This window comes from Colias eurytheme, chromosome 6 (assembly GCF_061535395.1).
Source record: "Colias eurytheme isolate Ceu_HAF_F1 chromosome 6, ilColEury1 Martin Lab GWU primary, whole genome shotgun sequence".
In the NCBI taxonomy this organism is placed as follows: domain Eukaryota; kingdom Metazoa; phylum Arthropoda; class Insecta; order Lepidoptera; family Pieridae; genus Colias; species Colias eurytheme.
In genome coordinates this window covers 9,851,587-9,923,675 of record NC_142985.1, presented here as the reverse complement: position 1 = coordinate 9,923,675, position 72,089 = coordinate 9,851,587, and the positions used below count along the sequence as shown (strand labels likewise).

General features: G+C 33.3%; 4 protein-coding genes across 12 annotated transcripts in view; 2 read left to right on the top strand and 2 right to left on the bottom strand.

The window, feature by feature from the left end:
- Positions 1-10,936, bottom strand: part of LOC149907952 (protein rolling stone-like) — a 12,104-nt gene extending 1,168 nt beyond the window's left edge. Inside the window, exons 1-6 of one of the 2 annotated variants that reach the window (XM_090103078.1) lie at positions 10,776-10,936; positions 4,200-4,350; positions 3,598-3,809; positions 1,778-1,918; positions 1,219-1,446; positions 1-105 (exon numbers count right to left, since the gene is read on the bottom strand). The exon at positions 1-105 is cut by the window's left edge and continues 1,168 nt beyond it. In XM_090103078.1, coding sequence (XP_089959204.1) covers positions 1-105; positions 1,219-1,446; positions 1,778-1,918; positions 3,598-3,809; positions 4,200-4,350; positions 10,776-10,821 — 883 coding nt within the window. In that variant the 5' untranslated portion in view covers positions 10,822-10,936. Of the gene's footprint in view, positions 106-1,218; positions 1,447-1,777; positions 1,919-3,597; positions 3,810-4,199; positions 4,351-8,432; positions 8,661-10,775 lie in introns of those variants that run through there. The other variant, XM_090103079.1, reaches the window with a different exon arrangement.
- Positions 10,937-20,421: 9,485 nt separating this feature from the next.
- Positions 20,422-40,395, top strand: Ca-Ma2d (Ca[2+] channel Muscle-specific alpha2/delta subunit). The gene is made up of 19 exons (XM_090103080.1): positions 20,422-20,923; positions 22,702-22,783; positions 23,737-23,847; positions 24,734-25,001; positions 25,069-25,592; positions 27,611-27,830; positions 28,606-28,742; positions 31,022-31,060; positions 32,679-32,825; positions 33,658-33,732; positions 34,140-34,321; positions 35,378-35,581; positions 35,940-36,094; positions 36,558-36,828; positions 37,523-37,820; positions 38,182-38,430; positions 38,928-39,042; positions 39,350-39,753; positions 40,234-40,395. Exons 1-19 carry the CDS (start codon positions 20,850-20,852, stop codon positions 40,339-40,341), a joined length of 3,663 nt encoding a protein of 1,220 aa, XP_089959206.1. The 5' UTR covers positions 20,422-20,849; the 3' UTR covers positions 40,342-40,395.
- A 282-nt stretch (positions 40,396-40,677) lies between these two features.
- stj (voltage-dependent calcium channel subunit straightjacket) lies at positions 40,678-55,432 on the top strand. 8 transcript variants are annotated; one of them, XM_090103069.1, is made up of 28 exons: positions 40,678-40,912; positions 41,068-41,149; positions 42,494-42,866; positions 42,960-43,091; positions 43,175-43,434; positions 43,504-43,650; positions 43,728-43,841; positions 44,473-44,655; positions 44,749-44,883; positions 44,967-45,059; positions 45,472-45,528; positions 46,174-46,200; positions 46,965-47,045; positions 47,258-47,332; positions 47,414-47,518; positions 47,594-47,665; positions 47,844-48,052; positions 48,364-48,518; positions 49,462-49,512; positions 49,843-49,936; positions 50,392-50,424; positions 51,163-51,264; positions 51,474-51,741; positions 51,930-52,052; positions 52,254-52,379; positions 52,589-52,697; positions 54,091-54,494; positions 54,880-55,432. In XM_090103069.1, the coding sequence occupies exons 1-28, from the start codon at positions 40,809-40,811 to the stop codon at positions 54,979-54,981; spliced, it is 3,816 nt and encodes a 1,271-aa protein (XP_089959195.1). In that variant the 5' UTR covers positions 40,678-40,808; the 3' UTR covers positions 54,982-55,432. The 8 variants fall into 8 exon arrangements, with proteins under 8 accessions (XP_089959195.1, XP_089959196.1, XP_089959194.1 ...); XM_090103070.1 differs by having other exon boundaries at positions 43,728-43,847; positions 49,471-49,512; XM_090103068.1 differs by having other exon boundaries at positions 43,728-43,847.
- Positions 55,433-55,439: 7 nt separating this feature from the next.
- On the bottom strand, positions 55,440-57,276 carry mRF1 (mitochondrial translation release factor 1). Its single transcript, XM_090103077.1, has 2 exons — positions 56,195-57,276; positions 55,440-55,984 (listed from the first exon to the last, which is right to left on the bottom strand). The coding sequence occupies exons 1-2, from the start codon at positions 57,158-57,160 to the stop codon at positions 55,757-55,759; spliced, it is 1,194 nt and encodes a 397-aa protein (XP_089959203.1). The 5' UTR covers positions 57,161-57,276; the 3' UTR covers positions 55,440-55,756.
- Positions 57,277-72,089: the final 14,813 nt, after the last annotated feature.

The following is a 72,089-nucleotide window of genomic DNA, read 5'->3' as shown; positions in this document are numbered from 1 at the left end:
GCAACCTTGCGGCGAGTTTCGTGCGCAGTAAGGCCAGGAGAGTAGCAACCCCGTGCACGAATATCATAACTACGGCACATAGCGCTACGAAACCGAACGCTGAACCTGCGAACGAATATATAATATATAATATAAAATAAAAATCGTTTATTAGAGTATTTTTGTTTATTAGTCAATAAAATTTGAATGCAATAATTTTGTATATTATCACGATGGGCGCTTTATAAATATTTTAGTTTCATTGGTTTTTCAGATATACAATGGTATGGAATTTAAATGAGACTGCGCTTATCATGGAAAATGAAAGCAAATCAATTGTTTGTATAAGGATTATAAAAAAACAAGTGTTTCTAATCATGCGCTATTGTTCATTTAATTGATAATAAATGGATAATAATCATAAGTACTAATAATGATTCAATTTTTTGTATTCTATAGATAATAAAAACAATAATGTTAAAAAGTCACGCATAATATCCATTTTATAGGCGGCTGGAGAAGATATAAAAATAAACGAAACTCCCATAAACAATGGTAGCAATTTAACTCAGTAATAATGTAGCTTTTAGATGAGTTCAATTTTCGGAGAGAGTTATCCATTATAAAAATATAAAAATTAATATCTTTCATTTTTGTAATAATGTTATAAGTGCAGATAATTAAATAATTCATAAAATATACAAAGCTGTTTTTGAATCGTCTATCTTTGATTGACAAATAATTTTGCAAGGATGCAATAAAGCATTATAAAAATACGAAACAAAAAGAACATCTAGGTTGCAAATTCGATATGTTGTTATTTTATACCGTGCCGCGTCGATCAATATCAAATTTTGTTTTTATGTAGGTGTCTATTTCTTTATGAATCACAGGATACCAACGGAGCATCGTATTAAATTGTTTTGCTGTTTTTTTTAATTCTTAGAATTATTCGAAATATTTTTGATGTACGTGCTTATGGAAGAAGGTAAGGTAGGGAATTATGTTGATTAATCACCTAATCAACTGCTTAATATTAATTTTAGATCTCGAAAATTTTACTAGTTATAACATACAAGATAAATTTTACTACAATATAATAACCTATACATAATTTACTTTAATGTAAATGTGTGTCAATTATTTTAGACTTAACATTAATTAACTTTTGTCCTAAAGCTATGATAAAGTGTACATTTTCATTATCATTTTTGATATCAACGTCAACGTCTTTATTACCTGGCTTATTCCAATCCAACGCTGGATAAATGGCTGGCAAGCCAATCCTATCTGTTCCACCAAGCGCCCAGTACAAGGCACTAAATATCCCGTAAGTCAGTCCCGCGCCCGCACCAAACAGTGCGTGCGCGCCGCGGACCGGGTGCGCGGTGACCAGCAACTCCACGATCATGACGAGTGAGTTGCATCCGTGCACTAGGATGTTTAGTGCGTTGATTTCGTGGATTTCTGGAGAGTTAGATATTGTTCAAATTGTAATTTTTTGTTTATAAAGTTAAAAATTTAGTTAAATAGATGTTTTTCATATTGTCTCTATTGGCATATCAGTATTAATTAATGTATATATGTATATGCTTTTTCCTATAATCGGTGAAAGAAAAGCTCGTGTGACCGACACGTCAAAGAATTAAAAGATTTACCCAGCGAGGTGTATTATAGAAATGATGTTGAGTAATTAAAACAATTTTCTTTTGCCATGGAAAAAAATTGCCTAGGTAGCTTTGTAAAAAAACGTCCGATTTTTTTATTTCTAAGGTTTATTTATTTAAATGCTACTTACTGGGGTCATGAACTAGGGTCCAATACACGAGAGTGATCACAAAAGCCAGATCTGTAGCAATATTGTGAGCTAGCCAGTAGACGCGGCAAATAAGAGGCGTCTTCTGGCGTCGTGGTAGAGGTATCTCTTCATCATCGCAAGCTGGAAAGCAGAAACATTAAAGATATATTTTTGTTAATTTGCTAGATCGATCTAGGTTTTCTTTTTATTGAAGTTCGATGTTTCTTTGGTATCTACGATTTTTCTTCTTTGATTTATAATTCTGATGTTTGAGTGTGATGGAAAAGATTTAATAAATAGTTCAAACTAATAGATAAATAATAAAAATTAATTTTATTTCAATAAAGATTTCATTAATCATCTCTTCTCTTCATAATTTACTCTGAATTGCAATTGACGTCACTTTACGTCAGTAAACTGTAAAATAAGTCGAAAACAAAATATACAAGCACAACAAGCCCACATAGCTCCAATTGTTATTTGTTAGCGATATTGGCTCGCACGTCAATAGGAATGAGGAACCAATAAGGATAATTGTGGCTAACGTCCCACTCGGCTAGTTTAATTGACGCGAAATGGTTTCAATCAAATGCGTCACGAGTCGAGTCTCTCCCCTGTCAGCACGCTTCATGAGGAACTGAGCTCTTCCCTGTCCCATGCGTATTGAAATGGGCATGATTGTATGAATTATTCGACCGGAAAACATTGATTTATTAGTGCGGTAGTAAAGTAGCAGTAGGAAAGGCGCTTGAAGCTAGTCGTCTAATTGACAATATGAGTACGACGCGACGCACACATCGTTAACCCACAGGTTAAATACGCGCGGTCGAATTAAAAGTAAAAGCTTTATCTATCACGTTAAGCGTATCTAATGATTGAGTTTTAGCTAATGAGTAGAAAAGTAGAGCAAATCAATGTCGAAAGCTCCGTTAGTTCGGTTCGATTAGAAGTAATGAAGGTATTAGATAATATTTTCTTCCCTCATTCACAAAGAGTATTGTTACATACGAGTTGGTTGAAGGCTGAAGCCAACGGTTGAAGCATTCGATCATCATAAAGAAGCAAGTGACATCAAAATGAATATAGAGCATGCTATGACAAAAGTCTGGGCTTATTGATATTTTATTGTAGGTATACATACATATTTTATTTTCGTCTGTTGTTTAAATGTCAAGTAATTTGATAGTCCGGGGAAAAAGGATATCGACCTGATTCGGTTCATATCTTGTATATATATATTGTACAAATACGAAGAAGGAATGGACGGAAAAAAAAATCTCATAGAACAACAACAGGAGCCAATCAAACAAAGGTGGATTCGCGAGACAAAGCGGGCGATTAGACAATCTCTTAATGCTCATCGCACCACAACAACATGCCACACTCTTGGGGATTTTGATGAATGAAGCACGTGTTTAGGCATGCGAGATCACATTATTTCAATGGCAATAGACACACGCGACGTGCAATGAATTAATTGTCTGTGGGCTGTGGTCTTCGCGCAATTCTATGAAATGTTCAGACGAAATCACGCGAGGCGCTTGACATTGTATAACAATTAAACTATCATATTGTTGCTTTAATTGTTATCAATGATAGCGTGCTTTTGGCTATTGATTGATGGGTGCTGTTTGTTTCGCTCGAGTTTTATATTTGAGAGTAGTCCCAACGGTTTAAATGTCACTCCCTATTAGACGTTTAACACCGTACTTCGTGTTATGTACCTTCGTAATTAATCTTTTTTTATAGGTAGTGGTTATGTACCTGTTCCAGGCACTATTCATTGCGAAATTGTGTATTGTAGAAGGTACAATACTTACGTATACAGTATGTCTTTTGATTCTTGTACTTATGTACAACAGCCAGCGCCAGGCCAGCTTGTATGACTATCAGCATGTATCCCCAGTTAGTGAAATATATGAACCATTTGAAGTAATTCAGTTCTACTTTGGGCCCATCGTAGAGCCGCGGCAGCCGCTGGCAAATGAAACTTGATATGCCAATCGAGAATACTGTTAAGAATAATATCCACCTGAAATCGAAAGGATATTGTCATTGGAATCGTAAAAAAGTAGGTATACTAAAAGCTAGTTTAATCATAGCATAGGTGACTGAACTCAATAGTCCCTATTACAGATTGTAGAAAATACCCAATCTGTCTGAGTTTTGTAAAATATAGATATTATGATTGAATTATTTAAAACAAACTTTTTTCTGAAATTACAGGTTATGTAAATGATTTATTAGGCTCAACTAAAATAAAGTGTGTATAATTGTATATTTAATAAAAATACCACAAATTATACACAACAGGAATCAAAAGCATCCTTGAGTAACAAAATTTTTATTATAGTCAAGTTAACATGTAAAAAATGTACTGGAAATTCTAGAGCATTGCCACAGATAATGTAAATCTATGTACCTATAAACTAAATACAAAGTAGCCGGTCGGTGCCCCGTCTGCCACTGACTGCAAGCGAAGTGGTAGGGCGGCGAGTGCTCCAGGTTCAGGCCTCGTCTGCTGGCCTGCCACATACGTCCCAGCATAGCTGGCTTACAGATTTTTTTCATCGCTGAAAAGGGACAAACGAAGTTTTAGTGATCCATTAATTGTTAAACCGCATTATTTGAAAAGGAGTGTATTTTTCAATTTCATTATATATATATTTTTCGTGACAAATAGGTAGGTATCTATTAGTTTTTTTAGTATAATTAAGTAATCACCAAATAATAATTTGAAAGTTGTTTTAAATAAAATAAATTTCACTTTTATACAGGTAGTTGAAATGTATTATGGAGAAGCTTAAACATTATAATTATTATTTAATAGAACACTAAACAGCCTTCATATTTTCAGAATTTGGAAAATTTTAAATGGGAACACACGTTGCACGGACAGATCAGGCTTTCAAATAAAAACGAATCATGAATTCTAATGGTTCACCCAGCCGAATTAACAAACACAAAAAAATAAGTAAGTAGTCTGATTGAGAAGCTCCTCGTTTTTTGAAGTCGGTTGAAAAGGAAATCATTAATTGTCTCAACATGCAATACCATACTCCAATATAATATACTTCTTCCCACAGTTTCTATTTATGTCGTACTTTATATAAATTGCAATGGAGCCGTTACATTGACCATAACAACGTTACATTGACAATATAAGGTAAAAATATTGAAAAAAAAAATTAGATTTCCAAGGTGCGTGCTTTGGTCGTCAAAATATATCAATGATAGGTTAGGTAATATACTACAGAATATACAAAAAGGCATTCAAATAAGCTATGTATTTAAATATTAAAGTCAGGCTAAATATATTTTATTCATGTTCCTTCCGGTAAAATCCGAATGTGATCAACTTTTTCTAAATCAAAGATTAAATCACGGATTGTAAACAAAGCAAAAAGAAAGTGATTAGTCAATATCAAAATCTTCATTGTAATCAAAGTATCTCATTTTATATACCGTTATTTTATATTCTGCAGATAAAATCTTGGATGGCGACAAGGCTCTCGCCACTTCAAACTTCGAACAGGATTATGTCAAAAGCGATTTAAACAACCGTTTTTTTATATGAGTAGGTATCTATAATTTATTTTAATTCCGAAATGCATTTTTTATTTCGTTTTTAAGTGTATGTACATTATCACAGTATGGATTTCGCGAATGAAGAAGGATGAATCAATAAAATCATTCAGCTAATCAAAACTACTATGCGGCGAGATAACGGCATAGCTACAATGTCCTCCTTCATTAAATACGAGCCAATTAAATCAGATTACTTTTCTCATGAGTACGAGATTGTCAAGGCTCGGGGTTAACTTGAAAGTGACCTTTGAATCATTCTATCTTTGAGCACATGCCAGACGAATTGCTCACTTCATTGTACCTTTAGTGGTCTCGCTTTTAAGTCTAGCGATCCTATTCTTGTTCAATTCGATGTCACAGAAATATGTAGCTTCGCATTACATAGGATAGGTACCTACATATTATTTGATAGCCAAAATTAGAAGTGAAATATTACATAACATTCAGACAATACTTTATAATAAGGAAAAATATAAATGACTGTAAACTTTTATGTTTACATAATACACACATTACATAAATACAATTATTAATATAATACATACAAATTACAATAAAATCCATATCGCGCACGCTTAATTAAAATATATGTGGTGAATGATCAATAAATAATCTTCTTATATATAAAAATGAATCGCAAAATGTGTTGGTAAGCGCATAACTCGAGAGCGGCTGAACCGATTTTGATAATTATTTTTTTATTATATTCCTTGAAGTACGAGGATGGTTCTTATGTAGAGAAAACGTAAACATGTACCACGGGCGAAGCCGGGGCTTACCGCTAGTTATTAATATTTATGTCGTAACTACTATTACGAATTTAAAGGAATATTATTTTAGAGGAAATACTGTTGTTTCCTCCCTTTCCTTAGCATATTAATTTATTCCTAAAAATATAATGTAATAAATAATATTATCTTTTTATATTGCTCGCGTACAACTACCGTGTAAATTGCAGTCAATGGCACGTATTAGATTTATAGTTTACAATTTTTTAATAACCCACAAACGATTTACAATGTCACGTGGAAGCGAGTTCAATAGATATAGCATTGACGAGCGGATGCTGCGCGGTTATACATTGCGATGATAGTTATTGTACATTCGCTATAAAAGAAACACAATAGTCACTTGTTGGGAGACGAGTAAATCATAAAACTGACAGCTCCCCTATTTGCTGCTTTCCTGGTCTCTGAGCTAAGAATGGACTGACTAGAGATATCGATTTATTTTCAAAAAATAGCTCCATATTAATGGTATGAAAGAGTAGTACCTATATAGTCCGCCAAAAGTCTTCGCAAGAAATTTTAGAATATTATAGGCACCTTTCTCTCATCAGTGCATTAAAGATGCATCTCATTGATTCTAATTTTAATGGATCCATTTTAAAATACGCATGTCTATTGTCCATGGCATAAACATGTTATTGTATCTTTTGCTACGACACTTAAATCATTGACGTAACCAGAAAATATTTAAGCATGGATTGTTACCAAAACAAATGTATAGAGTTTAATTGTATCATAAAAGTTGATTGATGGTCGAGACAGTTCAAGTGGTCGCCAATGTTTGATCAGCTACTAATAATTGAAAACTGTTGTCAAGCGGAGATATCAAAGGCCACCTGCATACCCAGCTGGTATCAGATGTAATGAAGATGCAATTAGTATGCAAACAACCTTATTAAACCATGCGAAACAATCGTAATCGTTAATCAACTAATTTAAAGATCGAGGATCGGAGCTGATTCATTATTGATTTACGGTGATAATGCCGCGGAAGGTTAGTATGTAATAGAAAATTTTAATTGAAAACATGATTATATTCATAACATGATTGTAAGTATATGAAATATATGTGTACATAGCAATTTGTTTTGTTTGTAGAATTTAAAGCGCAAATGTAAAGTGAGTGTTTAAAATGTAATCAAGTTACAAGAATTTTCTTACGTGTAAAAATTTTCATAGTACCTAATGAGGACATTGTTTTAATTAATGAAGTTTATAATAATTTTGACAATCATAAGAACAATAGAATATTTTAATTAATCCGAAATTTTGTGTCAGTGTTTCGGGTCATTTGTAACAGGATGGCGCGGCGGTTCTACAGGGGTCTTAGTACGCAATGACAAAAAGAAAAATGATGGTCAGAACGCTGATACCGGATACCTTAAGATACTGTAATATTTTATATTAGAGAATCTTAACATAAAATATTATAGTATCTTCACCGTGTGTGCCGCGCTTTATGGTTCATTCTTATTAATTTAAACGATTTAGAAATAGATAATTTGTAGAATTTTTTCTTAAAAACAAACAAACGTGAAAACACGTTTCCTTTTTGATAAGTCAAGATTTCGAAAGACTCTGAAATTCGTATTACGAAACCTAAGGACTTGAATCATAAGCGTAGTCATTATGAAGTCAAAAGTACATGAAAATTCAGAGATTTTCAGTCATAAAAACAACTAACACCGTTCGCGTTGTAATGAGCACGCCGACTCTGTTTACAAATAAAACGCTGTGCACACCTCCATTGCAATGTTACAGGGTGATAATCAATAACAGCTCGTGACTTTTGATGCGCTTAATGTGATGGCCCCATGTGCAAATGCTCATTTAGAGGACCGTATGATAATGCTAAGGCTAATTTTATATTCATATCAAATTAATTGAAAAAATATTTTCACACTTACATATTTGAAGAAAGATTGTGTGACACAGGCACCTACTCAAAGGGATGATGTTATTTTTTATAATTTATTGAATCTAAGTACTAACAGTACGTATGTAGTCGTAATTTTAAATGCGTCAATTCATTATTAAATGACGTGTTTGACTAAGGTAAAGAGGACATTTTATAGGAAAAGTAATAGAATAACGATTAGATAATGCTGTGCTGCCTGAAAATTAAGTTTCCCTGTATTGTTATAACGTACAGGATAGGTAGATATTATAGCAATGAATTTATTTCTATGACCGCTTAGCAAAACAGATCGTGTTTTGTTTTAAAAATAAGAGATTATATTGTGCAAAGTAAGCGGTCAGTAAGTCCAAGTGTAACTTACATAGATCCAATTTCGGGAGCCTCATCTTTCTCGCGAAGCGTCGGACACGTGTACATTTAAACGACGTCGTGATGAAGTAGCACTTTATTTTAGCGTTATCGAAAACGAAACCTCAGATTTCCGAGTTGTTTTTACAATGAAATGATACATTAATGCTTGGTACGCATGCGCGCGCTGGCGGCACACTGCGGCGCCTCGCTCCCCGCTAATGTCAATATCCCGCTTCGTTTGTCGACAATTATGCTGTACATCGCCAGTTTTGTATCGTAAATAAAACAATTGGATTTTTAACGGTCTATAATGTCAATGAGTCTCAATAATATGAACAAATGCGTTTCTAATTTGGAACAATTGACGCGACCGCAAATCTGGACCCACGGCCACGAGCCACTTAGTAGATACATTTTTTAAATATAAAATATCGATCCTATTTACGAACGTCTAACGAAACGTAGAATATTTATTTATTTATTACATTTTTCTATGCTAGTTAATAATACAAATTACTTAAAACTAAAACTTATAGCTAGACTAGCGCAGAGGGCGGCCTTATCACTAAAGAGTGATCTCTTCCAGGTATATTAATTTGTATAGATTGAATTTATTGAAAGTATTGTACCTACCTATTGCAAATAGCGAAATATGTAGGTATTTTCATACTTCATTAGGTAATGTATCACTTTTACACACAGAAATACAAACAACTTTTAAAGCACGAAATAAAAATCATATTTTGATGTACAATCAATCTATCTACTTTATGACAACGAAGCTACTAAATATGTACCTTTTTTATAGTGGAGAATGCATTTAGGCATACCCAGAGCACTCGGGGAAAGGGCCCTGGGTGTCGGACTCACCCTGCAGAATGCAGGGAGTAGGGATCTACCGACTAAACTAAATATGTGCCTAACTTTTCTTCTGTTTACTGTTTTACCTGTGCAATGGATAATACTTATTTTACTTTTAAATTAAATCCCATCTTTGTTGTTATTTTATTGATTTGGACTTATTATTTTTTTACCGAATCTTTGTAATCTATATGTAATACAATTTAATTTAATAAAGGCATATTTATTTATTTCATGAGTTACATACCTTTTGTAATTTTTTATAAACATATAGATTGTACTATTTTTATCCTTCAATTTAATAAAACGTAGGTATTTCCTTCTTTTTTACTGAAAATATTTTTTCCGATTAAGCAGTAAAAAGTTATGAACAATTTTTTTAAAGTAAAAGTTCTATATAAAGCACGCATTTTTTTAGTATTTACGATATTACCATCAGTCATTACAGAATTGAGAATACTATTTAAAGAAGGTATAAATTTTTAATCACATAATAATCAAGGCTAAACATATTTTTTGTACAACCTTCGAAAAGATTTTTGGTTCTAAAATAGACAATTTGATTTATAGAAATATTTTTTTGTGCGTGCGCAAGTCAAGCACAAATTTCGTTTTTTCAAAAAAAAAATTGTATACTCAAAAATATAAAGACAAACGTATCACTAAGCATGGTGACCGTGAACTACAGATGTGTTGGAGGGTTGAGGCTTGAGCAGTAAATTGTACCTTGAAAGTACCTACGTATTTTTTATTCCCCCTGCTCTAAAATTTGGCACATACAAAACTTTATATGCTAGAAATATTTCTCGAAGAAATATTTTTCGGTGTCCAACTTATTCTGTAACTTGCTGCAATTTAATTACTTAAAGTTAATGAGTAACCATAATCTGAAAAATGAAGATACAATGTATTACCATTTTTTAACCCTTGGAAGGTCGGCATAGATCAACCCTCCAACGGGTCTGCAGGTCACGGCCACCATACGTTATTCTTTATCTCACAACCATTTAATAAATTAATTATTTGTTCGGAGGAAATTTGCAACTGGCTCGTGAACCAAAAGAACATATATGTTTGCAAATTTTGTCAATTTCCTTAATTTTCCTCATCAATAGAAAAAATTCGAATAATTTTTTAAAGATAGTTAAGGAAATGTAAAAAGCTTATTTATCACATATAATTGTGATTCATATGAAATAATTCCTGAAGTTTTGAAGTTGGTAGTAGGTTCTATCAACCTATGATTTTTTTTGTTACGTATTAATTTTAGATTTAAACATTATATTAATGTATGTTACTTAAAAAATATGTAAAAATTAAAATATAAGTACCAACCTTTTCAAACAACTGGACTGTACAAGTGGACTTGTACACTTAATTTTTGACTCGAAATATACATTAAATGTTTTGCGAAATAATACGAAATTTAGGGCATAATATATTATTTACATAATAAAAAATAAAAATACAATATTAAATAACACAAACTTACCTGGGTCATTTGTATCCGTCGGAACTAGCACATCCTGTTTGCACATTTTAAAACTGAGTCTATTTTTTAATATTTATTCCTTAAATTTCTTTCTTAAATTTAAGTTCCTTATTTGAAATACGTTCCCGGGCTTACGTCCACAGAGGCCGTGCCATAGATTATACACTGCTATACAGGTTCGAACACTACCGCCCGGCTGTCTGCCGGTGACAAAGCGCGCCGCGTAGTGCACCCGCCTCTTCTACTAATTGACGATACATTCATATAAATACGTTTGTCATGTTTGTTTATTTAATCTGTGGCGCTTGTTTTTTGCAATTTTTTTGTTTTAATTCGCGATGGATGCATTTGATAGATTTTGTACACACAATCACATCTACTGTGTAGGTACTACGTCGATATCTTTATTGTGCAATAATATCGGTTTATTATTTATTATAATTGTATGACCGGTATGTATGTATTTATATAACTTTTATATGTACTTAATTTTAGATTTAAGATTAATTAAATTTTGGGAAATGCTTCCACATTATTTAGTTTGAAATGGGGTGCAAGATTTATCCACTTTTTTTTTCTGCCACACATGGCAACACTGGTGGCAGAAAAAAAACAAAATGCGCGGCAACTGAAAAAAAAGTACTAAAATAGATTCAAACTTAGATTTGTGCATTTAATAATTGTTTTTTAATCCAGTTATCAATAATTTCAATTTGTACTTTTAAAAATTACGGCTAACAAGAAGCTAACAAGATGAGCAAAGACTTTCAAGTGTTCAATGAAACTGTATCAAGGCAAACAAACCCATTGGATGTAAGTTGTTTAGTTTTATCGTCTATTGAGGTATAAACCAGGTGCTTGTAGACCCCACCCCCGAATCACGCCATGTGAGGCGATCGTTTTTTGTAAATCGTGCCACGTGCCGGGGTTGAAATGGCCATTCATAAAGTGGACCTTATTTGTATTTTGTTTACGAGTAATTTCTATTGAATTGTTTCGTTTCAAAATCGAAGTAAGGCACTTTAGGTTAAATCTCCTGTTTTACTGATTCACGTACAGGTCATGAAACTTCGCACTAGATGGAATAATATTGATTCTAAAGCAAACCTAGAAAAATATTAGGAAAAATAATGATGTAGGTACCCATTATATTATGAGGATAAAAAACTAAACTTTTTGAAATAAATAGCTTGATGTTTTTTTAAACGACTTTTTGTCTCATAGTTCCTTGTGTATTTATCGATATTCGTAACGAATAACGATAATAGATAATATTATGTGCGTGAAAAAAATTTTTTTTATTGTTCCGATTACTTATTTATATATTTTTATAAAAATTATAGGTAGATAAGCTATGAAAAAATCTTGGATTTTTTTTTAATTTCTTCACTAAGTAATGTAAAAAATCTATGCATGCGTAGGTAGTGTTAAAACTAACAAACAAAAAATATTTATTTTTCATTAACTATTACAGAATTGAATTGGTCATGGCTAAATTCTGTTGAGAAGGTGCGGCGGACTGTAGACATCTACATGTTCGTATCTTCGGTTTCCAGTTGCCACTGAAAATAGTAAGTACAAACTATGGACATAGGTACATAAATAATAATTCTAAAACTATACTGTTGAACTTAAATATATTCTACAAGCTGAATTTGGAAGACAGTTATGTCATTAACATAAGCAATAAATTCGACTTTTAGTAATTTTGTGTTACATATATATGGGATACTTAATTGTTGTGAGGAACTGTTTAAAGTATTATTAAATAAAAATATAAAATGTTCGTTATATTCTATTGTGTTATTTTTGAAAATACAATTAACAAACGTCGTTCGTCGTTTTCAATCTCCGCTCTGAGCTAGAAAGGCAATTATAGGAATAACTTTTTAGAGAAATGTAGTCAGATAAGTAAAAGACTCGAATTTATTTGTAATGACAATTATAAACCAGCGCCCTGGCTTCTCCCGTGGTACATATAATTTAGCCTGTAGCAACGGTGAAATAATTTTGAAATCGGTGCCTTCCTGTGTAATGTTCCACAGTAAGGCTAAGTACCTAAGTGAATTAAAAAACTCATCAGCTTCATATTATTAGTAGAAGTAAGTAGGTACATATATATAAATGTCGATTTAATTTTAGTGTAACGTCGTCCCTAGTCGATAATGCAGCATGACATGCCACTTGCGTTATGTGGTGTCATGCATGAATTATTATCGTGATATCGATTTAAATGAATGACAAAGGTACAAACTACAAACCACGTGTTGGTAGCTGGTTTTTGGCTTTCTATTTTCTATCCTGTAAGTTGATGACTGATGTGCAGCATGAACGTTTAGATTGCTGTCATGCAAAAGCTTAGAGCGTTTCATGCATTGTGTTCAATTGCTAAAGCTGGAAACCTGTAAAAAGATGCATAATTTGATGTTTTAAGACTGTCATGCAGCATGGTCATTCACATCTTTACACTAAAATTAAATTGACATTTCTATACTTCTATACTAGTCAAGAAGCTTATATCTAATACTAACTTGCCAAGTTAGGTGTGAAAGGGATAAAAAAATATACAGGCCGCGTCATTCAAGGTCATATTTTCTTGTTACAAGTTAATGTTCATACTGAAATCTCCAGTGTATTAGATATAAGCTTCTTGATACTAGTAATATATAAAGCTGACGAGAGGGATTTCTTATAGTCTAATTCATATTTGTGGGAAATTCCAGTCTGTGGCAGCTATCTAAAAAATCTGGGTGTGTTACATATATTTTACTGATTTCTATTTTCAATAGACTATAATAATTAAACGATTTTGCACCTGTACATAATATAAAGTTAGCACCTTCACAAACTACCTAAGCTTAGATATTATTAAGATGTGTTATGAAACTAATAATAATTATTCTAAAAAAAACGAAACGATACTTAAAATTATAAAGATTCCGATTTGAAAAGATATTTCACTGTTTCCATCTATCGAGGAAGGCTATAGTTGCTATATATCATCACACTAAGACCATAGGAGCAGAGCAATGCGGGTAAAACCGAGGGGCACAGCTGGTGCATAGTGCAACAAATTAATAAAAGTAATTGTAAAAATGGTGAGGCTAGAGAAATGGATCCACATTTTAAAGGGTAGATATATTTAGAATTTGTAGTAAATTACGTACGGATAACAAAAATATAAATGCAGTAAGATTAAATCTTAATTTATCTTAAGCCAATTTAGAATTAAAACAAACAACGCATTGTATAAGTAGGTTAATCCTGCTTTCCTGTAATTAAGCTGAAGTAAGTACATAATAGGTTTATGGTATAACCACAGTATTACCATTATTTCCTACAGTAGTGCGACGAATGTACTTGTGCAGAGAAACGGAGGGGAACTGGCGGGGGTCGGGCGACGCGGGCCGCGTAAAGCAAACACGCTTAGTTTGCTTTACCTAGTGCGAAAGGATGACGCAGTCGTATTTTTTGTGTAATAATTTTATTATACATAGGTACTTACATATTCTATTATGGCGCGCACAAACTGTTCGGTTTACGGATGTAAATCTACATTGAAATCCCAGAAGGAAACAATATTTCAGAAAGATTGTATTAATTGTATCTGTTGAATTAAAATCAAAGCTATGTATATATGTTGTCTTCATTATTTTCTAATCAGATTGTACATCCCAATGCGAATGCATTACTTAGTTAAATGTTATAATATACAATTAAGAACATCCAAAAATAAAGTGTTCACGTAAATAATATTTAGCAGTGCAATATCTGTAATTATATATTTATGAACAAATAATTACATCAGATTTAATAATCGCAATTATTTTGAATGTACATATGAATAAAGATTTCATCATAATATTAATAATCACAATTGTCTTATTTCCCATTTGTTGCAACCCTAGCGTATTTTCGTGTGGCAGCGTCATTACCTACGCTGGCGGCGGCATCGCGCGACATCAAAGGCGATTCCTTACTGTAGGAAATAATGGTAATACTGTGGTATAACTCTTTACAAAGTACAGGAGTAAAATTTACCTAATTATAGGTATAGCGAAATAGAAAAACTTAAAAAAATACAATAATGGACCAATACTGAATAGAAATACATGTGCAAAATATCCGTATTCTATTATGTATTATCAAAAATCAGTATAATATGAATGGCTGTATATGAATAATTAGCTTCAATCGAAAGATCGAAATCGAAAAAATACAAAAAAAATATTTATTCGAGGTTAAAAGAAATTTTTTTTACCGATGACCTTAAATTTTTTCGAATTACCCCAAATTACGGAAAATTTTGAAAGGAAATTTTTTGTTGCAACAAATAACTTGTCATAATATGAGTGTCATAGGCTTACGTTTAGATATTGTATCAGATGATATTATACTACTACATCTATCTATACTAATATCTTAGAACTAATATGTATTATAAAACGGAAAGGTTTGTATGTATGTATTTTTTCACGCATAAACTACGGGACCGATTTTGATGAAATTTGGCACAGATAAATAATCTTTTGACCCTGAGAAAAAACATAGGCTACCTTTTATTTCGAAATATGTACCTACCACGGGCGAAGCCGGGGCAGACCGCTAGTAGATTATATTTTAAGATTATATTATTACTAGCGTCTTTTGCCATTTTCTGGGCCTTTATTAATTGAATATATTTTTATTAATTACATAGGATTTTTATAAGATTTTTTCAAATGTAGATTGCTTTTATTCTAATTCTAATGTTTCATTTTGCTAGCGGTGCTACTTTCTGAGATGACCATAATGTGTAGTCATCATTAATTATTTAATTTATATGTTAATAATTATTCAATATTCGTAAAAGGCAACCTTAGCAACTCTACTGGGAATGCTTTCCTAATGAAAATACAATCAAATATGATAGGCGGTTACGAAGTCAGTCCATCCTATGTATAAATATGGCGACCCCAGAATATGGTATTGGATGTTGAAGTACCAACTTGACCTGTTTTCACGAAAAGTCTCGTCGCTTCGTAAACTTGTAATCCACATGTCACCGCTTGAAACGACCTATTCAACTGTATTTTTATATTTTTGGTTGTTTTTTTTACAGACTTAAATTAATATTTTTACCAGTTTTATGCAAGGTGGTGAACATCAGGTGGGCGGTGGCCCACCAGACCACTTGCTCTGCTATAAAGTGTTTATGATTCTATTCAGATTGAAAATTGGTAATGAAGATGTTTTGAAGTTGTCAGGGAAATTGAAGTCATCGTTAATGAAAGAAAAGATAAATTATCTTACAAAATAATTACTATTTTTTCTGGCGATAATAATGAGTAGGTAGTATATCAATATCGGAGTAAATCTCAGATTTAGGAGGTGCCTCAATACTTAAAATTTTCCATAGTAGGTAATCCATGATAAACCTCGTACAATTATAATCAACTTACTTATTTCAGGAATGGTTTTCCTTAAATATGAGAGTAGATTATAATTCTTTAGTAAGTAATTTCATATGCTAACCAGTTAACCACATATCCTTATAAAAGAAATATTCAAAATATCCGTAGCAATAAATCGGGTGACCCGACGACGCGGCGCCTAAGCCCCAGTCACCCCACTTACCATGACACCATCTTGCCCTTGTTTCTATTACGTCATTCGAGTAATACGAACCTTCATTTCGGTCTGTAATTAAGACTTTAATTACCCGCGTTTTCAGCCTTAATATTAATACAAAATATGCCGACGACTTTTCTTAATTTGCCCGAAATTTACTACTTATATGGCTGTTCATATATAAATGTAAAGTACGCCGTGATTACAAGAATTACACGGCCAAAATTTTCAGTGTCTGAAGAAAGTTTTAATTCTTTACAAGTTACACTTTGTTATACTTATACATGTGTTGGGTGAGTAATTTGATTCTCAACATGTTCTAATATAATGAGTTGAGGGAAAAGCCCAACTGAAAATTACTTTCAGTTGGGTTAGGAAACTCATTTATTATGAACATTTCGTGTTATTATTTGAAATATGATGTTCATCCTACCGTTACAATTTTGGAGAATTGTTTTAATATAATAAGTAAAATGGAAAATTATGACTTTACAGTTAGGGATAGCTACTCGTAAGTCGTAACTGAGGAGAAACAAACAATTCAACTCAATTACTATTAATGAAAGTTTGTTAGGTAGGAAGTAGTGCACGTTACTTAAACCTAATATTGAAATTGAACTAAGAAAGCTCGAATATTCTTATATTTATATGCTACCATATACTGTTCCTGATTCAAAGATAGCCGATAGATACTACCCAACCAGCAAAGATGTCCTATAACAATAACTTACATCCCTAAAAAGCTTTTTAAATGACGTATAACAGTGTCGCGGTGACAAGCTTGTTGTATAATAGCGTTTAATGAGATGATTTTGCTCTATAATCATACACAGCAAATTTGTCCCATAACAAGGTGATGTAAACGTTTATATCACTATTTTATACGGCGTTTATAGAGCAGCTCTTATCCAGATTTTGGTACAGCAATAACAGGACGATATTATCACATAACAGCGCTGGTGGTCTCTTTTTTACAGCAAATTAGTGCAATAAACGATTCTAGGGTAACCTTTATAGTCCCATGCCTATAGAGGCGTAAAAAAATCTACAATAGGACAATTTAGTGTTGTAATGGTTTTCCTTATTACTATTATAGCACTGTGAATCTTCATGGTTGCTGAAACTCCATAATAGAGCAATTAGGTGATATATCCGAGTTTTATATCACTTCTTTGTAACCTAATTGAATTATATTAGTGTTTTTCTGCCCATTATAACGCAGTGGTTTAATAGCTGAGTGGTCAGAGTTATAGGACTGATTTACTGTATAAAAGAGTTAATAACTCTGTTATGTAACAAAAACGGCGTATTAATGTAGTAAAATGCGACACTTACGAGAGATATACGGCCTATAAGAGAGTTTTTTTCACTTTAAAACAACAAAAACCGGCCATATTGTCAGCACCGTCTCGTAAATAATTGAAGGGTTCTATTTAATAATCATGGATTGAATGAATTGAAAAAAATCGCAGCTTCAGTAACGATTGACACCAGACAAATTCAAGGTGAGGCTTCGAATACGGACAATGATTCCGTACAATCTGTTACATCCTATGAACAGAACCAAGTTAACAGCCGTCATGTGGTTTGTGATAATTCAGAAGCAGACCATTCAGACACTAGTGTTTTGCTTGACACTTCGGGATTGGAATCTAAAAATCGGAATTTACACTAGAAAATACAAAATAAAACATGTTATGGGTTTTCTATTTACATCAGGGAACCCTACTAATTTAATCCAGTATATGGCATGACAGTTGTCAAAACTATGTTCGTTTGCGGACGTATAATAGCCACGGAGTTGCTATTTGGCATCCTATACAGCAATTTGGTGTAAAATTAGTTTTTTAATTACTTAAAACTCAATAATTCGAGGGGGGCATGAAAAAAACAGCGTAATTATGCATATAATCTATCAGTAAAATTTCATTCACAAGTCAGTTTACGTATCTAACATAATTAACAGTGTAACAAAAATTAATACTCGACACCACGATGATGGTTCCTATAGTCATTTACTCGTATTATCAATTGGTACACGATTTACCATTTTGTATTATAATTATAGCGTCGCAGTGACTTGTACATCGCAACTTCGTGCTACAAAAGATTTGCGGTTACTCTTAAAACACAACTTCGCGCTGTAACAGCATCGCGGTTCCTTTTATATCACTACTTTGCTCTATAACAGCATCGCGATTCTATAAGTGTACTCTTCTATAGGTCCAATTGGCATCTGAGTTGCTGCTACAGCAACACAATACCATCAAATGGCTTTATAACTGCGCCACTTTGGGGTTTATACAACGTTCTTATCACCCTTATAGAACTACCAGTTAGCACCTCTGAAACGTTCTTATCCCTTCTATAGAGCAACGATTTGTTGGTTGGGTAATTTAGAAAAGATAGCCGCAAAAATACTAATTTAGAAAACTTTCATCAATAAAAAGCTATACTGTTCTTGAGTGACGTATATTTTTTAGTTTTAGCCCAGTTCAGGCAGGCAAAACGTGGGCGAGCGGCTAGTATTACATCCACATTATGCAGAGTTAATACCCTTATCTCAGGACAAGGAGATTATTAGAAGCGTTAACAGGGCGGCGACGGAATACTGAGATCGGAGGCGTAAGTCAATTACTTCATACGATTACGACCTTATAAGGTTTTTAACTTTTTAGTGACATCAGATTGGGTTATGTAACATTAATTTAATCTAGTGGTTACTGTTTATGGATCAGATAATGGATGTAACAGCTTGGAGGAGCGTGTTGATGTATCTACCTCCCGTGTAGTTACGTCGGTGTAAATTTTATTGCAATTTACGATTAGTCATTATGTCTGAAAATCTTTATTTCGAATTCGAAATGTTACCGCTAAGGGATATTATTAAATTTAACGTTTTAGCATTATTTCATAAAATAAAACTTATCTGTTTTCATGTATTGTCTGTACCTATTGATTTTTTTAAATAAATATTATTAGATACATTGTCACGGGCGATGTCTGCTTTTAAAATATTTATGTTATTTGATTGTAATTCCTTAGAAATACAAACATCAACCAAATTTTTAAATTCATAAATATTACGATATCTTATTTAGAGTCTAGAAATATCTTCTACAACTCTACTTGAAATATTTCAGAAAATTAATATATTCTATTTGGTTAAATAAACTTAAATTCTTCGAACCTAATATCTCAAATAAGTAATTCAATGTATATTAGACATCGATTACTTATGTTTTGAATAAAACAAGCTTCTGCTCTTAGCTCTTAATAGGACCTTGTGTATAAATGAAAACATGAATTAAACAGTTGCCAAGTTCCCAAGAGAAATGTCGTCAGCCATTCATAAAATTGTTATGTATATACACGATGTATGTTAACGTCATAACCAGCTCTACCCGTTACAGTGAACATTTTATGCCCCTTAAAATTTAATTACACCTCAATTTGTTTAAATAAATGTATATTTAATAGGTAACAGACCACGCTTTGATGTTATCTGTGATAAATTGTAAAGCTTCACAACTTTCAAGGGCTTTTCTTTGCTATCAGAGCTTTGATGATTAATTAATTGTTAATTATAATTTTTAGCTCCAAATAAGCAATTAAAATGTATATTTGTTGTTGAGTTCGAATGTACTTACCTACTGCTTCTATATTTTTCATGTGTTGAACAATAAAGCTATTAAGAGACATTTCATGAGCGAAAATTATAACAATTACATTTCACTTAATTGTACTTAAAAAAATTGTGTCTAAAAACAACTCACAATTTAAATAATTCACATGTGTATCGCTCTTGGAGAGAACAGACAATCTAGTTCTAGGCACAGTTAGTTTATAGCATGTGTTATATTTTTTGCAGCGTAAAAATCTAGTGCATACATTATACCCAAATAGACAAACATATTTTGGTATTTGTCTAACAGTTCGAGGTGTATAGCATCGGTTCGGGATCGGAGTGAAGAACGAAAGCTAGCGTGCGACCTACTTCGCTCCCGTTCAATGCGAAGCGCTGCCCGCCCAGAATAGACGTAGCACGTGCGTCAGCCGTGAATAACGTGGCCCGCGGCTCGCCTGAACCCGCCGCGGGCAGTTTCGTCCCCGAAACCGCGCAACTTCACAACTAATCCTAACTTACCGAACCGCGTTGTGATACCCTGTGACAACTTTTACCTTAGTGTCTTCTATTTACGCACGTTTCTACTTACGATATTTATAAACTCGTGTTACAAGTAAATATTTATACATGTTTCGCTATCGTAGTGGCCTTGTTCGTTATCTCGCACCGGTGAAAGCTCTACCTGTAATAGTCGGTGTAACTTTTAGATTATATTTTTCAATGTTATCGTCGGTCCTTGTGGGTTGTAGTGTGAAGTAATCATGTGCCTTATTGGATAGTTTTGTTTGTTGTGCGTCGAGTGATAGTTTTACGTCGCGTGAGTCATCGCCTGAAAGATGGAACGTAAATACCTGTTAATTATCACTCTAGTATTGTTACTAGAGCCGATTCCCGCTTGGAAATCAGATACGTATGTTTGTTTTAAACTATTTTGTAATTGTTTGGATTAAAAATCTTATTTTATGAAAAAAAAAATATATTTTATGATCGAAATGAATGTTTAATAATGAATTATTATTATTATTAAATGTTATATTTATATTATGGGTATTTAAATAAACCACTCGAAAATAGTTTTCAGAATCAATTCAATTACATCATTATGTTTCGTAATTATGAGCTTTTTACAACTTGCTTTTATATTAAAGCATTTTTTTAACTTAAAACTTGATGATTTCATTCATTTTTGTTCGATTGGGTAGTACATCTATACTAATATTATAAAGAGGAAAAGTTTGTAAGTATGTATGTAAGTATGTATGTATGTATGTATGGTTTTCACGCAAAAACTACTGGACCGATTTCAAAAATTCTTTCACCATTAGAAAGCTGCATCTTTACTGAGCAACATAGGCTATATTGCATTTTCAAAAAAATTAGAGATCCTTACCAAAAATGCAATAATGTAACCCAAGGTGTAAAAAAATCCTCAATAAAACTTCTGTCATCGCGTGCGCTGCGGAATCTATTGAAGATAGAACAAAAAAATGTTCTACAGTATTATAGAATGGATCAATATCTACAAGAAAGTCCGCGATACCATATGTCCATCTTCAGTAGTTATGTTACTACAACAACTTTTTTACGTTTTCAAAGTAAATAGAAGTGCCGACAGTAATCAAACCATGTTATCCATACACATATATTAATCCTTATCCCATTAAATGATGTTTTATTATAGACTGTTTCAATACCAGCAAAATACTTTTTAAATGAAAAGAATTGGATATTCCATTCAAAAGATATAACGAATTTAAAAGTGTCAATCTACAGAAAATAGTAGGTATACTGTTCGAGCAGGCCGTAGTGCGGGGGTCACGGAGGAATTCTACCAATATGCGTCTTGACGGAACACAGTGGGGTTTTGGTCGGTAGGAATCCGACATAACCCACGGCCCCTCCCCTGGAGGCCGTGGGTATCTATGAAAGATTTCCCCACTAAAACAAAAAAAAAAAGGCCGTAGTGCGGGACGGGGTAAAGGTGATTTTCATGTCCGATCTATAGTAGACTTTTCACTGTAAAGATATCGCTATCTATGCGGGTGAAACCGCAGGGCATTGCTAGTATTACATAAATCTTTGTTTTGTGTCGGTTTCGAAATAGTGATAGCTGAATAAAGCTTCAATAAGAGCTTTACTTTATACCTTCGATTCAATTTATTAATTTCCGTACAAACGGATATAGGTATCTATATTATAAATGACTTTTATGTATATAAAAACGTATTTCTTTAAAGAAATTGAAAACTTTAATCGAAATTTTCATTAGATTTTCTTCCCAAACTTAAATACGATTTTTATGAGGCTGAAAATTAATTAAATGTTCTTTAACTACTTACTGGGTATTTTGCCACAATACAAAACGAAGGACCAGCTTTTCAGTCAAGACTTTCGATTAAATAAATCGCACTCAAAAGGTTCCTCCGTTCAGGCGTTATAATCGCAGATGTAACATATGTGATTATAAATATTACCTCTTCAGGATGTAACAAATGCAGGGTATTTTTTTGATTTTGCAATGAAATAGGTTAACGGTTTACAAACAATAAAGCAAAAGTTACAAAGATAGAAGAAAGTATGAAAAGAAAGTGACAAGTATCTAAATAAAAGAAAACGTTTTAACAAAGCGATCCCAGTTTTATTTATCACTAAAGAAGTAAGTATATTTCCATGTACCGTTTGTTTCAGTGTAAAAGAATGGGCTCGAACGCTGGGCGACGAAATGTGGCGACTAAGTGAATCTCTCACGAAATCGGATCAAATCAGGATTGTAAGTTTCAAGTGCTTTTGCTCAATAGTCTGTTATTGAGTTACGTTTCGGATAACAAGCCTCGTCTATAGAGCCTTTGTTTTGTCTATTAGGTTTGATATTGAATTTTCGGTTGAAATTATTATAATAGTTGTATTTGGATGTATTACCCCTCGTTTTCACCAAGAAACAAGTTAAATACTAGTTTGATACAAAACTTGTAGAATACTTTTCAAAACATAATTATTTATTTTACACATGTATTGAGACTGTCTCAAACATTCTTTCGTTCACACTTTGTAGCCAACAAGTATTTATACAAGTATAAAACACATTTGCGTTTACACTGAAGTCTGTGACATGGTAGAACTTGTCTGATCCATTGATAGCGTTCTCACCTACAAAACACAGTCGTGGTTTAGACTTTAGATAAGTATTGTTTATTTTATTGCAATTTCTGTATAATACTAGTAACAAACAAGTTTTAAACTTTATCCATGTTTGTTGGATAAAGTTTTCAACATACATACATATCACAAATTTTTTTTTTTAGAAATTATAAAAGTAGGTACGACTGAATTTGTCTCGAATTCTACAAGTATTGCTACAACAAAAACAAGAGATCATAAACATGTAGGCAACTTAGATCAGGCAACTAGAAGTTTTCAACCAACAAGTTTCATATAAGTTATCCTACATGTATCAAATTTTGTATACAACATGTTTTACACATGTCTATGAGAAACGAAAACATTGCATCAAATTTGTAAAATACATGTATTATACTCTGGTGAAAACGAGGGGTTATAGCGACAACTTTTATAAAATCGATTATATACGAATGACAATTAAAAGCTTCTTTAAGCTTTCATTTAGGTTTAAAGACGTTGTACTCGTAAAGACATATCCGTAGAGATTTCATAGAGTGAATTCACTTAAAATTACAATATTAATATATTAAAAGTTTATTTCAGAAATATAAACAAATGAACGCAAGTGTCAAGAAAAAAGATGGAAAGCAAATATTGGAATCATCTTTGAGATCTGTGAGCACGATGTTGATGAGGAAAATTAATGCTGTTAAGGTAATTTGAATAAATAACTAACAAACTATACTTTTATCGATAAATAAATAATAAATTACAAGATTTTTCTTGCTATGTTGCAAAGAAAGCGTATAAAAGCTCTATAGAGATGAAAAGATCGAGGTACCTACTTCAATTCAATTGGTCCTTTATAAGGCTTCATAATTTCTTAATCAAAAGTCTCAAATGAGAGGAAAAAAGATTCCCTGTTTCATTATTCTGTGAGATTTATTATTTTTAAATTGATCACAAAGAAAGAAAATAATTATGTTAATCAATATGATTGTCTAGCGGACATTTTTTCTTATTGGAAAGATGAATAATATTTGAATAAAATTTTATGTTAACAATATTTAAATTTAATTACTCGATTCCGTTTTCATTGTCCTGAAAATTTCAAAGATTTGTGAAAATCTGTTTGATATTAATCTGGTAGATATATTTTTATCTAACGATAAAGAGCAAACAATGTGTAATTAGTACAATATATTATACAAACATTTTTTGTATAATTCTTTTTATTTGGTACCGTAATTTCTAAAGATTTATGAAGAACTATTTCTTAATAAAATTAATGACAAGAAACTTTAACAATCGGATCGATACGATTGTCCTGCGGGCACTTATCAAAATTACCAGACTTTATAAGTAAATAATATTTCATTTTAAGAGAATAAGTCAAAGCGACCTTGAACCTATTTTTGTTTACAGTAAAATACAAACAATAATTACATCTTATACGTATCTACATAATTATAAGATATCTATATAAATGATAGAGACGCAACTTTATGCATTCAATCATTTGTATAATTAATTTAATAACTTGATTAATGCATGAACGATGTATATCTTCATAAATATTATAATGGTGAATAATTTTCAGTGCATCCATGCGACAGCGGAGCGCTTAGCTTCCGAGTTTAATTTCACGGAAGAGAAGAACGACTCCTATAGTTTCTGTTCCTCAAAATATTCCGACTTTATGTACGAAGACGGGTCTGAACTAGTTCGACAAGACGAAGGCCCTGAATTCGCTAAGAATAAATCACATTTCATGAACATAACTCTGGAAAAGGATTCGCATTTCTATGATATTAGTGTGAATACTAATATGAGCTGTATTCACGTTCCTACCAATATCTATTATAAAGGTATATTTATTGAATTACATATTGAATACAGCTATTCTTTGATACTAATACTGTTATCAATTTTCAGAAAAGGATGCCCTAAACGCGATTCTCTGGTCTAGGTCTCTCAACGAAATATTTATTAAGAACTACAATTCCGATCCATCATTAGTTTGGCAATACTTCGGCAGCTCCCATGGCATACTCCGGTTTTACCCGGGAATGCCTTGGAATATGAAAGAAGTGGATACATACGATTGTCGTGTCAAATCTTGGTATATAGAAGCGGCTACATGTTCCAAAGATGTTATAATTTTGTTCGACGTATCTGGTTCTATGACTGGCTTCAAGAATTATGTAGCAAGAAGAACGTTGGAGTCCCTGTTGGCTACATTATCCAACAACGATTATGTCAACGTATATACATTTAAAGCGAATACTTCAGAAGTAGTTTCCTGCTTCGTGGGTTTGGTTCAAGCTACGCCGGAAAATTTATCAACGATAAGCGACACGCTAGAGCCCACGGACAACGGTAAAAAACACAAAGTGCCCTTGGAGGGAAACGCGAACCTCACTGAAGCTTATAAAAGGGCTTTTACGACATTAAAAGAGGTAATACTGAGTTTTCTTCAACGCTTTTACATTCCGAGGTTCTCGGAAAATGTCTTATGAAGTATTTTTTATAAGAAAATATCTACTTGACTCTTTTTTTTTGTTCACGTTGAATTGTTAACGTAGATTGTTTTTCAGAAATAAGTTATCATTTTGAATTTTAATTAAAGAAAATTTCAATGTAAAAAAACATGCTTAAAAATAAATCAAACTTATACCTATATATATATATATATATATATATATATATATATATATATATATATATATATATATATATATATATATATATATATATATATGAAATAACGCATAGGCTCCATCAGTGAATTTTTGTTTGAGAAAAAATAATAAGGGATGCACGTAAAAATATGTGAAAAATACCATGAACGCGGGCGATTTCGCGGGCAAGGACAAGAATAAAATTAATATATATTTCTCATTCGCCCACATGAGGTTTCTCGCAATTTCAACGTTCCACAGACCGATGTAGTCAAGACAAGTTTTGTACTCACATATTTTTTGCTCATAGGCTTATAGTCCAGGATCCTTCGCCCATTTTTGCAAGTGATTACTATCAAGCTAATTCAGTAAAGTAATAAATATATGAGAACCATCAACTCAAACATTTTATCCTTGTTACCTCTGTTAGCTACCACAATCAAGAGTTTTGTACATGAAATTATTGGGTGTCTCATCAAAATAAAGCTATCCATGGAAAATTAGCTTGATAGTAATCAAGTGCAAAAATGGGCGATGGATCCTGAACTATTAGGCTAATCACATTTTTTAACGCTCTAAAAATAACGTATTATTTCTTAGTTACCATTTTATTCAATAATCAACTTAATTCTTTTTTAATATTTGCTCACCCAATCAATGGCTAGAATGTATTAGCCACATAATATTGTAATTAAAACATCTAAAATTTGTAACTACATTCTTGCAAATAAATATAATTTGAATTTGAATATTATATTATTAAAGTGAAACTTTTATTACATCGTCTCAAACTTTTTGGTCTGTGTAGCGCATGTCGCGTGTATCGCGGCTGCCGAGTAGGTATACCTACTCGGCGGCCGACCGTCACGCGACATGCGCTACACAAAGCAGTGTTCGGAACCGTTCGAACAGTTTCACTTTTACCGTGGTTTCATAAAACCACACAACATTTTTTTTAATATGAATGTAATGTGTATATCGTTAAAATATTGCTTACGCTTTTTTATTTCATTTAAGCTTTCTAGCAATGTAAACACAAAAGTTAGTCGTAAGAATAATTCTAAACGGTTTTTTGTGAATATATTTATTTATACACATTTAACTTAATTATTTTTACTATTATGGATGCCACACAAAAATATTGATAATAATTGTTGATAAAGTAAAATATGTCAAATACAGTCGGAAATATAAAAATTGCCTGTAGTATTTTGAAATGTTGGTGGTATTTTAATGGAAAAATAATGTAAAAAATCATTATTACTTAATCGTAACAACGGATAAGAATCTTATTTTTTGATGAATGAATATCTACATTCTACCTACCTATATAAATAGTACATTACACATAATTATTTCCATTTAAAAAAGGTTGTTGTAGATTTTAATGATTGGCTTTAATTATAGAAAACGTTTAGGATGTCTACGAATATACGAAACGATGGGCGTTCCCTAATTAATTAATTTTGTTATAACAATCGTGAAATCGTAGCCGGGTAATTTTCGATTCAATGAACCTTGATGCTCATCTTGTAATAAAGCAAATTATAGAACTAATTAACGTTATATTTCAATAGACAAGCAGGTAGAGTTAGATTTTCAATTTAATGTTTGGAGCATTTAATAAATTTCACAAAATTCTAGTTTCCTAGTATTTAAAATACACTATACTGGTATCTTTAATTAAAAAAAATCTAAAAATAGTCGACAATAGTTTCTTAATATTACCATCAACGTTTATTCCTTTAAACTATTTCATCTGGCGCAAATACGTTATTGCTCTTATGTGGTTATAGAGGCGGCAACACTGCAACGTTAGCAATTCCCAAGGCTGCAATCAGCTGGTAATGTTGATTACCGACTATGTCCCCGGCAACCTGACCGAGGTGTTCGAAGAGTACAACAGGGAGGTAGTGGGAGGGAAGACCTATATCCCCGTACGGGTGTTTACTTACCTCATCGGGAAGGAGGTCACCAATGTGCGGGAAATCCAGTGGATGGCCTGTTTGAATCGAGGTAATTGCTTGTGTGCATTCGTGGTAGAATGATTACGATTTTCAATTGAAATAGTTATGAGTTGAATATGTGTTGTAAAAGCTTTTATGCTTGAGTATAGTAAATCTACTAATGTCATATAGGAGAAATATTTGATTGTTTAACTCATAAACTATTAGAACGGCGTTGAATCGCTTTTAATGCCTCTTTATTTTCAGTATTAAGTACCAGCGCGAGCTATTTAAGTTAATGTCAATTAAAGACCCATACGCATACACATTAACGTTTATATTCTTCTTAACGATGTAATTTCACAAGCTAATGAAAACAAACGTATACTTTGCAAAACAAATTGTCTTTCTTAAGTCGTTTCTGAAAGAGGTAATTTTATACTTAAATATTATTTAATATACAACAAGAGCTTACATTACAGAAACATAAAACTTATTGCCGGGGGCAATTATGAAATGAAATAAGCTCTGTGGGCCGTGGAAGCATTGTTACAATAATATTTTCATGCCAAACTAGAATATAGAAGAAAGACTTGTTTTGTTTGTTTATTATGATTTTTAATAATCATTAGGTCGATTGTAATTTTGTTTAAGAACAAATCTACTTTTCGGGTTATCTTGTACATAGTTAAAGGGTCGTAAAGCACATATCACGCCACCATTGTTACTGTTGTTTATAAGCAGTGGTTAACATCAGGTAACTCGCCTACCTCATTGCTTGTTCTTAAAGAAACTATGCAATATAAAAAAAATAGGTACACAAGTAACATATTTTATCGGTATAGGATTCTTCGTGCACATCCACTCCGTAGAGGAGGTACAGCAGCAAGTGCTAAAGTACATCAACGTGATAGCGCGGCCGATGATCCTCGCGGGGGACGAGCCGCCCCCCACATGGACACACGCCAATATCGACTATACGGTAGGTAACCGTGACCGTGGATTGTAGGGATCAATTATAGATGTATTTGTAATCATGACCATGTATTACTGTTTTGTAGGGTATTTTTTAAGCTATTGCATAGCTTCTATCGCGGGCCTTGAGCGCGGGGACCGAATCGAGAAATTCCGTAACTAAAAAACCTCACGCTCCCTACTCCGACGGGCTCGGGGGTGTGGCTTGAAGGCATGCTATGCAATAGCTTTACCGCGGCAGTCCCCGAGTGCCACACGTCTTTTTATTTTGTATCTCTTCTTAACGAACTTTCGTAGCGCTGTAGCTTTCATATTTTCCCTCCACCTGGAGTCTGGACACACGCCAATATCGACTATACAGTATACGGTATGTAACCGTGACCACATTGAGTTGTTATTATTGTGGAGGATTGGTTTTGTAACTGTTCTTTAGAAACATTAACGTTTCGTAGCGTTTGCGTAAGCTTTCGTAGCTTATGCGAAAAGTCATATCCTTTAAATTTAATATTTGGTACTAGCGGTCCGCCCCGGCTTCGCCCGTGGCACATATTTACGTTTTCTCTACATAAGAACCATTCTCGTACTTCAATGAATATAATAGAAAAGAATAATCGAAATCGGTTCAGCCATTCACACGTGATGCCGTGACAACGCGAAACGGGTGCAGACCCGCCGCCTTTTTAATTTTTATAGCTCCCGCCGCGCAGCGCGTCGAACGCGGCAACTGATACACAAAAATAATCCTTATGGCATGATTCTGTATTCACGCGCGATGACTTATAACGTATTTCATGTATAACTTTGGTGTTTCTACACCGATTTACATGATTCTTTTACTATAACCTGCCCAGGAGTATGAAGAATAATTGTGCCAAATTTAGTTAAAATCCGTCGGGTAGTTTTTGTTTCTATAACGAATATACAGACAGACAGACAGACAGACAGACAGACAGACAGACAGACAAAAATTTTACTGATTGCATTTTTGGCATCAGTAGCGATCCCTTATCACCCCTTCATAGTTTTTTTTTAAATATATTTCATGTACAGAATTGGCCTCTCTACAGATTTATTATAAGTATAGATTTCCTAAAAATATAATTTTGTTCTTGATGTAATGCTAGAGGAAATTTCTGAAAACTCTTTTGAATTTTTATAACATAGATGTCAATATGTTTGAATTTATTTTCATGAATTAAGGTCTAAGGACTATACACATAACTCAGGTGTATAGCCTTGCTAAAGCTTAGGAACATCACTGTTTAATTGCACATAATACTTATCTAACAAAATTACTTTTTTATGTGTGTAAAAGAGGAAATTATGGCAGATAATAAATGACTTTACAGCGCTGTTCATTCATAGCTTTTCTCAACAGTGGTTTAAACGTAATTCAGGTTTAAATTGTAGCTCCGAGACAAGCCTCATTTGCATAATGACTTGTGAAAATGACAATAGAATACTGCAAATACTTTATATTTAAAACGAACGATCTCTTTATTGTTTGTGATCTAATAAATACTTAGAATAAAAATAGCAAAAAGAAAAGTTAAACAGTTCGGCTTGTTTTTAATATTGTTTTATTCTGATACTTTTCAAATTAATATTATACATATTTATATTAAATTTAGTGAATTAAATGTCTATTACAAAGATAATATTACGTTTAAAAAACTTATTATTCTAATTATACATAATCTTTAAAACCTTTCTAATAAAACCCGTCAGTATAAGCCTGAGTCTGTTTATAAACGAATGAGATTAAGACTATTCTTAGTACCTACTTGAAAACGTATTAAGAAAGTAGGGCTAATCTGTTATTTCATCTATCATAACTTCTGACAAGTGCTCAAAATATAACAATAAATCAATCGGAACGATACAAGTAAATATAAGATTTATATAGTTAGTATTTTTCCTGTGTATTTACGCATAGTAAAACAAATATACATAAGTAGTTCAATCATCGAGCCACAAAAGATCAATACTTGCGTTCGACTTTATGTGAAAGCTGCACGCGATGTAACTTACACAATTATTCTTGAGTCTGAAAAATATAACTGAAATTATTCGTTATTGTAGTTCATAAACTAGAAATGCCAAGTGTATGAAAACGAAATTGTTTTGTTTTATGGAATTCAATTGCTATTTTTATGACTTGGACATAAGTTATTATATTTAGGTAGGTATTTACTGAACTAATAAAAAATTGATTATATCTCATGGGAATTAAAAATCATTCAGAAATTATTATACGAATGTTTATAATTAATTTTGTTTTAACAGAGAACTGTCAAATGGGACGTGAGTCGGGATGTATCAACGGTGAGTACAAACTTTTAATTTTGTTACTGGAGCAGAAATGTTATGACTTTAAGTATTATTAAAATGAAGTATTATTGTCTATCGCAGAAATATTTATTTTAAATATAAAAAATGAAAAACATTTAAGTTTATTATGCCCGAAGGGCCTCCAGACTAAATGTTTTAACAATAAAATATTTTCAAACAACGTTAATTTCAGCTGTCTTGTTATTATGTAGAAAGTCCCCTCGGGACTTCATCTCAACATATAATTACGATATATAGGAAAAATATTAGCGGCATTGTGCGACGATATTGGATTCCTTTTGAAATAGATTTTCACCCGTTTACCCTGAATGATATTTTCTCGCTACCCACATACTTAAAAGGGACCAATATTTATATAACATCAACAACATTAATACGATTTGAAAATACGGGGAGTTTTACGCAAATTGCTTTTCTGTGTATGCATATTTTCAGAATATTTTTGCAGTTATAGCCATAATATTTTTAATTCTTTAATTTAATAATCTTTTGTTTCACTGGATGCCAGAAATCTATGAGATCTCATAGTAAGGTCGAATCTCTATTCCCTTTGAAGTAGTGCAAATCAATATACATTCATTGAACACTCTACCTTTGAAGCTTTGAAATCATACTTATGAAAGTTGACGCGGGCTGTTTATTGGGACATCAAATATTGACTTGAAATGTTTTTTATTTATGGCTTTTGGATTGCCTTTTATATTTATCGTCAAATAAATGTTATTTGTAGGTAAACAGAAATTTAAGTGCTTGTACCTTTTAAGATATTAAGGCTTTGTCAGACAGGACGCGTACTTAGCGCGCGTCAGAGCGTTAAGTTGACGCCGCGATATGACGCTAAGATGTGTTCTACTACCATCGTAGAATACCGTCAAACAGAGCGCCCGCGCTAGCAGTACGCAACCCTGTGTCGCGGCGTTAGGACGCTTTAACGTCGGGTGTTGTATTTTTTTACAAATTTTATTTTAGCGTCGGAGTTAATAGGCGTAAAATAATAATAAAATACTGCATAATGACCGAAAATTTGATAGAATTGGTTAGAAAATATCCATGCTTATATAATACGAAGGATAGTTCATATAAACTATAAAGATATATCAATGAAGCCAAAATTGTGGGCACAAATCGGAGAAGAAATTAATGAAACTGGTAAGTAAAAAATTCTTCCGACTCCGGAGTTAATATCGCTGTACCTTGTTTTGTTCGTAAGTAATAATTATGTAAACAACATGCAGCTTTAATAATATCAATTGCTGTGTCCTAACGCGCGCTAAAGCGTTCTGTTTGACGAAGCCTCGCGCGACGTTAAAACAGGACGCTGTAGCGCTACTACGCAGCGCTAAAATACGCGTCCTATCTGACAAAGCCTTTATAGTCAATCATATATTTACAACCGCCTTCAAAAAAGGAGGAGTTTCTCAACTAACAATGTGTATAATGATTATTTTTTTATTTGAAAGCTGGTTCTTCCCTTGTGGATTCATTTAAGTTTGATGCATTTGAAAGTGAATTGAAATTTAATTTTGAATAAAATCTTAAAGAATTAGGTCTATTGATTTCATTTGTAAATAAGTGCGTTAATACTTCATAGCCCGATGAGGACAAATTGGTGACGTCAGTGGCGATTCCAGCTTTCGATTACAATTATAACGAAAACCACAATGATGCGAGATTGCTCGGAGTGGCCGGAACCGACGTGCCCATCGACAGCATTGCTAAGTTGGCTCAACCGCATCAGGTATTTGTTCATATGTGTTTATATAAATTGCACAATAAACACAAAGTTTATTCAACAAACACATAAATAAAGAAATGAAAAGATACATTACCATTAATTATACAGTACTGAAAGAAAGTTTTATCAGAAGTAACACAGAGTGAGCAATTTTCCAAAAAATCCTATAAACATAATAAGTTACAATATTTATCATACGTACAGTATAAAATGTGATAAGTCTATGTAATAGAACAACTACGAGCTACGACAAATTTCATGGGTCTTTTACGAAAAATCTACTTTTAAATTTATAAAAATTTACTTTTAATCAAAATATATCAATTTCATTTTCCCTAATAAGCCACTTGAATATCAATGTTTTCAATGTCTTTTATGGCTTTTATTTTGTATACTTTTAATATTAGGTACTCAATAAATTTAACGATATATCAACAAGTTTCCCAACGTCTGTTGCTAGCTGATGTTCTTCGAATAACTCGATGCAACTATAGGATGTAATGGCTTGAGATCAAAGATAGACCACGCTTTCAGACTTCGTGCTGGAAATATCCATATAAGACTCTTCACAAGAGCCGTAACAAAGCGTTCTTTGTGAATAGTGAACTGCTTGAGAATAGAGAAATGTTCTTCTTGAGAAAATGTGAAAATAAAGAGCGTGTGTGCCTCGGCACACGTGTGAGAAGTGAAACTTCTTTGGCAAGATTCAAAGATACCTAACTCGTCGCCTTACTCCATGACGTGACGGTATTGCCATGACGCGACCTTGATATTTTACTCTCAACGCGCCTGAAGAAGTTTCACTTCATAAATCTTCATATATATTTAATTTCAGCTCGGCGTGAACGGGTACTCGTTCATAGTGAGCAATAATGGATACCTCCTCTTACATCCACTTTTGATAACCACGGTAAGTATAGTTTAAGTGTTCCTATTTATATTCCTTTCAGGAATGTAAATGACAGGCGTGTGTATAAGCACTTTTAATCTGAATGTTATTCAAATATAAATCTTATTTTATTTGTATTCAAGATCGAATTTTTCATTTAGTCAGAATTTAGGAACCACAGTGTAAGCCATATTATTTTAACAATGCGGTAAATATCGTTGATACATTTTGTCTCTTTGTGTTTTATTAACGATGTCATTATTTAGTAATGAAGGTAATTTACTTCTTTACAACGTATTACAAATTTATAATGCATACTTTAAAGGCTACAGAAGGCTGAAAAGTTCGTAACATTCTGGACGTTATCGAGTTTGCTTAATATTATCAATTGTTTCAAAATTGAGTTTGCAAGTTATGAATTTCCTCAGATAAATGGTGAACTACAAGAGAACTATAATAGCGTAGATTTCGTAGAAGTGGAACAAGTAGACGATGGTAAAGGTCCTCGGGAACTTGGAGATCAAATCAAGGAACTGAGAGTTAATCTAGTCGACGGTACTGATGGAAACATGACTAATGTGAAAGTTCTATTCCATTATGATAATATGAGGTACGTATTAATTAGGAAAATCATTTGGATATCGTTGAATTAATAATGTACGAGACAATCCCATTGAATTTTTATCACAATTAGGAAACGGCTTACTTAATATTTCAGCTGAAGTTTGTTTTAAAAACTACCTAGTAAAATATGAAATATACGTTTTGCTTTTACAAATATGTATTCATAAAATTGGGGTATATCTTCTTATATATAAAAATGAATCGCAAAATGTGTTGGTAAGCGCATAACTCAAGAACGGCTGAACCGATTTCGATAATTCTTTTTTTATTATATTCCTTGAAGTACGAGGATGGTTTTTATGTAGAGAAAACGTAAATATGTACCACGGGCGAAGCCGGGGCGGACCGCTAGTTCAAAATAATTTTTAGAAAATATAACAAAAAGAAAAGGTTTGGAATTGGGCTTTGAATAACTTTACCAAACAATCTTTTTAGTATTGCTCAGATCTAAAGAGAAGTTGACTATAACCCTTTGTGAGCTGTTCAAATATTTACAAGACGATTCTGCAAACCTTAATAACTTACCCGACCAGGAGCTATAAGCAATATGTACTTGTCAATCATAGGTGTTTCTTTCAATGTATATTTATGTAAATTCGTGTTTACGTTAAATAAATTTTGTTTTATCAGTGAGCAAGTACGCAATTAATAGATATTATTGGATAATGACGTCCATGAATCAACGTTATTTTTTTATTTTAAAATTCAAATTCAAATTACATTTATTTGCAAGAATGTAGTTATAAAAATAGGTGTTATTATTACAATGTTATAGCGCTAATACATTCTACACACTTTCTGGGTGTGCAAATATTTAAATGGAAATAAGTTAAATTACACTAATTCTTCGCGTCACAAATTGTTAAACGTCACTAATTCTTCCTTGTCACAAATTCCGCAATGTAACTATATAATAAGTTCTTGAATGTCATAAAATTGTTTCTCCATTAACCATTATCGTCATAAAATCTACTTAAATTAAAACAACCATAACTATTATACATTTTCATTCCCCTGTTCCTCTAACCAAATAAATTTTCAGGCGTATAGCGCGCGTGAAACACGATTATTTCTTCAATAAATTGGAAGGGACGCCATTTTCCATGGGTATATCTTTGCCAATGGGCTACGGAGACACAGAACTAATGTTGAAGGATAATCCGCTAGAAGCGAAACAGGGGCAAGAGCTTACGGGAGTTAATGTTACGAGTTACTTTAATTTCACGTATCGTGTTCATCCTGATTGGTAAGTATTCTATTAATTATGATAAAATGTATGTACTTTTGTGATTTAAACATAATGTAATCAATTACCAAAAACAATTGATCCAAGTTTTGCAAAACGAAAAATAAAACGTTAAAGGGAAGTAAATTGATGCACTCGTACATATTTGATATGCTGTAAAAGTTGGTAAAATATTGAAAGTGGCCTCATTTAAAAAATCTATTATGTTGTTTGTTTCAAACTTCAAAAAAATTTAGCCCATTTTTTGCACGAAAGAGCTTCAACATAATATGAGACTTATTATAATATTTATGGAAATTTGAACGACAACAATATACCTACATAAATTCTCTAAATAATGGAAAATATCTAATTTCAGGGTGTACTGTAAATATCATTATTTGGAAGGACATGAGTCAGAGAACGCTGAGGTGGAAATTTTCAAATTTCTCGTTAATCTTTCAAAGAATAAAATTGACATTACGAAGAAGCAATATGGAGAAGAATCACAGGATATTCCATTCAGTGTTGAAAGTGAGTGATAGTTGTTAATCTATTTTTGTAATTTCGGCTTTCCGACGACTGATTGACTTATTAAAAAAAAATGTATGCGTGTCCTAGAGTACACACGTAAGAAGTGAAACTTCTTTATGACCTTAAAAATGTCACGAGTATGGCGTAACGCAAAAATGTCACGCGTACGGCGTAACGCAAAAATGTCACGCGTACGGCGTAACGTAACGCAAAAATGTTACACTAAATTTTTGTCCAACCCCGATAAAGAAGTTTCACTTCAAAAAACATCTGAGTATATAATATAATTAAACAATTTGAATCACGCTTACAATGTTAAATTGAATGTGGATAGAAATAAAATAGATTGTTATAAGATAGTCGAAAATATACTCAATACATTAATTTTAAATATGAGACCTTGACAAACATTTTTTGAACATTAATAGATTATTTATTAAAAATTAACAACTATTTTTTTCAGCACACTGCGGAACAACACCGCTCGGCAAAGACGACTACTATTGCAACGAAGATCTAGTAAAGCAACTAGTATTTGACGCTAAACTCTCAACTCCATACTTCAGAGATTGGCGCGCGACTGACGAAGAGCGGGAATTGGCGCGCAAATATAGCGTCAGTGTGAGGTTTATAGCGACATCTAGCGGATTGACTAGATGGCATTATATCTTTGATGATGAGAAAAATGAAAAAGTCAACGAACAGGGGATTAGGGAAAAGGATTATGATGGGAAGTAAGTAGTAGGTTCGGATAAGGTAAATTTAGTCTCGTAGTTTGGGGAATGACGAAGAGCGGGAATTGGCGCGCAAATATAGCGTCAGTGTGAGGTTTATAGCGACATCTAGCGGATTGACTAGATGGCATTATATCTTTGATGATGAGAAAAATGAAAAAGGTCAACGAACAGGGGATAAGGGAAAAGGATTATGATGGGAAGTAAGTAGTAGGTTCGGATAAGGTAAATTTAGTCTCGTAGTTTGGGGAATGACGAAGAGCGGGAATTGGCGCGCAAATATAGCGTCAGTGTGAGGTTTATAGCGACATCTAGCGGCTTAACTAGGTGGAAATATATCTTTGATGACGAGAAAAATGAAAAGGTTAATGAACAGGGGATTAGGGAAAAGGATTATGATAGGAAGTAAGTTATATTACATTAAGCTTCTCACATTATGGCAAATTTTGTTTGGCAAGTAAATATACTTTGGGAGAAATCTACCAAAATTAGCGCCATCTAGGAAACGAGGCAAAGGCAACTGAAGATAGTTTGATGTTCTGTTATGACTATACTGCAGGAAGAGTTTCAAAATGTTTTATATAGTGATGAAAAATTGTTCAATACATATAGACAAACTTGCAATGTGTCAAGAACAGAAAAATCAAGAGAATTTCTTGTAGAACATTATTCAAGGGTTTTTTTCTTTTCACAGAGTATTCGGAGACCAATACCACAACGCCATAGAAGAAACCTGGTACAAAGCGGCCGTACTCCAACACATGATAAGCAAAGAATCTCTAGTAATTGCTACACCATTACCCATTCTCGATACAACTATATCTTCTAGACCTTCTATAAGGAACGAAGAAGATGATATCACTATAACTGCTAGTTACGCCATTTTCTATAAAGATGGCAATTCTGAAACTCCCGCTGGCGTTGTTGGATTCCAGTTTTTGTATTCAAATTTTTATGAAATATTCCAGAATATCACGAATAAGGACGGTGATGTAAGTAAACATTGTTGATATTATATTATTTACTTCATTAAATGAAATGTTATGTACAAGAAGACGTATCATGTTTATGGGTTATCATTACCTATACCTACCCTATTATTCAAATAACTTTAATAATTGATAAAAATTTAAGCATTTATTAATATGCTTCCGTGATATCTTTAAAAACTTCTGTAGGCATATTTTTGTCGATGATAGTCCGCATTGGATTTAATTTTAAATAAATAAATCTGTTGATGGAATATATTGAAGTAAAATTTGTATTAAAGTCCACTGTATAATAATTTTACACTTATATTCCTTTACAATACTCGATATTTATGACATATAAAAAATAAAACGCTTCTTCCAGGAACTAGCATGCGACAAAGATGGCAATTACGATTGCTACCTCATCGACAGTTCCGGCTACATAGTTGTTCTGGTCGAAGAAACAGATTCCAAGCACAATGTTGGGGATTTCTTCGGTCTCGTCAACCCTTATGTGTTACAGTCGTTTATTGACAAGAATATATTTGAGTATGTCGAAGTTTTTAATTATCAAGCGCTGTGTCCATTGTCGGTTTTGAGTGTTCAGAATAGCGCGTGGTCCTTTGATTCGGTATGTATTTCTAAAATTATATGAAAGATTTTCTAAATTTATTTTGTATTCATAACCTTCGACATAGTTTATTTTAAGAAGCTCTGGTTATAAATTAACTGCTCGAAAATATTTAATTTTTAAAATATAGCATCTCCAAATTATCTACAGATACTGATGCAAAATAATAATAATTTATAATAGCTTTCAATCAATTAGTAACCAGCTGGAATTTTGAATCTCTACAAGCGGGTCCCCACATTGCGAAGCAATACGAAGCAGCTCTGTCAGTGTGGAGACTAGAGGTGGTAAACAGGTAAAGACGTCTTTACCTGTTGTAAAAAAAAGTGGAAGCCATCTCCAAACTGATCGAACTGCTCACTCTGTGGGGACCCGCCTGTTGACACACGGAACATAAATGAGATGCCATTATAATTTACTATTTTTTCACTAATAAACTAAAATATGAAATAATTGAAATAAGATTTCGAATGGTCTAAAGGCTTTATATTTTTCAGGTGTTTGGTCTAATGTCGAATTTAATGAAATGGTTGTTCACTGAAGCCTTCCTTATTCTTTTTGACTTCGCAAATTGGAAAGATAGTGTGTATGCAGCTACTATCGAACCATTCGGTAAGATAATTCTATATTTTATTATACCGTTTTTAATAACTAAAGCTGCTCAAACTGGAATAAAATAAGTTTTGAAGTGAACTTCTTTAGGTGCGTTGAGAATAAAATACCAAGGTCGCGTCATGGCAATACCGTCACGTCATGTAGTAGGGCGAACATTTTGGTATCTTTGAATTATGTCAAAGAAGTTTCACTTCTGACAAGTGTGCTCGGCACACACCCACCTTTTAATTTTTAAAATATGTTACCCTATCCATTATTAATTGTATCAACTACAAATTCACTAAACTTAACACATTTTTTACAGTCAGTGACGAAGAAACAACAACCGCGTACCCAGAGCTAAAAGAAAACAAATCAAACCCAACACCAGAAGACAAACACTTCTTCTCTTGCGACCACAGCATTAAACTATACATCTTAAACCAATCCTATTTCCTTAACTCCATGATACTTTCCCCCGTAGTAAATGAAGAAGAAGCAACAGATTGTAGTCCTCCATACTGGGCTACTTTAGTACCCAAAACGAATTTGTTACTGGTCGTAGTAGAAAAAGGTCCCTTTATGTTTGGCAGTAATTGCACGATACCACCAAATACAATTCCCATAGCAACTAGAGATTCTACTACGAGTAGGGAACCTTGCCATAAGCTGGATTTGGGAAGATTGCCGAGACGGAGACTGGAGGGATGCTATACGTATCATGATAAGGTAGGGTTTGAAGGTTAAAAAAATATTGCATCAAAAATTTTAATCAGAATAAATGTTTAAAAACTGAAATGCTATACATAACATTTGATCTTCAAAAACGGCACACTGTCGAACATACGATTAGACGTCATAGTAAGAAGTCATGATATCGTGAGCGAAAAACAGACAACTGATGTAAAATTTGTTAAATTAGCCACATATCGACGTGCCACTCCCTGAGCGCTAAAAACCTATCTTCTTATAATACTTATTGCCTACGATCATGACATGTATTAATTATTTACCACACATTTCCATCCTCCTTGAAAATTAAAAATAATGCTTGGGATCTAATATTTTGTTCTGATAGGTCCTGTCCTTAATCGTTCTTTGTCATAAAAGTAATCTTAATTTTAACGAAAATTCCTTAAACTCACAAAGACTTAGATAGATAGGTATAAGATTTAATATCTATGTTAATAATGTATAATATTTTTCCAGGAAAGAAACATAACAGCGTGCGGAATGGGCAGCCTCGCAAAAGCAAACACCATCCTCTTATTAGCGATTGCACTGATGTCTTTACTACGCTCAAACATTATCACGTGATATTTAACATCGACAAATTGGTACTAAATATATTTTGTACCTTTCTTATTTTCACAATAAAATATATTTATTGTAAGCGTTTGTTTTATTTAAAATAATAAATATGAATATCGAGTATGTCTTAGTAACCCAAATTCTGACCTTGACCTAGTGAAGTAACGCATCGACTGTCCCTATTGGACACAAGTACCTGCATTTATATGTACCCACATAGATAGTACAATGATAACTTAAACTAGTACTCCGCGCAGGAGCTACAGGGCGCATGCGTGGATTGCAGTTCGAGTTTGCGCCCACCTTGCTATTGATATTATTTCTTCTACCACGTATTGAGCACTCCCTAAGTCGAAGAAAACGCAACTGAAAATTCATCACACCACATCGCGAGCAACTGGTGTCCTGTTAACAATATGAATGGGGATTTAAACTAAGGGAGTAACTAATATTGTCCGGATTCGGGATCTCTAATGTGCTATCGTGCTATTGTCATATTGCTGCTACTTTTGTCTTTCAAATCGGATTTTACAGCAAGCGCCCAACATGTACCCAATACGCGCATTTCGCTCAACTCGTAAGTATTATTTCAATACGAAATATTATCAAGTATAACACATTAATTTAAGAAGTATAAGTAAACAATACGCAATCTTTTAAACTATTGATATTATTAATGTTAAATCATAATAATTAGTCTATTGATATAAATCGATGAATAATTAATTGCAGAGTACAGGGTTGGGGAGTTAAGCTGGGAACTGAGTTGTATCATTTTGGAGAGTTTATTACTCGAAAAAAGGAGGTTGAGGACGTAAGTGTCTATTCGAATTTATTACCTTTTTATATTTTTGACCATTGAAACAGAACTTTTAGTTATGGTACCTGTAAGATACAATATTATAAATGCACATATTTAACGTACATAATTATTGGCAGAATTATTATTAGCAGATGTCAGTGTTAGGTAACACTCGCATACAAAGAAATTTAATGTTCATCGTAATTTGTATTATAATATTTTATCTTAGATAAGGCATTTTAGACCGGGAGATACTGACACAAAATTTCGAGTCATTTGTAACAGGATGGCGGTTCTACAGGGTTCTTAGTACGCAATGACAAAAAGAAAAATGATGGTGTGAACGCTGGTACCGGCGGCTTAGTCGCGTGGGCGTTAGTCGAACTCATCGGAAAATAGCGAAAGTCAAACGATTTGTAACAGTATGGCACTTATTTTTCCTGTAAGTTTGAGGATCAACGAATATAAATACAAAATTTCAAAGATCTAGGTGTTGGAAATCTTCACTTATATAAATTAATAATAAATTTATTTTTCAAGTATGACAGCACTTTTTCCCCCTACTAGAAGTATGGCAAATATAATAATGGTCACATTTTATCAAATACTCTCCGAAAAGCCAAATGCAATACTGGTACAAAAAGATAGGCGAAATAAAAAATTTTTGCAGATTTTCGGCGGTATGGCGACCATTTGGAATCGTCCGAAAAGTATGGCATGGCGATTTTCGTAAATGGCTGCACGACGATGGTTACCTGTGCAAAAGTTAGCTTGGTACAAATGGTTGAATAATTGTTTTTTTTAAATCAACACATTCGCGTCGGTATGGCGGGCTGTAAGTCATACCGGAAAAGTATGGCATGACACTACCGCCTACTTCTTTTTTATGGGCTATCGGTAAATTCTAAAATTTTTGTGTTACAAATCGTTTGACTTTCGCTATTTTTCCGACGAGTTCGACTAACGCCCACGCGACTAACCCACCGGTACCAGCGTTCACACCATCATTTTTCTTTTTGTCATTGCGTACTAAGACCCCTGTAGAACCGCCATCCTGTTACAAATGACTCGAAATTTTGTGTCAGTATCTCCCGGTCTATTATTGTGCCCTTTGTTAAAACAGAAGGTGTAGTGAAGTACCTTAGTACTACATTAAATTACAATAGTATAGAATTACTATTATACTAATAAGTATAGTAAATTATACTAATATTACTTACTATTTATTATACTTCATCATTTGTTACATCATAATAATTAACTGTCTTGTTTATTATAAATTCCTCTGTACACATATTCATCTTATTTTACTATGATGTTTGATCCAATATTTTGAAATATATTTATGTAAACCAGAGTTGGAAGTCAGCCCAGATAGAGTCGCGGGATGGCGAAAAGTTGGTGCAGAGTATGGCGGACGACATAAGGGCTATGATGGAATTGAAAATCAGCGCAGTCAAACGGATCGTGGAAGCCGCTGAAAACATGGCTTTCGATAAACAAAACGAACCGGTGCCCGAAGATTTTCAATTCTATAATAGCAAGGAAATGGAAGATCTGTATGACGACTCCATTACTACAACACCGGAGCCTGATTTTAATATGGAGAATTGGATCGTCCGCCCGCCATCTAAGAATGCACACCTACAACAAAATGCACATTTTTCCAACATACCGGTCAATACGAATTTAAGCAGCGTTCATGTGCCAACTAATGTTTATGCCTGGGGTACGTAAACGCCTCTTTTTACACTCAAATTCGTTATTTGTATTAGATATATGATCTTTTGCGATAATTCCGAATTTATTTTCATGATTTTAGCTACAGATGTAATAAAGGGAATTCATTGGTCTGAAGGTTTGGACACTCATTTCATTAATAACTATCAAAGTGATCCAACGCTTTCATGGCAATATTTTGGCAGTTCTACTGGTTTCATGAGGCACTATCCAGGTATGTATCATGAAATTTGAACTATAAACTTTAAAATGCTTGGGTTGGTATGTAATACCATATTGTGTATTATTGTTGTATAGCAATGAAATGGCGAGCAGATCCAGTTGATATCTACGACTGCCGCACAAGAGCTTGGTACATGGAAGCTGCTGCAAGCCCGAAAGATGTTATTGTATTAGTCGACCGTAGCGGATCTATGACTGGTCAGAGACGAGACATAGCCAAACACGTCGTTACTAATATACTTGACACTCTCGGAAATAATGATTTTGTTAACGTTATGACCTTCGCTGATACTGTTGAGGAAATCGTACCTTGCTTTGAGGACTCCTTGGTACAGGTAAATAAATCAAGACAAATACATGTTTCAGTAAAAAAAGTATTCTATTATTTGTTTTTTCAAATTCAGGCGACATTGGCAAATATTCGGGAGCTAAAGTTGTCTTTGGACAATTTTGAAACCACGGAAATTGCTAACTTTTCTGCAGCACTAACGAGAGCTTTTGATCTACTCGAAATATATAGAAACAATAGTGGTGGAGCTAATTGCAATCAGGTAATATTACCTAATAGAATTGAAATTAATCGTATACATTACATAGTGACATTTAATATTTTTTTCTTGATTTTTAGGCAATTATGTTGGTAACTGACGGAGTCCCATATAATTACAAAGAGCTCTTCGAAAAATACAACTGGAAGTACGACACCCCGGTGAGGGTGTTCACGTACCTGATAGGTCGCGAGGTAAAGGTAGTACCACTCCAGGTATTACTGTGTTGTAGTCATTGTGCGACCTGCATAATGCCTTCCTTTCTGTCTTCTACCAGTACTCCTTGAATGTGGTACTTACTGTCTATTTAGTACATACTATAAGCTACATCTAACATACCTCTTGTTGTGTGCACGGCTCATCGTATTCTGTAATCCAAATTCCATACTTTCATAATGCTTTCGCTTATAGACTAGTTTATGCTTTATTGTGATGTTCTGTGAATGTCTGTGATGTTTAATTAAAATAGAAATTAATTTTATTTGTTTTCTTATGTTGTTTTAATGGACTTGCATTTCACACAAAATGAAGTTGGTACAATTTTTTTTCTTACATAAGTATATCCATAGTTCGTAGGTAGATATTAAAACTTTTTATTTTATTCATAGTTTATTAGAGAATTAAATTAATTGCGGACGTTGAACACGTTTAACTTAGAAGCAAACATTTTTATTTAACGCAATATCATACATACATATCTAGTGAATACAAGCACAGTGACACAATTAGAAGAAATATGACGTCATAAAGCATAACATTTCAGTACACATGGGGCATTCTTAAGCATTCCCTATGCAGTATGCAATAATGTATTGAGGTTCCCAGGTGGCAGATGTGAGGGAGGTAAAGTGGATGGCCTGCGCTAACAGAGGGTACTATGTGCACCTCAGTACGTTAGCAGAGGTGCGGGAACGGGTGTTAGAACATGTGAACGTGCTGGCTCGACCTCTTGTGCTGCAACGAGAAAAACACCCCGTCGTATGGACCCCTGTTTATGCAAATGTTACGGTACGTTTATGAGATCCTTGACTATACTGAGCATGAGTAATCTAGCTGAAACATTATATGCTGAGACAGAATAACATCTAAATATTCCTTCAGGATCCGAAAGTAGCTGATTACTTATGGGAGCAGCGAGAACGAGCAGAGCAGAAGGAACGCTTCATGAGCCAACGGCGGGATAAAGTTCTCTTTAATTCAGAGAAAGAACAAAATCGACGTTGGAAAATCACTCAGGTATATCATTAATAGATAATAAATAGCATTTAATGTTATTAAATAGAAATAGAACTTTTAATACACAGTGACGTTGATTTCAGATGAAACAAGGTCAATATAGCGAGCTTGGTAATGCTCAATATCAGCTTATGACGTCAGTGTCCATGCCTGTTTACGATCTTCGACATAACGAGGTAAGGTTTCGTTTTTAATAATATTTGTACATACTAAATGGATTTTTAACATTCCCTTTTCATAATAAAACGCATTTACGAAAGAGAAATGACATTAGAAGAAAATAAGAAAGCGATTGTTAGAAATAATTCTGAACTACAACGGGTAGAACAACAAGTTTTTTCTCTTTCTAAAATGACGATTATCCCAGATTAAATTTTCCAAATTCAAAATTTCTATATAATTGTGCATGTCAAAAACAAACGTTTATTTCGGACGATTTTTACAGATTGGCTTTTACGTTACCTCATTATTGGGCGTAAGCTGTATCTTCTTATTGCTGTATTTCGTGTTAAGTCATTCATTGTGTATATTAACCTTAATACATTGCCTTTTAATAGTAATCAATTTTCTTTGATGGTTTCCCCTCAGAACATCACAGAGAATGTACTGATAAATGAAGCTTACTGGGTATCAGTTACAAAAGAGGTACTACACTTAGAAAATTTTGATGATTTTAATGTAAAGTTTTTGCAAGATACATGAGAGTTTTTATGATTTAGTTTTTGGATTTCAGTAACGGTAAAGTCTTATTTGGCCCCGTTAGCGATGCATCTGTCCTCGATAGATGACGGCCATCGCAGTCGCTCGTCGACTGCACAATGTGTTGTTCAACCCTCTTGGCTTATCGTAGTGTAGTTCTACTAGATGTAGGCGTAGACCATTAGGGTGCTATGAATCAATTTTCAATACTTATTATCGAGTGAATTGTTTCTGTGCAAGAATTATGATCTGTATTACGCACACTATCTAACAGATAAAGTACTTTGCCTGAATTTAGCGATGTCTTCGTAGAGACATTTTAAATGACTTGTATTATCAGAAGTAAATGTAAATATTTTTCATTAAAAGTTTCGTTCAGCCCGACTTTTGAGACGTATGGGGCTTTTATTTATTGAAGTAATGTTACTTTAAGAATGACAGAATTTTTTCATATGTTAACGATTTTTAGTGTACATATAAGTTATCTCATTGATAGATGGGATATTTTTGATTTCTAGTGTGTTTGTTATAATGCATTTATCTACATGTTATTATATTTTATTGCATTCGTACGTCCACAACCAATCGCAGTCTGTAGAGGAAAACGGCCAGAAAGAGGTAGGCCCTCGCTCTCTTAGATTCGAGTGGAAGGACGCGTGGAAGGCCGGCGTGGAAGGATGTCTGTGATTATTTAGCACTTTAACTGTATAAGAATTTAATGAAATAATTGTTTCAAATCGATATTCACAGGAGCCACAAATCAAGCAGTGCTCCAAGACACTCAATACAATTTGAAAGCATTAACAATTTAAATAAATTCTAACAGCATCTTACTGGACTATGTGAAAGGTTACTCATATAGAAAAAATAGATTTTTAGATCGAGTTGTAGCTAAACACACTGAAATGTGGTATTATGAATTTTTTTATGTAGTACTTGCTAGAAAGTTTTATTATTATACATATATATTAATAACATAATCAATTAGATGGTTAAAACTCATGTATTATGTAGAATTTTATTGAATCATGTTTTATACTAACGGGGCGTAGATATTAGCCAGATTACTTGCTAGACTTGATGAATTTATAATTTAGAAGTATTTATATTATTAACAATAGTATTATGAATGATGTGATATGAAACTATTTACAAGTAATATTTATTATGAATGCCTATGAGAAGGCCATGTTTTATCTTATTTTTTAACATTGTATTGTAACATTTGTAGTTATTATTTTCATTAAACGTAAAAATAGATTAAAATGATTGTGACTATTTAATTATTGTTTGACTAATAATATTAACTGTTTTTAAGTTATCTTGTATTATAAATTTAATAGATTTAACTATTATTGAAGTAACATGAAGCGTGGTTCCAGATGCGAATTGCTAGACTGTTAGGAGTGGCAGGGACAGACGTGCCATTGTCTGAGATACAGGCTCTCATGACACCTTATAAGGTATTTGAATGCTTTAGTTTGTGAAGTATTTATTGTGTAAACTTTAACATAATTCTGTAATCTATTTCTTTCTTCATGCGTTTGAACGGAGCTGCCCAAAACTATGTTTATTTTAATTTACTTATAATTACTATCTCAGACTGAAAATAATTGAAATTTGTTCTATCAAGCATGTGATTGTTCTATAACGCATATTCAATAATTGATTTCAGATCGGAGTAAACGGTTATGCTTTTATGGTCACCAACAATGGTTATATTTTGATACACCCAGATTTGAGGCCTGTGGTAAGTTCGATCTTTAAATAGGTTCAATTTAATTGTAATAAAAGCATTGAGGAAACTTAATATTTATTTGTTTTTCAACAGTTTCAACAAATTTTGAAGCCAAGCTACAACAGTGTGGACATGATAGAAGTGGAATTATTTGATGATGATAGAAGCCCTCGTAACTTTAGCAAAGAATTAACTGCCGTGAGTTTTTTAGAAGTTAAACTTTTTGTTATTTATAAATTATTAACAATATTAAACAATTTCATTTCATTTTAGTTGAGGCAAGAAATAATCGACCAGAAAACGGGCAATAAAATAATGAATGTTAAATATCATATGGATGACATGGTAAGTATACTTTATAAATCCAGGTATTCATTACTAATTCTAAGATAAAACGTCCTCGTACTGGTAAGACTTAGGAGCCAATTGCATCAAAAGCAAATATATGAAAAGCAAACGTAAAACAGAGAACAAAAGATCGTTCTACTTCTACGCAGTAATAGTTTCATATCAATGATTTTAGAAAAGAGTGTCCCGCGGTAAAAAGCACTACTTCTGGACGGGCATCAGCGACTCCCCGTTCACTCTGGTGGTCACTATACCGGAGAACTATGGCCGTCATCGCATAACCCCACCACCTACTGATGATATACATCGACTGTCATTAACTTCCTCTAAGAATATATCTGCGAAACAATACCTGTCGGATAAATGGAGTGTGCATCCTGATTGGTGAGTTATTTCATTAAAGTAAATATGCATTATATAAACAACCGTGCAGAAAGGACATCATATTACCAAAAAATACTTAAAATCTTAATGTCCGTAATAATTGAAATGGTAAACACTAAACCGTTGGTTGGTATCGGAATGTATCTAATAGATATGGCTATACTTTATCTGCTTTTTAAATTGTGATTGTCCTTCTTGATTCAGAACTTGTAGATATTTAATTAACAACCATACCCATTTGGCCACATAATTTAGAACTTCGAAGATACCAATTCTTTCACAAGCTAAATCTAAAAGCGCCAATCCAACAGGCTGTACTGCCGTCATTACGAGCGTACATTCGCATCCGCGGAGGAAGAGTTGCTATACTTCTTGGAGCGTGTAGCCAAGCCGGGCTGGCGCTGGCCCGCCAAGCCGCGCCCGCCAGAACACCACAAAAACAAACCCGGCCATGACAGGCACAATGGTACTGACATTAGATACAAACACTACACTCTTACTATCACACACGCAAAACCTGTATTTGCATGGACACGATAACGTATAAGCCAAATTTTATGTCGATAAGAAAGACGACGAAATTAAAATATATTATGATGCGTGCATGAATTGTTTTATTGTGATTATTTTTCCGATCCAAATATCGACCAATAGAATTGCACCATTCGACGTCACGTGGTACAACCTACATGGTATTATACTGATAATTTTTTGAAAATTTTCTCTGGTCGTTGACGTCAAACTGACAGGTTCAATTCAATTGTGAAATTATTGGCCGACATTTGGGACGGAAAAATAATCTCCCGAATACCACACGAGCTTCAAAATTATCTGGCATTTCCCGCAAGGTTCCCTGCAAACAAATAAAGTCGTCAAGTTTTTCAGGAAAAATCACTCGCGCTTAGCGCTCGTGATTTTTTAACCTTGACTAAAAACTTGACTCCTTCATTTGTTTGCAACGAACCTATCGGAAAATACCCGATAATTTTGAAACTCTTGTGGTATTATAAGTGAAAATTTGACTTTCTTTTTTTGAAAACTTATGTATATAATTTTTTTTTATTTTATAGATAAGTAACTACCTAACTACTTATCTATAAAATAAAGGTACTTTTTTCTAATAAGAACCCCAGATCCGTTCAATTTTCCCCAAAATTTATTACAGCCCATAAGCCAGTACCTTATTATTATATTCTAGTAAATACAATTGCAATTGTAATAATAATTGTACACCTAAAAATTTAGTGTTTCTGGGAACAGACGGTAAGCATTTAATAGCTTCTCAACCTCTAAGTGTTACCTAAATATGTAAGAATATCTGATGATAAAGATGTCTATTGTGTATTTATTATGTGTTAGATGCGCTGCATTGCTTTATTATTTTTTTGACGGGTACTTTCACATTATAGGCTCTGTAGATGGCGAAAGAAACAAAGCTGCTCAAAGGAATGAATATTACTGTAAGTTCGTAACTTCGTAGTACTAGAAAAATCTGGACTAATGTCGGTACAAACATACAGACATACTGATTGAATAGATTAAAACATTTCAGATGTGTTTAAATTTATAATCAAGTATACGCTTTTGTTGCTGTAACTGCATGTAAATTGGTGGACGATTTTATATCAAACATCAAAGTAACAACGCTATCACATGCCATTCATTATTCATTAAGAATTATTCTTAAATTCTAAAGCTTCATACGAAAATTGCTTGAAGTCATTAAAGCAAATACATTGCTGATTGTGTTCTTAATATTTTCGCGATTCTCATACTATTTTCTTGTAAAGGCGACCATGGATTAATGCAAGCTCTGGTGTACGACGCCAGGAATACAGCCTGGTTCAACAAAAGTATAGCGGAATCAGCATCGGATGAGAAGGCGTGAGTGTTCTATATTATTGTTTTATTGATATACCAGTCACGATTCGATACATTTGTACCTAGATACGAATTGAGGCGTCTACAATAATTTACCTGAAGTACGCAATTGTTTAGGTTTGAATTATCTAGCAGTAATTAAAACTTCTTTCACAAACATTTGAACAATGGTTATGGTTGTGATTTATATAAAATGTTGAAATAAAAACAAGTTACTGGAAATAAATCAGAAAAAAATGGTTGAAATTAAGACAAGATTACCATTATTTGAATTATTTAACCATTGACGTAAAATTTTTTTGCTGTTGTACTTTCAAACTTTTGCTCATATTGCAAATACTTTCATCTATTTGTTCCAAATGTGTAAATTATCGTAGACGACCAAATTATATGATGTATTTATGTCCATGCACAAATAACTTACTTTGCACATACATTTTGTTATTCCGCCTGGATAGCCCATTGACAAAAGTGATCGGATTATTGCCGAGGTAAAGTATAGCCCTACCACCACTTGCATGATCTGTACCCCTGTGTATGGCTTTGAGTGGAAATACTTCAATGCTCTTGAAATTAATAAATTTATATAACATGAAAACATATGTCTTTACAAAAATAAAACGACCTATAAAGATTCTTATGATATCTTCTTTTCTACATTAACAACCTATAAAAATGTAAGCAGGGTAATTCTGACAATTTGACCAATGATATTTGATGATATTTTTTTTCGTTATTTTCTTCTGTAAAAATGCTGTAAATATCTAAAGAAATGTTCGTGCAAAGCAAACTTTGAAATAGTTTCTATCTTCTTCCGTCTATCCTTAAGTTGCAGTTCTGCCTAAAATTTTGTTTAATGTTTTAGAACTACCAAACGATAGTATGTGTTTAATTCAATGCTGCCAAGGAGGTGTAAGTAATAGGTGTTGTGTTTCCTGGCTTGCTTTGGATTTCTGTAAGGCGCAAAACATTTTGCAGAAAGTCAACGTTATTGGTCGTACTAATATGTACAAACTTCTGATAGCCTATCTACCAAAAATATTTTTGGTGTTAAGAATAGTATGTTCATTGTAATCGTTGACCGAAAATACTCTTATTAACTACCCTTCATAAACCTCATCCAGCAAAACGAAAAAGTAAAATATGATATACACTAATGAATTCTTTTCTTTTCTCCTTGATAGGGATTTAATATAATTTACTAACCAATTTTAAATATTTGTTCATAGGGCTGAGTTCATTCAACGTTTCGGATACATCGTCGCTTTTCTGGCAACCCACAGCGGATTGACAAGATGGCAAACTCACCCGCTAAAAGAACATGATGATAAGTAAGTAAAAACTAAAAACCTTCTGCGTTTTGCAATTGCAAATTGTTATTAATCCATTCCTTACCCATTACTACATATTTTTTGATTGATGAGCAAGTCTGAAATTGTTCGTATGTATTATAAAACTTACTTGAATTATAGATAGTAAAACAAAAAGGTAGTGCTAGAGCAACGGCAATATTTATCATTTTTTCTTCATCTAAATCCAGGATAGAATTCGGAAAGCAGTGGCCTCGAGCAATCGACGAAGTCTGGTACCGAAGAGCAGTGGAACAGCACTATATCGACCCACTGAGCTACGTCTATAGTGTTGAGATGAACACAGAGAAGTTCCCACTCAACGTCAGTATGGCGATGGTGACGGCTTCGCACGCTGTGTTCCATAGTGATGGACATAGGAAGGCACCAGCCGCGGTTGTTGGCTTTCAGTTTAAACACGAACGACTAACTGAATGGTTTACTAATATCACGTCTTCTGTAAGTACAATTTTTGTAACCACCTCGACCCATCCTTATCCCTAGTCCCTTCAATGATCTTTCAAAGGTTTAAAAGAAGATGAATGTAGAAATAATAGTTAAAAATCATACAGTAAGCTCCTTTTTACATATATGTAAAAAGGAGCTTAAAACAAATTTAAACTCAATTTGAATAATATTTTTTCCAGTGTGAACACACGAAAGACTGTGTCACGTGCGCATCAGACGATTGGGATTGTTATTTAGTGGACAGCAACGGCTGGATCGTTGTCAGCAAAGACGAAACACAGACAGGGCAATTCTTTGGAAAGGTATAAATACCAACCGGGGGTTTCGTACGATGTCTTAAAGCATTATTATTTCTAGTGTGGAAAAAAATGACAGCGCAATATAGGTTGTCTAGCGCCATCACTTTCACGGGAAATATTACTGCTATAAGACAACATAGTAACCCCCCTGAAATTGAAGTTTATTGAGAAGATTGAATTTGTAACTGGACTTTTGATACACAGATTCGACCAGACATAATGTTGAAACTAGTGGAAGACGAAGTGTTTAGGACGGTTCACGTAATTGATTACCAAGCGGTCTGCTTCCGGGAGAAGAAAATCACCAACCCAGCTTCTACGATACGAACGGTTTGAATTGCATATTAACCTAACATTCCAGATACAGCAGAAGATATTAAATTTATTTTAAAAAAGTCATAAGAATCAAAACTCCCTGATTTTCTATTCACGTATAAAGATAAGAGCAAAGGCTCTTGCCGAAATATTTTCTGTTCTCAGTTTTGGCTACCTTTTCAAACTTATTTTTTTATCCACCTACTCTCGCAATGATTTTTCAGCCAATACAAAACCTGCGCCTCATAATGTCCTGGTTCGTCACAACGACAATCTGGTTGTATGACTCCATTTCATTGAGTTTCGCGCAATCGAGTTATTCCTTCGATGATGGTAAGATAGTTATATTTATTCAAATAAATATTATGTGTTGTTTTGCCTCACAAGCGTAGCTAGAAGATTTTTTGGTTCAGGTTAGATTCCTGGATCGAAAATACTGGTTTTGTAACTGAATAGTAAAAATCTATGATTAAATGTAAGCAAATTAGATAATTGGAAAAATATTGTCGAAGAAAAACATAAAATAATTATTTTTTTATTGGATAATAAGAAAGGAGCTAAGATATGCCACTAGATTTTATGTGTATTATTTAAAGTTTAGATATATATTTTGTGCTTATTGATGTAAAATATTATATAATTTAACTCCATTCCTTATCGTCACTTGTCAGCCACTAAATTGTTGTTAATAATTAAAATAAATGTGTGCATCCTTCTAGCTACACTTAATGATTGTTAGTTTAACAGCAATCTGGAATCTTGCGCGTTGTCAGCATGATCTGTTTATTGCATGACAACGAACACTGCAAAATGAACGTCCTACTCGAGCTAAGCTATAAATATATTATATTAAATTGGATGCAGAAAAATGTTTTAATTCAAAAAGCTATCAATGTTCCTTAAATTTCCACTGCTTAAAACGCTATCGATGTTGAAATAAATGTTTGCTTCTAAGGGATTTACTAGGGATTTAGTTTTCAATAAACTGCACTATTCTACTAACACAAATTTCTGAACTTTCCACTTCTGGGCGCATGTGAGTGCTCGAAATGTTTTCCAAATGGAACTAGTTTAAATTTAGAACTTGAAATTCTGGATATGGAGTCTGATTGGTCGTAGATAACAGTTGAACGTTAGTAGTAACGACTCCATCTTGTTTTCAGAGTTTATTACATCCACTGGTGAGTTTAGTACGAGCACCGTAGTGTGTCTTCTCAAGGCATTATTGGGTTCTTGATTATCATTTTGTATTATGACCTTTTGTAGATTATATTCCGGAATGTGCATGTTTCGTAGATCGAGTTACATGTGATTAAATCGATTCATACGTGAACAAAATGTGAGGATTTTTGGATGACTGTACCATCTCGTTTTATGAATAAAAATCGTCTCTGCATGTTATATTATTAACTCCTAAATAATGATAAAATAAGTTTCCAAAGCCTCCTTCATATCAAGATAACATTTATAAAAGCTTCAGCCTGCGTTTTATTTCATTCTCCTCCATATTTCTGTTGTCATTGTAATATACAACGGTACATTTTATTAGCATGATGCCAGCTGATTGCTGTTTCAATTTTTTCCAAATTAATTTCCTAATTTTTTGATCTTCTCAACCTTTTTTATATCATTCCTTCGACTCATTATGGTTCGATGATATATTCATTCATCTCTCCATTCCCTCCACAATTTTAAAACAGTTTTTATAATATCTTTTATTACGCAGTGGCGTATCAGAACTACGAGAATGACGAAGACACAGACGATCCGTCGATGCCAAAACCGCCGACGCGAATCCACGAAAGGGATTTCGAAAAGCTGGTACTCATTAATAGAACCCGGCCTACACCTTGCGACAGAGAAATGTATTTGTATCAGATGGATTATAAGAATTTGGATGCGAAATTGAATAAACCGTTGAATGAGTGTATGCGACCATTCTATGCTCAGCTAGTCAACTACACGAACATGCTCTTGGTGGTCGTAGATGGAATGTGTGCAAAGAAGGATGTATCTATTGCATCGATAGATCCTACAGAGGTGCAGTACAATGAGTCATTGCCTTGCTTGAAACATAAACATCCCTTGTATAGGAAGACGCCAGCATCGTGCATTCGGAATCATACAGAGGTGGGTAGTTGGTGAAATTATAATTTGAGTGTATTAAAATAATAAATGATTGATTCTATGATTATGCATGAAAACATTACGACTGAATCAAATTTCTCATATTATGATATTGCAATATAATTGAAACTAAAATCATTACATAGTATAAGACAAAGTTGCTTTCTGCTGTCTGTGTGTCTTGCTTAGATATGCTTAGATCTTTAATATTACGCAACACATTTTGACGGGTATTTTTATCAGATAAGAGTGATTCTCGTGGAAGGTTTGTGTATAATTTATGAGGTTATAGACAAAGCGAGCGAAACCGCAGACGGAAAGCTAGTGTTTGGATAGAAAATCATCGAGATTGCGATCAAATTTTCATTTCATGTTTCTTAATTTATAGGAAAGCAACATAGACATGTGCGGCCGTGGCAGCCTGCTCAATCGGAACATGTTATGGATACCCCTAAGCATTCTCAGTATTCTATGGATAAAAATATTCTAAATCAATGTGTAATGATAATAAATGTCATAGTTGTTTTAACTCCCATTCCACAATCAAGCTTTGTGTAATCTTAGACATGTCTCTTAACATATCAATGTTTTTATGTGTGTTATTCCCAAAGAGTTTATAAATATACTCCCAAGGTGCCATCTACATTGGCATTCTCATATCAGTCAATATATCATTTATTATTAATAAGAAATATATTATGTAACAGAGTAATTTATTCCCCCTTACAATAAGAGATTTAAAACGATGTTAATTGAAATTATTTATTTATTTTATAAACTTACTCCGTCCTGGTGACAAATGATCACAACTAGGATGGAATTATTACAATATTCTGCGATCAGTTGTACTTAATATGAGATTTTAATGATAAATTATTCTGTTTATTTAAGATACTTTTAAATTTTAAATAATAAAAATTGTTCTGTACAAATAAAATATATTTATGAAAACAAGAATTTTTCTTTTATTTATTGACAATAACACTACACTAATTTAATATTCTAAGATAAAAATATTACATTCTATGTACATAATTATTTCATATATCAAAGTAGATCAAGTTCTTTGCAAGTTATAGCTACAAAGATAGTTATATTGTTTATTATTAAGGACAAAAAGTTTGACCATAAATCAATACCAAGTGATTAACACATATCCAGAATTTGATAAAATATTGGAGTATTCACGTAGATAATTTTTTGACCAGTTCACTGAATATTTCTCTAAGTATTTATCTAGTTATCCTCTATTTTGATTTCAGCAACTACACATTAGGTATTTTATTTTTATTAATAAAGTCATTCACCTCAGCCATAAGCACTTCATATCTATGCTGTCTCAACAGTGATTCCTGCAGTTCCTCCAAATGTTCTCCACCTTGCATGAACACTTTGAGACTCGGTATGTTAATGCCTCCCTCTCTGTGCTCAGTCACACGATCTTGCGGGTAGTTGTAGGTTCGTATCTTTTCATTGCGATTGCTTGAACCTACCTGTAAAAATTTATGAGATTTTTTTAATAATTTGAATTAAAGAATCATGGATTAAGTAATAAAAGACAACTGCTGCACAACCATTACTTTTTATGTGCTTATTTGGATTATAAAACCAAAAGGTTCAATATAACTAAGAGATTATAATGACTAAAAACTTAAAAAAATTGGCTTATATGTATTTGCGAAATTGAAGAAAGTGTTTCTTACCTGAGTTTTTCTCTCACTGTTAATTTTGGAAGACTGTTCGTCAATTTGTTTCTGAAGCAACAGAGCTCTTAACTTTTCCATTGCAATCTCTCTATTCTTTATCTGTGATCTACCTTGTTGACATTCAACAATAGTTCCTGTGGGAATATGAGTGATTCTCACTGCACTGTCTGTAGTATTTACATGCTGACCACCAGCTCCACTCGCCCGCTTTGTTTCTATAGTTAAATCTCGATCGAGGATCTCCATCTCAACTTCTGTAGCCTGCGGTAAGACTGCTACAGAAACTGTGCTGGTATGAATCCTACCACTTCTCTCTGTGGCAGGAATTCTCTGGACTCTATGCACACCAGCTTCCATCTTCATTAGCTCTGGGGCACCTATTCCCTTTATCAACATTGAAGCTTTCCGATAACCACCAATATCTGATTTTTCAACAGATGCAATATCTACTTCCCATTCCTTGTATTGCGCATATGCTTCATACAATTCAAAGAGTTCTCGAGCAAACAGCATAGCTTCTTGGCCTCCGGCACCTGCTGTAACCTCTAATATCACTCCTCCGTTCGACAAATAAGGCTCTAAAAGAATCGACTGCAAATCTGTATCTACCTCCTTTAGACGGCTGAGGTATATTTTAGCTTCTTCTTTAATCATTTGCTTTATTTCTTCATCCTTTTGGTCTTTTTTGGTGAGTTCTTTTAATGATTCGATGCTGTCAAACAGAGCGATTCGCTGCTCAAGCACACTAACAATAGGCTTAATTTCGTGCAGACGTTTATTTTCTTCAACAGTCCTTCTTGCTTTAATATGCAGTGTATCATATTCTATCATTAAATGTTTCAGATAAGTTTGCACTGCTGGATCAGATATATTTAAAACGTTTTGAGAGTAATATTTGTGCATTAATAAATAATTTTCTCTGTGAAAAAGAGATCGCAAGAAAGGTATTTTTGAACGTAACATTTTTAAAAATACAATTGTTCGATCAAGCTCTTAATATGTAGTGCAAAATATCAGAATAATTTATTATTTCGCCTTGTTTTCTTCTACTTGGACAATTTTTAAATCAACTTTTGACAAATGACAATTGACATGTACAGATTTTGTCAGAATTGCCATCGTAAAAAATAAATATAATTTAAAGATCACGACCCTAAGAGCGTTTTCACATTATCCGATCCGATATCGGATATCGGACGCCGATAGCCGATATCCGATATCGGATACAATTTGCCCTTTCACATTGTCCGATAAAATCGTTCCGATATCATCATGAGTGTTGCCAGAAATTTTTAGAGAAAACTAAACTAAATTGCCAGTTGATAAAAAAAGGTATAATTAAAAAAAAATCAAATGTTATATCATAGTTGTACATGTACATTAAAAATAACTACGATAAAGAAAAACAACTTCAAAAAAGAAAAGTAAAATGTAAAAAAAGATTTGATATCACAAATTACAGCATATTATTTAGATATGCTATTAACTAAATAGTTTTGATATCGGTCATTTGTGTAACATAATATACACATTATAAATTAAATAAATTTATATCAATACCTACTACAACCTAGTATTAGTTAATAGTTTTAGTAATACATATTAGTATACCTTTCAAAATCTATTAAATGTATTTTTAGCAAGACGTACCTATTATAAATTTATAAGACGTACCTAGTCATTTAGTCATTTTTTCACTACATACATTTATAAAAGTTCATGTAGTACCTATGATAAATTTATTAAGTGATACAATCTTTGTTCACATTTTCTTTTCTTTTTCTTATTACACTGTAATATCCTAAAATAATATTGTAACTCGTTCAAATATATTTGTAATATGATTGTTGTAATTTCCTGTAAGTAAAGATACATAAATTATTTTATTGTTATAAGCAATTATTTTAGAATTAAGAGTTTTCAAACTTTGTATTCTTTGTTGTAAATTCAAAATAAAAATAAAATCGGTGTGAAATCTCCTCCTTTTTTTGAAGTCGGTTAAAAACAAATCACAATACAATAAACAGCACAACCAACATCCGAGTAGGAGGAGGAGCGAGGCAGAATGAGATAAAATAAAGATGATAGACACTAATGTTTTCGAAGATAGATATTTGAATTTAAGAACGCAATATATTTTTGTTTACTTCAGTTCAGCCAATTGCCGTATATTTTAATACGGCAAATAAAAATACCTGCCGTATAAATCGTATTTTAAATGCCTATAAATACTTAAATGTGTGTTTTCTTAATAAAAAAAGGTTTCTTTTAATAGAAAGGGTTTTAGGTTAAAAGCAAAGAATTTTTTTAAAGATTGAGCGCCTTAGAAGACTGAAAATACACAAACTAGTGCTTTTTTGCTGTTAGTATACTGCCTTTTCGAAAATTGAGTTGGCAACACTGAACATTATCGTCCGATAGCCACTGGGAATATCGGTGTCGGCTCCGATATCCGATATCGGACCGGACAATGTGAAAGACAGGTACATATTTCATACATTTTACTTCCCTCCGATATCGGATATCGGCTATCGGCTTCCGATATCCGATATCGGATCGGATAATGTGAAAACGCTCTAAGGGCGTATTCAGAAAGAAAGCTTGAAACTTATAAGCGCTTATCGGCGCTTGTCATGTTCATATATTTTCCTGTCAATGCTGGTAACCCGCGCAGGAAAATATATGAACATGACAAGCGCCGATAAGCGCTTATAAGTTACAAGCTTTCTTTCTGAATACGCCCTAAGTCACGACCCACGTATCACGACCACACAAATTTGTTTATTATTATTATCTAAATATAACTTCATAAAATATTCCCAGAAAGTTTATTCATCATGAGACATGAACCAATCATTTGTTATTACAATTATGACTCATGTTTGTTTTATTCCCCTCAGACATCTAGTGGAAAGTAGAAGTACTATCGAGTAGTGAAATGAAACACACAGATGTCACTAGTTCTCTTAGAAGCTTTTTAAATTTAAAAAAAATTAATTATTTTTACTTACCACATGAATACATAATTCGTATGATACATAGGTGTAAATAGGTATGTATGCCTAGTTAGATTGAATTTTTTTATTTTCTGGAACATTTTCCAATAGGTATGCTTATTACCTTACCGTATGACCTATTAACAAAGGAAAATCCCGTATGGTTACTATTCTCGTGGGATTCCGGATTGCTAGATAAAACTATCCTATAGCTAATAATATAATCAGTCTCAGGTTTGAGACTATTTGTACCAAATTTCCTTCAAATTGGTTCACTTTCGCATTAATTACTTATAATATTAGTATAGAATGGTAGATAAAGATTTACAACTTCTAGGTATAGGTATATACCTACATAAGTATTCTGTTTAGATTAGGTTAGGTATACCCTGTTTGTTTAAATTAAAAATATCTAATGCTGGAAAAATATTAATATGGACGACGGTGCGTTCTGAAGTATAGTGAGTAGTGTACCTAAATTGATTAAACATTATTGACTGATCATGGAATCGTGAAACTGGTCTTGAAATCCTTAGATGTATCTATCTTAAAATAATTGATTTACAGGCTTTCTGATTAGAATATGTACTTTCAGGGGCATCCCGCATCGGTCGTTTTGGTTTCAATCTAATAATATGCATTCCAATATCTCTAATAATAATTAAAGTCGTGCCTAATTAATGTCTGAATTTATCAATTTACCCGCAACAGAAATCAACCAATAACATGTATTTCAGCGTGAATGGATGGCATTCCGTGTTAATGGCAACTTTCAGACGAACGATTACCACATCGACCGCAACGATTTGCCAATTGATAGAATTATTAGAACGCCACAAAGAGAACTTCCTTTCTAAAAACCACAAGGACGCATTTTTGCGTTATCCTATATTGTTGTAACGCGTATGGAGTTATTAGTGCTAATGACAAACGGACAGACGGACAGGCCATTGTTGCAGGGCCGACCGCATCGTTTCCTTTCTTCTTATAATAGAACAATAAACTTCTATGTGAGGAACCGCACAATAAAAATTGTTTACCATTTGTCTACCTATAAATTAAGGTAGGTAGCTAAAAAACAGGAGTAAAATATCGCAAGTAATGTGTTTGTACCTACTTGCATATTTATAATTAACAGCCTTAGATTAACAGCACATCGCCGGACGCCGGTAACTAGGTAGTTACCGGTATTTTAAACTTATGAAAAATCTACAAATTAATAATCGATGTATTTGGCACGTTTAGTGTTAATTGTGAACTTTATTTAATGTCGTACTTATAATACCTAACAAAGTAGGTAAGTAACTCTGTCCCTCTTTTATAATTTCTAAAGTTACAAACGAACGCCTTCGTAAATTATTGAGTCTACCATAATATTTAGTGGTCAATGTGCGTGTTGTTATATATACCAATTCATATTTTAGTTTATTAGGTACTTACAAATGTGAGGAATATTAAATGCGTGAATGTTGTACATAGGTGCTGACCTAGACTTTTATTAGACGTCATAAGAACTGAAAATAGAACCTTAGGAGTTAATTTTTATTTGTAAACTAAAAGCTAAGTCTGTATACCGTTACTACCTAATACCTACCTACCCAACTAGAGTAACTTTTTTCATTACAAAAATAACCACAAATCACGATCTACTGAAATGAAGAAGAAGAACAAACCAAGTTTTTAATATTTTTTACTGGTCTGTAAAAACTACTGATACCTATTACTATAGTCAGTCAACAATTTATTGATTTTCGTGTATTTCGTTATTACAGACAGTTCATATTGAGCAGCCAATAGAGCCATGTTAAAATTCACTTCATTATTCAACATCAAATCAATCGACGTTAACATGAAAGCGTTATAACTATGAATCGATAAACTACGAACATTACATAATGTTGATTGCAAATAATACAGTAGCAAGCGCACAGGAACAGTTTATACAAACGGTTTGAATTAAATTATTGATAGTGCAATGTTAGCGATAATGATAGCTAATGCGCTGTAATTGTAGGCAAAATATCCCCTTGGAATATACCTACGCGGTAACAGTCATTCATTAAATTAATGAATAAATTTGTCATGTCAGTCGTAAAGAGCGTACAATGTACTCTGTTTAAATGTCTTCAGGCATTGCTGATTAACTGTTTAATGGTTACGTAGACTCTTAAGGGTATTAGCATGCCTTACAAGGCATACCTAGGTACTTACCTATCTTGCGATTATGAAGAAGTATGCTGAAACATCATTAATTTTCTATTACTCATTCATCCTATATTAATGTGAATTTATCTCTGTCTGTTACGATATTACGTAGATAGAATTCGCAGGATAAGTTAAATTAGCCTGAACGCGAGCGAAGCTGCGCGGGCGGAAAATTACCTACACGAAAATGATCGAAAATAAAGAAGAATGTCATAACCTTTAACAAACTTTCGTGTGTTCCTACCATCTATATATGTATATAAAACTCAAAGGTGACTGGTATAGTGATCTATCAACGCACAGCCCAAACCACTGGACGTATCGGGCTGAAATTTGGCATGCAGGTAGATGTTAGGACGTAGGCATCCGCTAAGAAAGGATTTCCCGAAATTCTTGTGGGAACGGCGAAAAACGGGGATGCATGTACAAAGACACGTGGGCGGAAGCTAGTTGAGGAATATATCTACTTACGTATTAATTTATTCTTCAAAATAATCTTCTACTTATGAACATATAACACTTATATTAAACGTATAACCTTATTCAGTATCTGCGTGTACTTAAGTATACTTTAACCAATAAGTATTCTACCACAATGTGTGGGCCTGAAACGATTGAAATAATTCACTTTAAGTGCCTCTACTATACTGCTTCTGGCGGGTTTACATAGAAACGGTCCCGGACCATTGCCCGCCACTCTCCAGACCTCTTAACTGCAAACGGCAAATATTGGTTCACTATTTTATTTAGTTTCTAAGAAAATGCTTTATTTTAAGCGTTTTACTTTGCGGTAATATGGCGATTTAGAATTCCACTTTGGTGATTGGATGGTTAAAATTGTAGAGCAATTCTAGAGGTCAAGGGGGAAGGAGTCTAAGCAAGTCAAAATTAAGTTTATTTTATTAAGTTTAGTAATTAAAGAGCCCTTTCCTTTAATTACTAAACTTTTTAATTAGTTTATCATGTGTTGGGTATAACTGTACCTAGAAATTGGCCTAATACATTTTGGGTGGCTCTACATTATCAGAATCGTTTTTTCATAGCATATATGGTTTCTCATCGAGATATATTTCTTTATTTGCATACAATAAACAGTAGAAAGTATAGTATTTATCATAACACTAATCTTTGACAAGATCCTTAGGTATTGTATTGTTTGATAATCCATCTACTTGGTTTGATGTTCGATTTAAAGCAAAAGAATCACTTCACTGCAAAACCAATGAATTATACCAACATTGGTAAGAAAAATGTAAGGTTTTAGTACGCTCAATGAGGGTAGCATTAGTTTTGGGCCATTTCCACTCTGAGTGCACAGTTTGCTTGTCCGCGCTCCACTTACCCGCGCTTAAATAAATACCGCACGTTTGCGCGATATTACGACTAACAACACTTCACACTTATAGGGAGGGATTTATTGCTTGTACTGTACACGATTTATGTATGTACTTAGTTCCGTTTCTTGGCACCGAGGTAAAGATTGATTGCAATCAAGAATAGCTTTGTGGTTGAATCGCTTTAGTTTCGAGAATCAAACTTGAACCTAGAGCAGTGATAGTGGCGGTATATTAGCTTTTTCATCAGAAATATCTTTCAAATTTGAGGCAAAAATAAAATAAAGTAATTTGCAAAATAGTGTCAAAACATACATACGTTTTTTTAAAACAAACTTCTTAATTTCACTTCGCAGTTTTACAATTTTTATCGACATTTAGGTATTCTTATTAATTCGCCATATTTTCGCCAATCTTATAAGCGAAACAAGATGAAGAATATTCGAGAAAATTATTTTCTAGAACGACGCTAAACACGTACATGAAATAACAATTCCTCGGTCAACCGGCACTCGTTTCACATTCCAAGCCATTGATATTGAATTAGAATTGTGCAAATAAGCTGTCTGCAATGTTTTTCACAGCTCGCGTGTCTGCTCTAGAACGGTACACTAATGGGCCATTAGCTGAGTCCAATACAAATGGCTTGTTTTTGTTTTACTACGCTTCTTGTAGGTAGAAGTGCATATACCTACTTCGTACTGAAATGTTCTCATTTTCTGCCAATAATATAAAACAACCAATATTGATTGAATGCTGGAAAATTAATCGTAGATACCGCTAAATGTTTATGCTATGTTGGTCAAAGTGTAAAATAAATGCAAACAAACGTTCTTCACTAGTAAAAAAAAATATCGAGGACATGGCTGACTATACGTCGAACTTATGTTGATTTGAAAAATGTTGTTTTTTTTTTAGCCGTTTTCGAGGCTTGCGCTAAGCGACGCTAATTACTAATTAGTCTCGTGAAAACTGTTCTGTCAAAGCAGCAGCTGATTTAATTTTTAATTATCAGCAGATATCCAAGAAAAATTGAAGATAATCGCTCTAACTTATAGTGTTTGACAAATATGTAGAACTTTTAGTAATCTAATTAAAGATAAATAGAACCTTTTTTTTATAGTGGGGAAATCTTCCAAAGATACCCACGGCCCCCGGGGAAGGAGCCGTGGGTTATGTCGGATTCTTACCGACTAAAACCCCACTGTGTTCCGTCGAGCCGCTTTAATGATGGGGCCGCGGGTATTTGTTAGAATTCTTCCGCGACAAGATAAATAGAACCTAGACAAGATACCTAATGATTGCATCAAATATACTAAACGTATAATGTAACACCACAGTATAATTGTAACTTTCCCCAACATTAAATTTAAATCTATCGCAACACTGAATTTGTCCTCCGCAGCGGGATACTATTACATTTATTTATGGCTTACCAAAACATTTACCCTATTATTATTATGTTGTTACGGCAGTATTAAAATGCTATAAAATTTATGATGCTTGCAAAAATTTTAATTCGCATTTTGAGACTTTATATCTGGACGGATAAGGTTTATTTTGTTTTGTCTCGGGATGCATTGAGTAGGATGACAAACGAGATGGTGCGGCCCCCTCGATTATAAGGTGAGGCGAAAAGTCGTCGTGATGTCGAGTCAGCATATTGCGGTGTTTCGTTGGGGACAATGTAAGTAATAGAAGGGGTTACCACAATGCCTGCGACATGCCAAATTGATTTTGATTAGTTTTATTGTAAACGCCCGTGTGAATGAAACAATTTTGTCGCTTTTTTAAATTGAATCTGTGTCACAACACCATTTAATTTGCTTCTAATTTATGGTAGTTTCATGACAGAGATAAATTATTATCTTTCTGAGCAACCATCGTACTTAATTCGATTTGATTGAGTGACAAATTTATATTATTTAATAACTTATGATAATGTGATTTAATATTTTTGAATATTAATAAAAAGATCGCTGGAATTTGTTCATTTAACCTATTTTACATAATTATTTAAAACTTATCTATATTCTAATTAAACTACTCCCTGCTAGATGGCGTTGTTAACTTCTTACTTAAAATGTGAAAACATAACCTTCTCATCCCAAGAACGTTGATACATACCTATCTAGTAGGTATTATGTAAATATTTGTTTGCTAAATGAGTAAATTATTATTAATATCTCTAGGTACCTACAGTTTATTTCGTAATTACTACGACAGCATTTCCCTATTACCTATCTACTTACCTATTATACTAGTCCTATTAGAGTCTTATAAGCTTAGGTATTAAAATATTCTAATAAAATAAGAAAAAAGATTATTAACATTAGATACAATTAAAATTACTTAGGTACATGATAATCTACTTTTAATCTGAAAACAAAAATTAAAAATAAAATAGCGCAGTTCGTGATGAATATCATTAAATTGTAGCTATGTTTAAAGATTATTATGAATTGTGTAAAACAAACATTAGAATCAAAACTCTTGACACAAAAACTAATGACCATTTTCAACCCGCGGCTAATGAAACATGAAACAAATCAAATCTCATTAATCATGTCAAACGTAACAAATTCCACAAGAAGCCCATTAGATCCTTGATGTGAGGTTCAAATATCTAAAACTTCTTTAATACGGCAACATTATTAATCCGTTTTTCATTAAAAGCACGTCGACGGTCGGCCATTAAAACAACATTTAATAAAGGAAAAATTATTTTATTTAGCCGACACGGTCCTGAATGTGCTGTCTCGCTTTAACTTGTATTGCCGTCCTTTTCTGGCTGCGCCGATTCGTCTGCGGAGATCTGTCTTGTGGAATTAAAAAAGTCCCGTTTATTTTTTGTTTTTATTACTTACCTAAGTATATGAGAAAATTTACCCATAATTAACTTCTTAGAAACCATATTTAGGAATCAATTATTGCTTTAGCATATTATGTTGCTGTTTTAAAGGTTCTTGTACGAGAGCGTTTTAAAACAGCAAAGATCGTTGTTATCATAGATATCTTAGGTATCTATGGTATTAACGACCTTTATTTCTATAGATTTTCAAGAGTTGGTGAATCTGAACAAAATATCTAACCTTAGATCCCTTTCTAATGCAATAGGTGTGATAGAGCTAAGAGCTCTACATTGCTCTCTTGTTCCGGTAATTGGTAGCAAAGTATACGTCGATTGCTTCAGGCTATATTCATACCTACTCGAAGCTTACAAATAAACTAAACATGTCATTGTCTGATATCCACAGCTCATATTTATGGGGCTATTTAAGTGAAATAAATAAATCACTTAAAGTATAACGTTGCTTTACGTTAAGCGAATGCGGGCGGTGTATAATTTTTGAAAGATTGTTCTTATGAACAATTGATATGCGCCTTGCCGTGGGCAGTCTATAAAGAGGGTCTTAAGTTTCATGGCGTATTGTGGTTACGATAGAATTATAAGGTTCTCAAGTAAAACTATGTATTTTCCTGTAACTTCAGAGGCTGCTTATAGGAGCATTAGACTCCTATAAGACTACCGATGAACAAAACCTTACATGCCTTAATAATTACTCGTACTAACTCTAAAAATTTTTTTATCGGTATTATTGTCATAGTTAAGTATATAATTTTCTTTTCTTCTTTATTTTTCGGTTGGCATGCTCTATTTAGACGATATCTAATAAATAAAGCAGTTTAGATGTTAGGTGCACTCTTTGCTATTTTTAAATCATGCATATACAATAAACATTGATCAAGACCATAAAATATCCATACATCAGGCATAAAACATTTCATGCGTGGTTCCGATGTAGGTACATATGTAATTTCACGCGTCCAAGTGTGATTTTTCACGTTTTCTCCCGAGATGCTAACGTGACCCGGAGCGGGATCCATTTATGATCTGTGCACCGAAATGGCCGACAAATGGCGGCCAAATGAGAGGCTTCGTCAGCCGGTGCAAGCCGACCTTCCTATCATTAGCTGGATGTAATCCGAAAGCATCGTATTGTTAGCGCTACATTTCTAGCTTTTTTATTATTTTTCTCTCAGGCGATTCCATTCTAGCATTTCACAAGGTAATATTTTTAATTTCCATTAATGATTTATACGATATTTCACTATGAACTTAAATTACCTATTCCAAAAATCAAGAAATAAACGAAATATTATGATGAACCGGTGTTTCCTAAAAGCAGCAATGTAAAAGAGGTTTCATAAATATTATCGACAGCGTTCGCGGTAAGGGCAGCCCAAGGCACATTTGATTATAGGTTGAGAGAAGGGTAATCGCGCTCGGCGGACGGACACCTCGAGATCAAACACGAGGCGCGCCGCCAGATATTTTTGTTTCTATTAAACAACACCCGACGTAATAATGTTTAACAATCGTGCAGCGATAATTTTGACAGCGACGTGTATGGATACGCTTTGTTGTTCAAAATCAGCAAGTGGAGATATCTGTTACAAGCTTGTTACAAGTTACAACAATATTATTTTTAGTATTTCAATAAAATGTTTGTTTGTTTTACATTCAATTTAGTTTTACATTTTAAAGATTAAACACACGATGTAAATTTTATGAAGCTTATATTATTAGGTACCTATTTATTTTTCTCTGAGGTGAAATATGTTCATTCATGTACCTACAATATAAAACAACAATACTCTTTAATATGTATATTATACTATAATTATAAAGTTTACAAGATTAATTTCTCGATCTTCCTAATTATAAAACGTATTTACTATGTACAAACATAAATTTAAAAACACTCGACGACCGACTCCACTGCTTCCTCTGGTCTCGTTGTACAGATAAGTGGTCGTCTCGAAGGATCTGGGATTGTTATTAAATATTTGTGTTGTAGAGGTTATTAGCGGCTCAGCTCACCGGCTAATTTATCGAGTTAGTCTCTCCGTCTCAACTAGCTGATTATTCATTGTCATAAGCAATAATAACACTGCATTCGCCAATCGGTTTCACAAAATGATTGTCATCGTGACTCTATCTCATTGTTAGTGCTTGCTCAGATTATTGTGTAGGTAAGTTTAAAATGTTTGGAAAGTCATCTCTATGTATAATGTTTTAATATTGGCAATTCTTAATTTAAAAAATCGTAAATATTTGTCTCTATTTTTGAAGTGAAACTTCTTTATCGGGGTTGGACAAAAATTTAGTGTAACATTATTGCGTTACGCCGTACGCGTGACATTTTTGCGTTACGCCGTACGCGTGACATTTTTGTGTTACGCCATACTCGTGACATTTTTAAGGTCATTAAGAAGTTTCACTTCTTACGTGTGTACTCTAGTACACGCATACATTTTTTTTTATTATACTGTACCTAATAGATATGGAGAGACATGAAACCGTCATGAAACATATAAGTATCTATCTACCATCATTTAATTATAGATTTAAGAAACTATTGAATTGAAAAAAGGCGATATACCTTTATTTTTATACCAATTTAAGTTTGTAGGTTACAAATCAAACAACGCCAGTCTAAATGCTGCAGTCTTTATTCAAAATTTCGCGCCAAAAGCACGTCCAATTAACGCGATGCATTTTGACGCCTTAAGCGTACTCGCGAATACACCATTGTTGTTCCAAAGCACTCAATGCTCGTATTGTCTATTTAGAATTACTTTTCTCGCGCGGGCGCAGCACAATAGGTCGGCGGCTCAAAGGAAGATGCTTATCTTCCACATTAATACGATGGCCCCGCCCATCACGAAATACTAGATCCGCTTATACCGATGTTGTTTTATTTATACGCCACATTAATATGTTTCAATTGTTACTTTTACGCATTGTTATCGTACTTCATAATATTCAATGAGATGATGGTAATGCGTCGATTAGATACGTGCTTTATTGATTAGTCTTTGGAAATGTAAATTGAAGTTTTAATAAATTTGCATAGCATGTTGCCGTCCAGTTATTTATTTTGATTTTGATATACCTAGGTATTTGAGTAAGTTTACCATAAATTATATGCTGAAGAATACCGTGATCATGTTTAATTAGTTTTTATACCTCTAACACCTCTAAACTTTATTTTAAGGTGTACCTTTCAAATTGACGTATTTTTTGGAATTTTGACATTTCACATTAGGTGAAATGTCAAATGTGAGGCTATCATATATATATATCAATGTGAGGCTAGGTCGGAACGAACGGTAGGAACGAACCTTCGGAACGATTTTCTCAATGTGGTAGGTCTGTAAACTTCTCAGCTATGTACTTTGCTAAAAGATCTTTTTGTCCGGGAGCCAGCAGCAGATTTTATGACCAAGTTCCTCTCAAGCGGTAATTAGTAAAATGCATCAAAGTATAGTATTATGAAGCCTCGTGAACGTCAGCTGGAGCTCGGTTGGGGGGAAGAGCGGTTGTAGCCTCCCGTATCAGCTGACGGTTTTTCCACCAAGATACAGCCAGCTGACATATATATTTATCCACAGTTACATATAAGCTATCATCAGGTAAATTTTTGTTTGAGAGGAAATAACGGAAAATAAATTTTTCTTTAAATTTAACTTTCATGTTCGAGACACCAGCTGACGTATAATACACCATGTTGTAACCAGCTGACTATTTTTTTTCGTTGAGATATTGGGTTAGCTACAATTTGACAAATTTTTAGCTGAGAGGAAATGAATGAATGTATGTATTTTTTTTCCTATGTGCGTGGGAGGCTACAACCGCTCACCCCCCCAACCGAGCGCCAGCTGACGTTCACGAGGCTTTATAATACTATACTCTCATGCGTCTGACGAATTATCTCTTGAGAGGAAATAGTTAACCAAATTTGCACCTGGCTCCCTAACCATTTCTTTTTCTTAAAAATTCTTAAAATGCCAGTTTTAATACTTTTATAAAAATAACCGAATAAATTGCTTGCTGGCCCTTGAAATGTCGTTTAAATCTGTCCCAACTCCCAGCCACGTCGGTAAATTACCCACGTAAATTATATACAATTTAATGCCTACGTAGTACGTGCAATGTAATTTTGATGCTTTGTTTGAATTTAATCTAATTTACAAATAATAATCGTTTTTACGGAATCATTTCTTAGAAAAATTGCTTTGAGGTTTTCGTAATTGATTATTATATCATATTACCCTATTATATTCTTTACTTTCACCTTTCTAATTTATAAGACCCTCTGTCTTAGAATACTTTTTAAACTATAATATTAGATTCCAATGGCATTCATTATTTACCTGCTAAGTATAAGAGTATTAACCTACCTAGATATTTACGAAGCAAACTTATATTGCTTTACTATAATATTATCCCTATTTCGTATAATATTGGTGTCTTTATTTTAGCATCCACCCTTGAAATTGGTTGAGTTATGTTGTTTTTACAACAACAAACTCATTCAATATTTCCAAAAAAGTTTATTGTATAATTGGTTATGTTTACAAACCTCAATGAGCGGCCGACGACACTGTTCCCAGAATTTGTATCAATAAATTTGTAAACGATACCACATAACTTCTGTTTACGAACAAATCGGTGTGAACGAACACCTAAATGTTCAGTTCATTGCCGTTTTTGTGCAGGATTTAATTGAGAACCACCACTAAAACCGGCAATGGACCAAGGATGCAAGTTGTAAAAAATCTCGACAAGTTTTTATGACTGTTATAAGAACACCTGTGCATCAGTTTATGCTTTTATGGTGTAGCACCTCACTCGGCTAGATCCCTGGTAATTGCGTCATGTAAGCCTTATAAAAGACAAAAAAAGTTCAATAAATATATTTTTAGAAACTTACAAGCAAATAATTAATTTTTATCACGCTTGATGAACATAGGTACCTACCTACCTACAACTGCTTGAGAATTTCAGTTTTAAAGATAACAAAAGTTCCATTTTTTATTATTTATTTTTATAAAACAAACCATATTACAATTCAATTATATTGCTACGATACCTATCGTTAAAACAAATTTTCATAAACTACATTATTGTTAACCGCCTTAAGTTGATTAAAAGCTCTCAAATAAAACTGTAAGGGTAAACATTCACCAATCACCATTCACCAACGCTACGTAAATAATTAAACCACAGAGCGCGTAAGTTGAAAGCAAATAAAGGCGAGTATTCACGGCTCGTGGACAATGCAACAATCGGGTAAGCCGACATAATCTTATCGTCATTAATAAAGGCTCTTCAAGTTTGGTGTTAACATGACAAATGCGGGCGGGCGGACAAAGTCGCGCCGCGGGGCACCGGCCGCTCGCACCCGGTGCGCACAGATCGTATTAGATACAAATTATTATTAATACGTGTGGATCGATTGTTATTAATTTAATTTATTTTTTTGTACAATATATGAAATATTGAAAGAAGGATTGAACTGAACTTTTTTCTAATTTACAATACATAGATAAATTGCAAGCTTCTGCAGTTAAAAATATAATTTTTGGGATTTGAAATACATGTCGCATTTTAATATTATTATCTACTAGCGGTCCGCCCCGGCTTCGCCCGTGGTACATATTTACGTTTTCTCTACATAACAACCATCCTCGTACTTCAAGGAATATAATAAAAAAATAATTATCGAAATCGGTCCACTCGTTCACGCGTGATGCCGTGACCACGTAAAAAGTTGTTGTAGTAGGTAAGTAGTAACATAATATAACTACTGAAGATGGACATAATATTAATATGGTATCGCGGACTTTCTTGTAGATATTAATCCATTCTATAATACCTACCGTAGAACATTTTTTTGTTCGATCTTCAATAGATTCCGCAGCGCACGCGATGACAGAATTTTTATTAAGGAATTTTTTACAGCTTGGGTTACATTATTGCATTTTTGGTAAGGATCTCAATTTTTTTTTAAATACAATATATGTATATGTTATTCTGTGAAGATATGCAGCTTTCTAATGGTGAAAGAATTTTTGAAATCGGTCCAGTAGTTTATGCGTGAAAACCATACATACATACATAATTACAAATCTTTCCTCTTTATAATATTAGTATAGACAACTGTTTTACAGCCTTGCTAATAATGTTTGCTCTGAATTTTATTCCTTATACTATAATATTCTTTTGAGTTCTGAATACCTCACTTGGTAACAAGCAAGGTTTGCCAAGTTTAAGGTGTCAACATCACATTTATAACAAGCGATAGAAGACATATGTATGACATTGACTGGTGAACACACGAGAACAGCCTTTAATATACAAATAACTCATTATAACGTCATGTACCCGGCTGCTAGCAATTACTGCAAGTAGAAAATTAAATTAACACACACGCAGGGGGTGTTGAGCCAGACAACGAGACCCCTTTCCACCTGTACGGGTAATATCCAGAGAGGTCAGGAAATACT

Coding starts and splice junctions, on each gene's coding strand:
- mRF1 (XM_090103077.1), bottom strand. CDS start 57,160: ATGTTACGTTCAAAAATACCTTTCTTGCGATCTCTTTTTCACAGAGAA. Junction 55,985..56,194: donor ACAGTGAGAGAAAAACTCAG/GTAAGAAACACT, acceptor AAATTTTTACAG/GTAGGTTCAAGCAATCGCAA.
- Ca-Ma2d (XM_090103080.1), top strand. CDS start 20,850: ATGGAACGTAAATACCTGTTAATTATCACTCTAGTATTGTTACTAGAG. Junction 32,826..33,657: donor AGTTGGCTCAACCGCATCAG/GTATTTGTTCAT, acceptor ATTTAATTTCAG/CTCGGCGTGAACGGGTACTC. Junction 36,095..36,557: donor TATTCCATTCAGTGTTGAAA/GTGAGTGATAGT, acceptor TATTTTTTTCAG/CACACTGCGGAACAACACCG.
- stj (XM_090103068.1), top strand. CDS start 40,809: ATGTGCTATCGTGCTATTGTCATATTGCTGCTACTTTTGTCTTTCAAA. Junction 40,913..41,067: donor ACGCGCATTTCGCTCAACTC/GTAAGTATTATT, acceptor AATTAATTGCAG/AGTACAGGGTTGGGGAGTTA. Junction 51,265..51,473: donor CTAAAAGAACATGATGATAA/GTAAGTAAAAAC, acceptor ATCTAAATCCAG/GATAGAATTCGGAAAGCAGT.